Source organism: Podarcis melisellensis, assembly GCF_964234715.1.
Source record: "Podarcis melisellensis genome assembly, chromosome: 3".
NCBI lineage: Eukaryota > Metazoa > Chordata > Lepidosauria > Squamata > Lacertidae > Podarcis > Podarcis melisellensis.
This window is the reverse complement of record NC_138530.1, coordinates 110804762-110876850: the sequence shown is the minus strand read 5'-3', so window position 1 is coordinate 110876850 and position 72089 is coordinate 110804762. Positions and strand designations below refer to the sequence as shown.

Genomic DNA, 72089 nt, shown 5'->3' with positions numbered 1-72089 from the left:
TTCTGGGGGAATGACATGGAAGTTGTGAATAATGTTATGTAATAAATAATAATAATAATAATAATAATAATAATAATAATAATAATAATAATTTATACCTCGCCCATCTGGCTGAATTTCCCCAGCCACTCTGGGCGGCTCCCAATCGAGTGGAAAGCTGGATTGCAATTTTCATTCAAGATCAAATCAATTTTATTTTGATCCATTGTCACGGGGGCCCTATAACGCACAGGGCCTACTCTGCCTAGTTGGTAATCTGTCACTGTTCTGAATCTGCCTTTGTGAGGGTGACAAGAAACATGACTTCCTCCTCGTTCAATTATTTGTCAGTATAGGCTGGATGATCCAATATCAGAGGTGTACCTGTGGAGAGAAGGGAGGTCAGAATGGATGACCTCCCTTTGCTTAAAGGATAAGTAAATGAGAGAATTGGTGGCTCAACGTGGCTCCCTCAACCCCAGTGATGAAGCTGTCTGGAGTAGGAAGCCACTTGTTTTGTTAATTTAAACCCGCCCTTTTGGCTCATACCAGGCCCTCAAAGCGGTTTGCTCCATAAAAATAGCCATAAATACCATAAACTTAAAGCATTAAAACAAAACAACCCCAAGAAGGACAATAAAACCATCAGTGTAAAACAACAATAAAATTAAAAAGCTGGAAATAAAAAATAAGCTCAGCAGCAGCACCCCAGTAGAGTTAACCAATGTTTTAAAAGTCTATCAGATGCAAAACGGGCCTGATGTGCCACACTAGGGAGCGAGTTCCATGTACTGCCACAACAAAGAGTTGCAACGTGGAGTGTTCTTGCTCCCTGTTCCAGTCTGCCAGCCATGTTGTCCTGGATACTCCATTTCATTCCAACACAACCACCCGGTTTTTCATATTCCTGACCCAATGTTTAGGCCTTGGTTCCCCAAACTTGGGTCTGCAGCTGTTTTTGGACTACAACTCCCATCACGCCTAGCTATCAGGACCAGTGGTCAGGGATGATGGCAGCCGTAGTCCAAAAACAGCTGCAGACCCAAGTTTGGGAAATTCTGATTTAGCCTGTAAGCATTCCATGCATGGTGAATTCTATGGCAGGAGACATTAAGGTAGGAACTGAAAAGCGTTAGCCACTGTTTTTGTAGCTTTGTTTTTTCTGAGCCTGCTGATACTTGTGTGTTAGTGGCACTGTTTTATAACAACAACAACAACTTTATTGTCAATGTACAACCTGTGTACAATGAAATCAACCGAGCATCCCTCCCCCCCAAACACTCAGTCTCATTGCACTCTGTGTGCTTGTCGCACAACACTGTCAGTTGCACTATATTATTTTCCATTCAGCAGCATAACAGCTCACGGATAGAAACTGTTTTTTAGCCTGTTGATACAACTCATTATACTTCTATATCTCCTGCCGGAGGGTAGAAGATTAAAGAGGAGCTGGCCGGGGTGTGAATCATCCCTGAGAATTTTTCTCGCTCTCCTAAGGCAATGATTCCTTGCAATGTCATCTAGCGGGCTCAGGGGACAGCCCATAATATTATGTGCTGTGTTCACCACCCTCTGTAAAGACTTTCTGTCCATGGCTGTTAAGCCAACGTACCACACTGTGATACAATATGAGAGGACACTTTCTATTGTGGACCGGTAGAAGGAGGTCATCAATTGTTGTTTGACATTGTTCTTTCACAAGACCCTGAGAAAATGGAGTCTCTGTTGAGCCTTCCTAACCACCTGAGTTATATTGTTTTTCCAAGTGAGGTCTTCACTAAGGTAAACTCCCAGGAATTTAAAGGAAGAGACTCTCTCCACACAACCCCCCTGATATACAACGGGGCTAGTTCCCCTATCTTCCTCCGAAAGTCCACACCATATCCTTTGTCTTGCTAATATTTAAAGGTAAAGATAAAGTGACCCCTGACCATTAGGTTGCAGTGCTCATCTCGCTTTATTGGCCAAGGGAGCTGGCGTACAGCTTCCGGGTCATGTGGCCAGCATGACTAAGCCGCTTCTGGCGAACCAGAGCAGGGCACGGAAACACCATTTACCTTCCCGCCGGAGCGGTACCTATTTATCTACTTGCACTTTGACGTCCTTTCGAACTGCTAGGTTGGCAGGAGCAGGGACCGAGCAACGGGAGCTCACCCCGTTGCGGGGATTTGAACCGCTAACCTTCTGATCAGCAAGTCCTAGGCTGTGGTTTAACCCACAGCGCCACCCGCATCCCTTAATATTTAGGTGCTAGTTATTCTCTAAGCACCATGTAGATACTTTTTGAACCTCCCCCGTACGCTGATTCATCTCCACCTGTAATTAGACCCATTATGGTAGAATCATCTGCAAACTTAATCATTGCAGTGGATGGATCAGAAGAAATACAATCATATGTATACGACGAGTACAGGTAAGTCCAGGTAACCATGTAAGGAATGGGATTCACCTCCAAACATTGGAAATAGAGGACTATGATGACAGCTAAATGAAAAAACTTTGTGTTCAGGGGTCCAACAGCACCTAGTTGGCTACCATCAGAAACAGATGACTGGACTAGATGGTCATCTGCATCAAGGCTTTAAGGTGAGTAAGACTTAGAATTGCAGCTTGGAGCTAACCAGCAACTGAGGACGAAGCTCTTTAAATGTGTGTTTGGTGGTCTCCCTGTGTCAGTTAACCACCCAGCTGACAAAGATAATAATCGGAAAAGGGGGGAGATATTTCTTAAAGAGTCGACTTCAGGCAGCGTGAAAGTCTGAAAGTTTTGCAAGGGATGGAGCAGAGCTGGGAAAGGGTGGAAACTTCCTTTTTGGGAACAGGATTAGGTGGGGGTATTTTTTTAATTTTATAATTAGAAAGCATTCATCAACGCCTTCTGCAACACCCCTGTGATTAACAGAACTCTCCGCTGGATGTCATTGTTCCGCTACTGAAAAGGGGCCAAGGAGTTTTACCGGCAATATGTTTGGCTTGACGAAGGCATATTATTAGCTCGGTATTTAACACATGGCATTTTCAGGTGTTTGGCACCTTCTCCACTTGGCTGAAGCCAGCTCAGGAAGCAGGTTATGCTGCTTGTTTGTTTAGGGTGGCGAAGGGGTTTGCAGTCTTGACATTACTGAAGTTCTGTCACTTGGCCCAAATCTTCAGCAGGTGTAAACCCAGGATTAAGCGGCGCTGCAGCTGTGCCTGTTGGTTCCAGACGAACAGATTTTTTGTTCTGTGTGTGTGTATTCCTTCCTCATCCTTCCGAAAACATGCTTCACCCTCTCCCTTTTCCTTCCTAGCATGTGACTTACTGTCTCCTCCATTCCATATGCCATAGAAGACGGCTGCCCAACTCCCAAGAGACTGCGATCTACTCACAGAGTTAAAGACTGGCAGTGGTCAAAGGTCAAAGTTGTTGAACTTTTTTTTTCTTTCTAAAAATTTTATTCCTTTTCAACACTTATCACAAAAATAACATAATACAGAACAAAGAGGGAAAAAACAACACCACAGTACAACAAACTAAACACAGAAGAGAAAGAAAGAAAAAAAAGATTATCTCTTCTAATATCCAACTTTCATCACACTGGTAACTGACTTCCTCAAATCCCCTCTAACTGAATTTCATTATATCACCTTTATAACAGTTCTCCAAGTTCATATTTCTAATAATATAAATTCCTTTCATTTACTAACCTCTTCTCCTTTATTAATATTCTATTTCTTAATATTTACTACCACGTATCCTTATTCTACCCCTAAGCCTATTTGTTACTTCCAAGGATTTTCTATTTATCTTATATTACAATATTTTGCTAAATATTCTTTGAATTTCTTCCAATCCTCTTGTGTCTCTTCTTCTTTCTGGTCACGGATTCTTCCAGTCAGGTCGGCCAGCTCCAAAAAGTCGAAGATCTGCCATTCTTCTATTGTTGGTATTTCTTGCAATTTCCAATTTTTGGCTAATAAAAGTCTTGCCACTGTAGTGGCAGACAAAAACAGTCTAGCATCTTTTTTGGGCAATTCCAGTCCTAGTATTCCAAGTAGAAAGGCTTCTGGTTTCTTAATAAATGTATTTTTCAATATTTTTTTCAGTTCATTATAAATCTTTTCCCAGAAGTCTTTCACCTTGGGACACGTCCACCACATATGAGAAAAGGTACCTTCTTTTTCTTTGCATTTCCAACATAGATTATCGTTAGTATCATAGATCTTTGGTAGTTTCACCGGGGTTAAGTACCATCTATACATCATTTTCACAATATTTTCTTTTAATACAGTACATGCAGTAAACTTAACCCCTTTCTTCCACAGCCTTTCCCCATCTTCCAACATTATATTGCGCGGCTATACCCTCCCCCCCCACAGGTGAGACAAATAAAGACACGGGACACGAATATTTGGGTTAATGGGCGAAAAATGGCCACAACTTTATTGATTACAGGTAAGAGAGGTATTGGCATTTAGGCATTGGCCCCTAACCGACTATCCGGTCTAACCGGGAAGGGTTAAACACCACAGGGGGAGCTATCCTGAGATGCATATCCCTAGGCGCTCCCCGAGGGGTTACCGCTCGGGGGCGCGCTTTAGGCCCTAGCCTCCGTAGGTTTCGGACGAGGCGTCGCCCCTCGGAGTCCTTTAACGAACTACCCTTCAAGCTTTGGGGGAGGTGATGGCGTTCCTCCCCCCCAACCTCATTTGCATAACAATACCCCGGCCAATGCCTACCGCCAAACCTAGGGAGTTGTGACGATTTGCTACGAGGTAGGCGAAAAAACCAAGTGGCTTCCATACCAGCCAATTAGCCAAATGGAAAAACTCCTACCAGGCCCCTTGCGGCGACCAGCCGAAGCCCATAGCAAAGTCGATGGTGAAACCTAAGGGTGGGTGGGCGGGAAACCTCGCTGGCTGCAAAGAAGAAAAGGGGCGAGCCAAGGGCTGCCCCCAACCTTAAGTGGCCTCTTGAAGGCCCGCCCCCGTCACCAGCCGATTGGCTGGTGCTCCGGGGCTATGCTAATTAAGGGAATCCCCGCGTCCCGCGAGGCTGGAGCCAGCCCCGCGGGAGTGTAGGCGGGGTCGGGAGCCCGCAACCCCCCCTCCTCCTGATCATCGGAAGGGGCATTGCGCGGCTATACCCTCCCCCCCCACAGGTGAGACAAATAAAGACACGGGACACGAATATTTGGGTTAATGGGCGAAAAATGGCCACAACTTTATTGATTACAGGTAAGAGAGGTATTGGCATTTAGGCATTGGCCCCTAACCGACTATCCGGTCTAACCGGGAAGGGTTAAACACCACAGGGGGAGCTATCCTGAGATGCATATCCCTAGGCGCTCCCCGAGGGGTTACCGCTCGGGGGCGCGCTTTAGGCCCTAGCCTCCGTAGGTTTCGGACGAGGCGTCGCCCCTCGGAGTCCTTTAACGAACTACCCTTCAAGCTTTGGGGGAGGTGATGGCGTTCCTCCCCCCCAACCTCATTTGCATAACAATACCCCGGCCAATGCCTACCGCCACAGGAGCCGGATAACCCGGCTCGCCGCCAATACCCTCAGACCTGTAACCAATCCCTAATTCCCTGAAATATATCCGCCAACCAAATGTCATTGCCAGCATCGGATAGATGCACGCCATCCCAACGGTAAAGCATATCCCTGTTATGCTGAATTTCGGGGTGCGTGATGACCCGACCACCCCAAGAATTCACTCTGCGCGCGACCGTACGCTCCACGATCCTCCTGGCCTTGTCCACGGCCGCGGGCTTTTTCGCATCCCGCCAAACCCGCCTTTCCAGCAATGATGACCAAATTATTGTGATTTCCCCGTGGGCGGCCCTCAATGACTCCAGGTCATTGACAATGCTCCACAATAAATCAACCCCTTTCCTGTGAACAAGGTCATTCTCGCCCAGTTGAATGACCAAGGCGTCAGGGGACCCCTCCATTGCAATTCTCCTGGATATGGCTGGGAAGAATTCCACCCAGCGCATGCCACGCCTAGAGATCCATGACACTTTGACATTGCCCGGCAGTTGGAGGTCAGCATCCCCACGCCTACGGTCCGCGCGTCGCTTCGCCCAATGCACGATGCTGTGGCCGATAATCCACAGACTAACCACATTTGTTCCTAGAAAGAGAGAATAAGAGAAGGAAGGGTCAGGAGGGGAGGGTAGGCAGGGGAGTAAACGAAAGGGGTATTAACAATGCTTCCGGATGTAACCCTTATAGGCGTTGGATTTCCACCGACCCAGATCCATAATCCTCTCCGCCGGTAAGCCCATATGGGCGGCGGTGGTAGCGGCCCCAATGCGAAAGGAGTGGGCGGCATACTCCTCATGCGGTAGCCCAATAGCTGTGATCGCTTTGCGCATAACCCTCGTGAACTGATGCTTTGACAGAGGGGAACCGTCAGCGTGTAAGAAAAAGGGGCCACTCGACTTCGGTCTTACACACAGATATTTCCTGGCATCCTTAACCGGGCAAGGGCCGTCCATCTGAGTTGCCTGGAGGCGGACCAGAGCTCCCTTGCCGAGCTGATCAGTCTTGGAACTACGGATCTTTAATATTACGTGCGAGCTGGCCACCGTTACATCTTCCAACAGCAAACCCCTATTGGACGCGCGGCCCACACAGACCACCTCGCCTATGCGCAGGGCACCGAAGAATGCGAAGGAGAATGCTGCCGAGAATAATCTGGCTTCATATCTAGACCAACAAAGGGTCCTCAGCTTAATGCGGATACGTGCGAGTATGTCCAGGGTAATGGGCCTCCGGGTGTCTAGGTTGCAAGGCGTAGACCTCCGCCAACCTTCGAGCATTTTACGTACAACGAAGTGAGAGCAGGGGTCAACGGAAAACAATGCTTTCGAAAAGAAGGATATTGCTGCCGAATGGATATTAAGGGTTTTGGGGGCCCGGCCTAAATCGCGTAGGTGAACCATGTATTCTATGACCTCCGATTTGGATGGCGGCCTGCCCGGCTTGAAGCGCTCCTTTTTTCTGCGGAAGGATGTAAAATCTAGCCAGGCTTTATTATATGACCTTAGAGTAGAAGGTGCCAGCGCGGATAATACTCCCTTTATTGCTTCTCGTTGCCAATACTCCAGAGGTGCTCCGGAAACGGTTGCGGCTGCAGCTGCGCATCCGGCGCTAATAAGCGAAAGCGTTCCATCTGGAAACGAGATAAAGCATCCGCGATGTTATTATCTATCCCCGGGACAAACTTAGCTGAAGCGTGGAGGTTCAAGCGCAGGCAAGTAAGGACGAAGTAACGCAACAGGGACGCCACTCTAGGAGAGTGAGCCGACTGCTTATTCAATACCGAAACAACTGCTAAGTTATCCGTCCAGAAGCACACCCTGCGGTTTCTGAACTGGGCCTCCCATAAGTGGATAGCGACTACGATAGGGAAGAACTCCAGAAATGTCAAATCGCGCAGGATTGGTTTACCTTGCCATGCGGCAGGCCATCTCTGGGCACACCACTGACCCCTGAAGAATACGCCGAAACCTAAGGACCCAGCTGCGTCCGAATGAACCTGGAAATCAGACTGCAGGGCCAGGAAATCCTGCCACAATGATACTCCGTTGAAACCATCTAAAAATTGCAACCAGACCTGAAGGTCCGCTTTCACAGCCTTAGAAAGGCGTACCCTATGGTGTGGTGAACGTAAACCCGCAGACAATTTAGCCAGACGGCCGCAAAAGGGGCGGCCAGGGGAAACTACTCGGCATGCGAAGTTAAGGTGGCCCAGGAGGGATTGGATCTGCCTCAGGGTGACCTTCTTTAAAGGCAGCATTTGGCCAATAACCTCCCTTAAGGCCGCCAACTTTCCGGCTGGAAGGCGCGAAGTTTGGGCAAGAGTGTCAAGCTCGATACCCAGGTAAGTCATGGTCGTGACTGGGCCCTCGGTCTTCTCGTTGGCCAAAGGGACCCCCAGGTCTCCAGCTAAGGACTCGAAAGCCCGGAGCAGGGTTTTGCACTCTTCCGCGCTCCCCGCGGCCAAAATAAAATCATCGAGATAGTGACTCACCCCCTCGGTGCCCGTCCTGAATTTTAGAGCCCATTCCAGGAACGTGCTAAAGGTCTCAAAAGCAGCACAGGCGATAGAACACCCCATGGGCATCGCTTTATCTATAAAATAAGCTCCTTGGAATTGGAAACCCAACCAACGATAGTCATCTGGGTGAACAGGCAGTAGGCGAAATGCTGACTCAATGTCGCACTTTGCCATAAAGGCACCCCTACCAAAACTCCTTACCATCCTGACAGCCTGGTCGAAAGAAGCGTACTTTACCGTGCACATTTCCTGAGGAATGGCGTCGTTGACCGAGGCTCCCTTGGGATAGGACAAGTTATGAATCATTCGAAACTCCCCGGGGGCCTTCTTTGGGACGATACCGAGAGGGGAAATATGTAATTTATCAATGGGGGGTATCGCGAATGGGCCGGCGACCCTCCCGGCGGCAATCTCCTTTTGAATTTTCTTTGAAGCAATATCGGGTCTTTCCAGGACTGATTTTTGGTTAGGTGGACAACCGGCATTGGGGGCAAAAGCAACAGGGATTCTGAAACCTTGTGAAAACCCCTCCTCCAAAAGATGGGCAGCTTGTCTATTTGGGTACAACTTCAAGAGTGATCTGAGGGGCTGTAATTTAACCGGGGAGTAGGCCAGACTGAGGGAAGCGTTAGTACCGAGCTCCAGTTTGCCCTTGGGCGGAACCTGTAGGTCCGGCAGGGGGACCTCGATTACCCCGGGTGAGGTGACCCCTGCCTCCACGAAAGGGCTGCTGCTTCCCTTTGTAGCAGTTAATGGCGGGGTGGCCGCCTAGGCACTTATCGCATTCGTGCAGGTACTTACAGGCGGCGCGCTGACAGGTACCCCTGTTGAAGTCCCAGCACTGTCTACGGCGTTGAGGCTCCACCTTACCAGTTTTAGCCTGCTCAGAGGTCTTCTTCTCGATATTAGGCCCCACATGCTCTAACCAACAGTTATTGTCCTTTTGATCCCAACGCGTTGAAGACAATTGCGAGGCATTCCTCCGAAATTCCTCATCATACGCGAAGGCGGCCTCGTCTCCAGCCAGCTCCCGCGCTCTCCTGATGTGCGCCAGGTAAGATGCGAGGTGCATACCTCGTTTGGGATAACATCCCGAAACTACTGCCATAAAAACTTGATACCCGTTAAGCCAGTTCTCAAAAGATCGCTCAACCCTGGGGGTTCTATACCTCTTTTTCCCGTAGTATTTTCTTTTCTCCCCTTTTCCCTTGACCTGAGCCGGAGGAACCAGCGAAAACATGTCAACGTAATCGCCATTCAATATCTTGTTCCTCTTCCTCTTAGAGAGGTGATTACCCAGAATAAAGTCAGTGGCACAGTGGGTTGCAACTTTAACGTCCTGGACTAGAGCCCCATCCTTCCAATCCAGAGTGCCATTGAAGGCCTTCCGGTGTGAATTGGCCCTCCTTTCATGGATCCACAGGGGGGCTCCCGTGTCCTCGCCTTCCCCCCAGTAGGTCTCCATCGGAGCATCACTGTCCCCGTCAGAAGAAGACGTACCTGTCTCATCCTCGGAGTCAGAAGTGTCCTTCTTCTTGTTCTTCTTGGAGCGATGCTTCTTCTTCGCCTTTCGCTTACCGCCCCGTGAGGCACCGACACCTGGAGCCGGGTCATCGACAGCCGTGGCTGCCTGCTGCGCAGGCAGCTCCTCATCAGATGACGTCCCCTCCGAGGAGCTTTGTGGCCCCGGGTTGTCCTGAAAAAGGCTAGGAACATCGATTACCTCCTGCCGTGGTGCAGCGTTAGAGGCCGCAGGAGGCCTGGCCTTCTGTGAATTGGCCCTTGCCTTTTGCGCGGGTGCCTTGCCCTTCTGCGTACCTGATTTTGATCTTTGTGCACGCGCAGTTTGCAAACGTGTCCGGGGCCTACTGGCCGCCTGCTGATTGGCGCTAGCAGCCTGCTGATTGGAGCTAGCAGCACTAGTGGAGGGGCCATCCTGACCCTGTAGACTAGGAGGGGTATCAGGTATGCAATCCTGTGACACCTCTACAATGTTTGGCGAAGGAGTTATGGGATTCCTGCACTGGGAATAGAAATATTGTAGAGCAGTAAAGAGCTGGGCTACGGCCTGTGGATTACAAGGACCCGTTGGCACCAAAATGTTACCAGGCGGAGGTGCAAGGGGATTGGCGTTGCCCTCCATGACAAGGTAGCCGACTAGATTGCCGAAGGGATGCTAATTTATACAGGCGTGCCAACTGCTGACACGTGGTTCAGCGCACCCAAATCTACCGTCGCTGAGCTTCCACTTTTGACAAGAAACTTGCTTTAATTAACCAACCTGCTAACCTATAACCCTGCTCGCCTTGTCTTGATCCAACAAACTCACGAATATATTCTTATTGCTAAAATTTTATTTATTTAATCAAATGTAAGCTTGATCCCTTTATTTAGTATTTATTTATTTATCTATTTATTTATTTATTTATTTATTTTTAATATATTTTATTTTATTTTATTTTATTTTATTTTTTTATTTTTATTTTTTATTTTTATTTTTTACTCTTATTGTTTTTTATTTTATCCAAATAGCTACTATTATAAGGTATAACGTATAATGATGCTGTTATAAAAAGCTAAAAGGCGTAAGGTTTACAGTTACTATAGAAAGAAGTCACAATCCCCAACTGCAAGCTATGCTAAATGCAGTAAATGCTGAGTCGCTGAGAGCCAACAAATGCACTGACTGGCACAAAAGATCTGAATAAATCTAATAAAATAACAGAAATGTCAATCCCCAGCTGCAAGCAATGCTAAATTCAGTAAACGCTGGGCAGCTGAGAGCTAAGCAACAATAGACTGGCACAAGAAATGCGTAAGAGAATCAAATAAAAAACTGTAAATAGCCGTGAAAATTGGCAGGCTGAAAAGCCTCAGAACGAACAGCAGCAAATGCTAAGATCCACCAAATTTAAAGGGCAATATGAACCGGATCTGAGAGACTGAACAAGGCTAAAGTACAAAGCTGGTACTGAAAAGTAAAAGGATCAAAAGGAAATAAAAAAGGAAGCAATAAAAGGAAACAAATCAATTAAGCCCAGCAGATAATTCAAAACTTCCAGGCAAAATAGCAAAGGAAGGTGCACTGAAGCTCAGTGTATTCCCAACTAGGATTGCCCCACCTAAAATGGCCGCTGGGATGGCCACGTGGTGCTCACAAAATGGCGGCCGGCACAACCGATTACCACGGCAACCAGGACGCCGGAAACGCTAACGAAGTATCTACCACAGCGCACGCGCGGGTTTAAATGCCGCTAAAATTGGGCTGCTCAGAAATAAGCTGAGGTAAAGACCCCCCACAGGATGCGATACTAAGTGAAGGGAAGAGAAGACGAGGAAGCCGAAGTACAGAGAGCTCTGATCACAATGGTAAGGCAAGGAAGCAGGTTACAGAGGCGGCAAGAACAGTGGGGGCGAAGGAGCAAACTTCCCGCACCCGTAGGCCCTCCCACTCAGGGGCCGCTAGAGCTCCCGGGGCTCCCCCTGCTCCCTCCCCCTCTTTGGCTCAAATCGCTGATAAAACCTTCCGTGAGCGCTGCAGCAGCTCACGCACGACGATCCTACAGGGAGGCTAGAAAGCGGAGATGCCGGGAGGCGTCTGCCGAAGCGCCCGCTCGTGATCGCTGAACCGGGCGCTCAGACGGCTCTCAGACGGCTGTGGGGGATGGAAATCCCTGACGCGATGATCAGCAAGCAAAGTACGGCAGCGAGCGGAGGAGCGACGAAACCTCGCTGGCTGCAAAGAAGAAAAGGGGCGAGCCAAGGGCTGCCCCCAACCTTAAGTGGCCTCTTGAAGGCCCGCCCCCGTCACCAGCCGATTGGCTGGTGCTCCGGGGCTATGCTAATTAAGGGAATCCCCGCGTCCCGCGAGGCTGGAGCCAGCCCCGCGGGAGTGTAGGCGGGGTCGGGAGCCCGCAACCCCCCCTCCTCCTGATCATCGGAAGGGGCATTGTGTCCTACATCTCTTGCCCAATCAATCATCACAGATTTAACTCTTGTTCATCCTTTGTATGCCATTCCAACATGTTGAGCTTTTTTTAGGGAAGAGGGAAGCCCATTTCTTGGGTGTCGAAGGGCCAAAATGTTCAGCTTTTTTTAGGGGAGCCAAAGTTGTTCACCTTCTTTGGGGGGAGCCACTAATCTACTAGTGATCTACCACAGACATCCAGTGATCTACCGGTAGATCATGATCTACCTGTTGGACTTGCCTGCCCTAGAATCATAGATTGGAAGGGACCACAAGGGTCCTTTAGTCCAACCCTCTGCAACGCAGGAATCTCAACTAAAGCATCCATGACAGATGGCCACCCAACCTCTGCTTAAAAACCTCCAAGGAGGGAGAGTCCACAACTTCCTGAGGGAGACCATTCCACTCTCAAACAGCTCTTATGGTCAGAAAGTGTGATGGCCTGGGAATCCGATTCAGAGGCTGAACTGGAGGAATCCCAGCCTGCACAGGAGTCCCCGCCTCCAGGGCCGGCTGAACTGGGGCAGGGCCTTGATTCTGAAGCACCTGCACCTGTGCCGGATCCTCAGGAGCAGGCACCAGGTGAATCCACTCTGGCTCCGGAGGTGGTTGAGGACTCAGTGCCTACAGGTGAGTCTCCCCCTAGGCCCAGTAACCCTTCAGCCTCTCCTGAACTGCAGAGGCTCAGGGCAGAGAGGCAAAGGGAACTGGTTTCTCCCAGGAGGAGTGCTCGCCTTAAGGCCAGGAGAGGCGGGTCTCCTGGGGGCCGGGACTGCCCCTGGCCTCAGAGAAGATAAAGGCCAGTCAGCCCGGTCCCAGGTTGCGGGAGCAACGTCGTTGAAGAGCTGTTTCGGCCAGCATCCAGTCCTGTTCCTCCAGTATTCCTGTCCTTGCCCGGCTCCTCGCTTTGAAGCCCGCTTCGCCCGTGGAGGACTGTCTGCCGTCCCTCGACTCAGGTCCTGGACCTCGCCCCACGGTAACCTCCCCCTGGGACCAGCACAGAAAGTTTTTCCTGATGTTTAGTCAGGTCTCCTTTCTTCTAACATGAAGCCATTGGATTGAGTCCTACCCTCTAGAGCAGGAGAAAACAAGCTTGTTCCCTATTCCGTGTGACAGCCCTTGAGATATTTGAAGATGGCTATCATATCTCCTTTCATTTTCCCCTTTTCCACACATATCCCTGTATCCTTGAATCTGTCATAATAATAATAATAATTATTATTATTATTATTATTATTCATAGGTTCATAGAGGCCACCATCCTATTTTCACAGGGGTCAACTAGATGCTTATGGGAGGCCGTCAAACAGAACCTAATTGCCCCATCTGTGATTCCCAGCAACTAGCATTCAGAGGCATACGAAACTAAACAATGGCTAGCAGCCATCGATAGTCTTACCCTCTATGAATCTACCTAATTCTCATTTAAAATCATCTACATTTATGGCCATCAGATCTGGTGGGAGCAAATTTCATAGTTCAACTGTGTGCTGTGTGAAAAGGTACAGCCAAGGATTCTGGGGGAATGACATGGAATTTGTGGATAATGTTATGTAATAATAATAATAATAATAATAATAATAATAATAATAATAATAATTTATTTTTTATACCTGAGTTTCCCCAGCCACTCTGGGCGGCTCCCGATCGAATATTACAAACAATACAGCATCAGACATTAAAAACTTCCCTAAACAGGTCTGCCTTCAGTTGTCTTTTAAAAGTAAAATAGTTGTTTATTGCCTTGACATCTGCTGTGAGGGTGTTCCACAGGGCAGGCACCACTACCAAGAAGGCCCTCTGTCTGGTTCCCTGTAACCTCACTTCCTGCAGCAAGGTAACTGCCATAAGGCCCTCGGTGCTGGACCTCCGTGTCTGGGCTGGATGATGGGAGTGGAGACGCTCCTTCAGGTATACAGGACCGAGGCCGTTTGGGGCTTTAAAGATCAGCAACAACACTTTGAATTGTGTTCGGAAACGTACTGGGAGCCAATGAAGATCTTTCAGGACCGGCGTTATTTGGTCTCGGCGGCCACACCCAGTCACCAGTCTAGCTGCCGCATTCTGGATTAATTGCAGTTTCTGAGTCACCTTGAAAGGTAGCCCCACATAGAGCGCGTTGCAGTAGTCCAAGCAGGAGATAACTAGAGCATGCACCACTTTGGCAAGACAGTCTGCGGGCAGTAGGGTCTCAGCCTGTGTTCCAGATGGAGCTGATAAACAGCTGCCCGGAAATGACCTGTGCCTCCATGGACAGCTTTGAGTCCAAAGTGACTCCCAGGCTGCACACCTGGTCCTTCAGGGGCACAGTTACCCCATTCAGGATCAGGGAGTCCTCCACACCAGCCTACCCCCTGTCCCCCAAGAACAATACTTCTGTCTTGTTAGGATTCAGCCTTAATCCATTAGCTGCCATCCATCCTCCAACCGCCTCCAGACACTCATGGCAGCCATGTTGGCAACCCTCAAATCGCACCATTCCCTCAGAAGCTTCACCACATGGATAATTAATTTCTGTCATGCTGAACTGTGGTGAAAGCAATATATAGCGTCTAGGATCTAGCAGGTTTTCAGTTATTTTTAGCGTCTATTTCCTTTTGTTGTATCTGTTCATCTCCAGAAGGTTTGTGTATTTTTACATCTGCTTTGGTCGATCCAGAAAGGATTGTCTTGGGCCTGAGCCGTGATCTAAATTAAAAACGGGCAAAAGGCACAAGTGCACGATGTCCTCCAGAGTTTTCTTTTCTCGGTGACACTGGCTATCTAGGCCTGGCAAAGCTCCAGGAAGGCTCCTGGAGGGTTGTTGAGAGAGACTGAGATCAGCTACGGTGTCAGGCTCCAAATTGGCTGTATATTTTCCCCTGGCTGAGGACAGTGTTTGGCATTTAGCGAAGTTCTCTTTGTATCTGGAAACTGCTGAATAAGTACAAGATCAGAAAGCAGCGGAAAACATCCCTGCTGCAGAGGCAATCTTGAAATGGAATAGATATCCTGGGACAGTTGCCCCGCTTAGGATTAACGCTCCAGATGTAATCTAAACAACTGGTGCGACGGGGCTACTTTGTCGAGCCCGTCACACAAACAAATAAAAGAAATCTGAAGAGCAAAAAACAAGCACCCGCCGCCCTTTGCTAAAACGGTTTTTATTAAGCGCTGTTAGAGAGCCAAGATACTGTGACTGGTGTTTGTTATGGTAAGACTCAATAGAATAATTTCACGTCTCTTTTGCCTTCATGTTACCCTTTCCCCTTCTCTTTGGTTTAATGAAGCCACTCTATTACTTCAGCTGTGGCCATGGCACTCCCTGCTACAATTTTCGCTTGAATTTCTGGTGAGCTTTTCAATACTTGGCATCTTTTCTTCAAAAAACCCCCAGCAGCTCAGGTGATGTAACGTATGCTTCTCATTCCAGAATTGCTAACATATGGACGTAGAAGGCTGCCTTGCACTGCGTCAGACTATCAAGACATCTAAACTCAGTGTTGCTGCATGATTCTAGTCTCCGAGCAGGCGAGATTCCAGGGGTTCCAGGCATTCACCCAGGGGTCATGTTTTCTTCGGAATGAGGAACAGCAGAGACTGTGGTGTTTTTAGGATATATGGTTTATTTACACATATATACAAGCTGAGCCTGCGATGGAGGGGTTCACAGCACTAACACCCCAAGAGGGTCTTGCTTCTCCCATAGCCATAGCCTTGAATTCCAACAGCTCAACTCTCCCGTATCTCTACTCTCAGCTCTGGCCTTTGCAAGGAACATACTACTACTGAGCTATGGCTCTTCTCCAATAATAATAATAATAATAATAATAATAATAATAATAATAATAATAAAATTTATTTATATCCCGCCCTCCTCAGCTGAAGCTGGGCTCAGAGTGGCTAACAACAGTAAAAAATGATACAACATTCTAAAATCATTTCATTATAAAATCAGTTCAAATCAGATCAATGACAACCATTGGGCTAGAGTTCTGTGAAGTTTGCCAATGGAGGGGGTCAGGCTGTGCCTTAGCCAAAGGCCTGGTGGAACAGCTCTGTCTTGCAGGCTGTGCAGAAAGATGTCAAGTCCCGCAGGGCCCTAGTCTCTTGTGACAGAGCGTTCCACCAGATTGGAGTCACAGCCAAAAAAGCTCTGGCTCTGGTTGAGGCCAGCCTAACTTCTCTGTGGCCCAGAACCTCCAAGATGTTTTTGTTTGAAGACCGTAAGCTCCTCTGTGGGACATAGCAGGAGAGGCGGTCCCGTACAAGTGCAATACTTGGTTACACCTTAATGGACAGGACTTAGCTCACGGATCCAACCTACGGCAGCCCTGCACGAGGATTTCCACTTGCTCAATGGGCTTTCCTCCACCTCCTCCCTCCCGCACCCCCAAAATTGGCTCGGGTGCGTCTGTCAGAAGAACCCCTGGGACAGCATGCTGGGGGGAAGCATTTCTTTAGTGCAGCACTGAATTTCTCCCAATGCTATTAAACAAGAAATAACCGGGTATGTGTGTTTTAAAAAAAGAGAGGATATAAGTAAAGGGAACAAAGGTCCGTATAGTAAAAGCTATGGTTTTCCCAGTAGTGATGTATGGAAGTGAGAGCTGAACCATAAAGAAGGCTAATCGCTGAAGAATTGATGCTTTTGAATTATGGTGCTGGAGGAGACTCTTGAGAGTCCCATGGACTGCAAGAAGATCAAACCTATCCATTCTTAAGGAAACCAGCCCTGAATGCTCACTGGAAGGACAGATCCTGAAGCTGAGGCTGCAATACTTTGGCCACCTCATGAGAAGAGAAGACTCCCTGGAAAAGACCCTGATGTTGGGAAAGATGGAGGGCAGAAGGAGAAGGGGATGGCAGAAGATGAGATGGTTGGACAGTGTTCTCGAAGCTACCAGCATGAGTTTCACCAAACTGCGGGAGGCAGTGGAAGACAGGAGTGCTTGGCGTGCTCTGGTCCATGGGGTCACGAAGAGTTGGACACGACTAAACGACTAAACAACAACAACAAAGTAAAGGGAACCGAGTTTGAATGATGCCTGAAATCTAATCGGTTGAAGCCCTGTTTTGAAAATGTTTGGTTATATCAAATCCTCCAGTGCGCCCTTGAACTTGATAAGATGCCTGCATCAGCACATTGGTTAGTTCAGAAACGTGTTGGATACAACTGATGCTAAGGTCCCAAAGGGGTTGTGTTACATTCAAACCATAGGCTGCTCACGACCTTTCAAGGGCAGCATCAGAGGAGCGGTCTAAGTGTGCCTTTCTTTGCGCTTGGTTTTAAGAATAATGAGTCTGTTACTTACTATGTGGTTTGCGAAAGATTGATGATGACACTGGTAATTATTCATTTCCTTTCTTTTAAGTGCCTGGACGTTGTAAATGCATCATTGTCACTTAGCAGCTGAGCCTATTGATTTATAACTATATAGATTAAACGAAGACAGCTAGTTCGGGAGAGAAAAATAGAAAGGTGCCGATTTGCATTTGCGATAAAAATCACACCCGGGCAGCACAAACAATTTGCTCATGGTAGCAAGCCTGTTCCGAGGGAGGAAAATGTCTCTAATAGATCAGAACCTTTGAGTTTAGTTTTTCTAATCTCTGTGTCTATACAGTTGGGGGCAGGATTTGGCCATGCTGACAGTGAGTATGATTAAGTGAGCCAAGACAGGTTTGGTTTTTCTAAGTGCTACATTTCTGCTAACTGCACAAATGTTGGTGTTCCCCTCCTGCTGAAATCACGCATCTCTGTTCCTGAAGTGGATGTAACCCTTTACTGCTACAAAATGTAAGAAGTTCTTCAGAAAGAGTACTTCTTTGAAGGATCAAAGTCTCCATAGCCATGCTGGTCCCAGACAGAGCAAGAAATAAACAATAAGAAAGGCAACAACTGTTATTAGACCAAGAGGTGTTTAAATCTAGGCTGCATTGGGAGCACCAACTTGGAGTCAACTCTTTATTAACAAAAACATGATCTGCTGATTGTCAGGCCTAATGAACACAGGAACTCCTCCCTGATAAGTCTGGTCCCCATGCTGAGACTGAAGGTCCTCACCTCCCTAGAGCTGTCTAACTCTCCTCCTAAATCTCTCCTCCATCCTTCTCATGCCTCTTCTGGTTTTGGGAGACCAGCGGGGACAGAAGCTTGCCTCTTCACCAGTCAGACCCATCTCTGCCTCTTGGCCTCTCTCCTTTCCTGCTTCAGCTTCTACTTCTGATTCTGGGCTCCTCTCTGCCTAGACCAGGCATAAGCAAACCCTGGCCCTCCAGATGTTTGGGACTACCATTCCCACCATCCCTGACCAATGGTCCTGTTAGCTAGGGATGATGGGAATTGTAGTCCCAAACATCTGGAGGGCCGGAGTTTGCATGTGCCTGGCCTAGACTCTCCAAGCTCACCAAGCCCTGTTACCTCTTCATCTTCCAACATCTCCCAGTCTTCTCCCTCTTTTCCTTCTGACCACTCATCATTGTCCCATCACCACTCCCCAGGCTCTGAGCCTTCTTCCCTTGGGGTTTCCCCAGCTAGTTCCTCCCACCACCCCTCTGGATATATTTGAGGCCCAGCCTCCTCAAATATTTTATTGGGGGGAAGGGGAGAAGGGACCTTGGCCCCTAGGAGTTTACTCCGATGGTGGCAGAACACTAGTTTGTTTCACCCTCTGTTTTCTTGAGCTCATTTGAGTTTCCCACTCAGCATTTCTTAAAACACACAACAATTTTGCAGGATACAGTTCTTGTTCTCTCTCTCTCTCTCTCTCTCTCTCTCTCTCTCTCTCTCTCTCTCTCTCTGTGTGTGTGTGTATGTGTGCACGCATGTACAAATAATACAGCACAAAGGGGGGCAACCCTGCTTGGGTTGTCATTGTACTGTGTCCAGTTCTGGGCACCACAGTTCAAGAAGGACACTGACAAACTGGAACGTGTCCAGAGGAGGGCAACCAAAATGGTCAAAGGCCTGGAAACGATGCCTTATGAGGAACGGCTAAGGGAGCTGGGCATGTTTAGCCTGGAGAAGAGGAGGTTAAGGGGGTGATATGATAGCCATGTTCAAATATATAACAGGATGTCACATAGAGGAGGGAGAAAGGTTGTTTTCTGCTGCTCCAGAGAAGCGGACACGGAGCAATGGATCCAAACTACAAGAAAGAAGATTCCACCTAAGCATTAGGAAGAACTTCCTGACATTAAGAACTGTTCGACAGTGGGATTTGCTGCCAAGGAGTGTGGTGGAGTCTCCTTCTTTGGAGGTCTTTAAGCAGAGGCTTGACAACCATATGTCAGTAGTGCTCTGATGGTGTTTCCTGCTTGGCAGGGGGTTGGACTCGATGGCCCTTGTGGTCTCTTCCAAATCTATGATTCTATGATTCTATGAAGGAGTTGTGAAACCTAAGGAGTGCTGCTGCTTCCTTTTTACCAGCCATCTTCTCCAAATGCATACATGGTTATTTGCATTATAAGAAATCCAATAGTAATAATAATAATAATAATAATAATAATAATAATAATAATAATTTATGCCCCGCCCTCCCCAGCCAAGGCCGGGCTCAGGGCAGCTAACAAGCAATAATGAAAACAAGCTGAATGAATACAAATTAAAAACAAAATTAAAATACATTAAAATATTGAAACATTAAAATATTAAAATGTAGCCTCATCGCAGGAAGAGAAAGGAAAAGAAAAAAGAAAGAGGGGGAGGGAATCAAATTGGCGCCATGCCAAAGGCCAGACGGAACAACTCTGTCTTACAGGCCATGCGGGAAGAAATCAGATCCTGCAGGGCCCTGGTCTCAGGAGACAGAGCGTTCCACCAGGCCAGAGCCAGTGTTGAAAAGGCCCTGGCTCTGGTTGCAGCTAATCTAACTTCCTTAGGGCCCGGGACCACTAGGGTGTTGCTATTTATGGACCTTGAGGATCTCCGTGGGGCATACCAGGAGAGGCAGTTCCGTGGGTACGAGGGTCCTAGGCTGTAGTGGCTACTCCCTTCTGTGGGATCTAGGTTTGTCTATATTGCAAATGAAGATGGCCAAGTTGCTCAATCTGCACTGACTCTGCCACCTCCAGTCTCTTATGCATCCCGGCTGAGCTACAAGTGTATGATGCAGCCCTCCTTTCATATTCCTCCCTTGCTTAATATCCCCAGATTTTGCTGACTCTGCTTTCCTTGTTTTGCTTCTTCTGCTGACACAATGTTCTCCCTTTCCTCCTCCTCCTCTTTCCTCTGTTCCTCCTCTGTACCCGACACTCTTGTAATTTAATCTCTCAGTCAATGTCTTGCTTTAATCAAGTCTCTGTCATGCCAATTATATCACACGTCTTCCCTGCCACATGTGCTTCTAATTCAGCCACATTATTAATGCTCGGCTAGCATTTCTATGAAATGCATTGTGGGACTAATCCCTCCTTGGCCGAAGCTGGCAAAGAGTAGCCAGGAATTGCCCTGTCCCCTTTTGCAGATGGATCTTCTGTTAAAGGAGGCCCGGTGGCCACCGGGAACTCCCTCAGCACTTTCTTTGCGGGCAGGATTCGATCCTCAGCTATCCGTAGACACATGCATTTTAACCTGCCTGGGTGATTGTGTTGGATCACGCTAGACTTGTGTGGTTTCCTCTACTGGGGATAAGAAACACGCAGCATTTAAAGCAAATGAAACCGAGGAGGTCAGGTTATCCCAGGGTTCCTTCTCCTTTACTGCTCTCTACTGTCACCGAAGAATTGATGCTTTTGAATTATGGTGCTGGAGGAGACTCTTGAGAGTCCCATGGACTGCAAGAAGATCAAACCTCTCCATTCTGAAGGAAATCAGCCCTGAGTGCTCACTGGAAGGACAGATCCTGAAGCTGAGCCTCCAATACTTTGGCCACCTCATGAGAAGAGAAGACTCCCTGGAAAAGACCCTGATGTTGGGAAAGATGGAGGGCACAAGGAGAAGGGGATGACAGAGGATGAGATGGTTGGACAGTGTTCTCGAAGCTACCAGCATGAGTTTGACCAAACTGCAGGAGGCAGTGGAAGACAGGAGTGCCTGGTGTGCTCTGGTCCAGGGGGTCACGAAAAGTCGGACACGACTAAACGACTAAACAACAACAACAACCGTCGCTTCCGGAGACAGATGCAGGCAGAAGCTGTGGATCCATTCCAGCCTTTTTACGCTGCCTCTGCCTCTCTCCATCTGCTTCCCTTGGTCGCCTTTTTTTTGGGGAAACAGTAGGGTGTATCTGGGAACATCTGGCACACTCCCTGCACGTGCATATGCTTCTGGATGTTAGGGCTCATCTGATATGGGTTGGGGAGTTGCCTTTATGTCATGGCCAGATTGGAAGTTCTGTAAGTCCATTCTACAGTTCTGAAATTGGCAGCTGAAAAAGTCCTTCTCTCTTATTGGTTCTCTTTGATCATTAAGGGAGGAAATCAAAATAACACTCTTTTGACCGTTCTGTCAGTGCAAGGATTTCTGCCACTCCTTTGCCCGGAGGTGGGAACTTTCTGTCTTGGCAACTGATTTTCCTGGAGTAGGCCCCACCAAGAATGAGCTGCTCTGCTCATTAGGCCTGACAACCAAGTCTCTGGAGATGATGTTTTTGTTAATAAAGAGTTAGCTCCAACTCTGAACTGTGTGATTACTGACTGGCACACTCCTGTGACAGCTAGGGAGTGGTGGACTTTCTACTAAGATTTGTTGTTGTTGATGAAGCGCTATATGAATCTTCTTCAGTCAAGAAATAAAACAAAAATAACCAAGTGCCGTCGACTCTCAGAGCAGCTTTTTGTGATCTCAGCCAGAGACTGTTCCCTGTTCTGCTACCACAGAACCTTGAAAGATGTGCTAGGATTTGAACCCAGGACCTTCTGTGTGCAAAGGAATGTGCTCTCTGCCACTGAGCAATGGGCCCCCTCTGAGTTGCAGGTAAGAACGTCGGGAAGTAGCAAAGAGGCGAAAACGCTGCCGGATCGCTCAGACATCGTTGACAATGCGCGTTGCGCGACTGAAGTAATGACAGACTTATCTGTAGGCTTCAAATCCCAGTGCCATGTTGCATTTACCATTTTACGCAAGCTAGCAAAATTTCCCTGTGCCTCGGCGAATTAGTGTAATTGCTGGCAGATGTGCGCTCTCGATTAGTATTCCCAAATTACTCACCATTTCAAGGGGTCCCCTGAAACCCAGCTACAACACATAGCTGAGAGATGGGAGAAGAAAGGTTGCACTCCTGGTTAATGGGAGCTGGCAGGTGGGAGGGACTTTCCTGCCCCTTGGAAGAGGCCAAAATCTGTAATACTTTTTAATGCCTCACCAAGAAAAAAAAGGGGGAAAAACCCCCCAAAACAAAAAACCTGGCAAGCGTCTAGCTGTTCCTTGTGAAATGACACCAGTCTGACAGCTTCTCTTACAACTTGATCTCCAGATGTTAGGCTGGTTTCAAATAGATGCCACAATGGTGTTTTCAATAGTTGAGGATTAGTGTTGAATTTGCAGCCTGTCACTCTGCTATTCCATGACCTTGTTGTTTATGCAAAGATGCATCTCGTATTATGGCAGGCGCATAGGAGTGCAGTCCCACGGCAAAAGCTTTTGAGACTCTTGAGAGTCCCATGGACTGCAAGAAGATCAAACCTATCCATTCTGAAGGAAATCAGCCCTGAGTGCTCACTGGAAGGACAGATTGTGAAGCTGAGGCTCCAATACTTTGGCCACCTCATGAGAAGAGAAGACTCCCTGGGAAAGACCCTGATGTTGGGAAAGATGGAGGGCACAAGGAGAAGGGGATGGCAGAGGACGAGATGGTTGGATAGTGTTCTCTAAGCTACCAGCATGAGTTTGACCAAAGTGCGGGATGCAGTGGAAGACAGAAGTGCCTGGCGTGCTCTGGTCCAGGGGGTCACGAAGAGTCGGACACGACTAAACGACTAAACAACAACAACAACAACATGGTTCCCTATGCCAAACAGGGCACCCAAGATGGACAGGTCATAGTGGAGAGTTTTAACCAAACATGATCCACCTGGAGCAGGAACCGGCAAGCCACTCCAGTATCCGTGCCCAGAAAACTCCATGGACAAAGACAACAGGCATATAAAAGTTATGACACTGGAAGATGAGCCCCTCAGGTCAGAAGGCATCCAACATGGTACTGAGGAAGAGCGGAGGACAAGTACAAGTAGATTCAGAGCTGATGAAGTGGCTGGGCCAAGGCCGAAAGGTTGTTCCAATGCTGTAAAGAGCTACCAGCATGAGTTTGACCAAACTGTGGAAGGCAGTGGAAGACAGGAGTGCCTGGCATGCTCTGGTCCATGGGGTCACGAAGAGTCTGACACGACTAAACGACTAAACAACAACAACATGGTTCCCACCAAACTTTTCCATCCCAGGTTGTCGTTGGGAACTGCTGGATCCCTCTGTGGCTATCCAGTGTAGTGTGCCACCAAACTTAAAATGGTAAGCGTAATGCTGGTGGTCAACAAAAGGGCTTCAAAGGCTCTCTCAAGGCAAATCTAAAAAAATGTAGCATAAACACTGACAACTAGGAAACACTGGCCTGCGAGCGCTCCAGTTGAAGAAGAACCTTTACCAAAGGTGTCATGGGTTTTGGAGACACCCAAACTCAGGACGAAAGGGAGAAACGTGCTAAGAGGAAGGCATGCTTGGCAAACCCTCACCGTGATCGACTCCTGCCTGGAGACCTATGTCCCCACTGTGGAAGGACGTGTGGATCCAGAATTGGCCTCCACAGTCACTTACGGACTCACTGTTAAAACCATGTTTAAGGAAGACAATCTTACTCAGCTACGAGTGACCGCCAAAGAAGAACCACTGAACTGCAGGGGTCAACTTCTCAGTTAAGTATTTCTTCAGTTCCCAAACTGACTCGCCCCACCTGACCTCAGGCAAGAAAGGTGTGCAAGGGCTTACTGTCTCAGCCAAGCCTTGCTCAAGTAACAAGATATCCCTGAGCTTTGTCACGTTCCTTGCTTATCCTTGGGTCCTGAATCCTGGCTTGCTTCTTTCTCCTGCCTCCTCCCTTGGTCCTGGCTGGCTCTTCAGTCCTGACTACTGGCTGGTCTCATGGTTTCCAGTTCACCTCCAGCTGCTGCCCAGAACCTAACTTTGACGACAGTCTGGCTCATGACTAGGGATGGGCGAAAACGTCAGTTTTGGTTTCTCTCCGTTTTCATATCTCAAATTCAGATCTCCACATTTCTACATCAGTTTGCATTTTTTAGAAAAGTCTCCAATGAAAATTCACCAGCATCTGAGTGCAAGTCCAAAATGTGTGCAATCTTGCCTAATGTACAGCATTTTTGCATGTTCTTTTTCACCAACGGATGAATTTTTATCCACATCTTCTTACACGATTCTTGGTTGGAGAAATGCACTGCAGAAAATAAAGTGAAGTGAGAATTTCAAAGGAAGGACATGTTTTGGTTCACGTATTGTTTCGGGAAAATGTGAATTAGGTAAGCACACCTTTAAATGGAACCCTGGAAGACATCTGAAGGCAGCCCTGTTTAGGGAAGCTTTTAATCTAATTGGTTTCCCATCTGTACTGCTGAATGATGCTGCGAGTTTATAGGAATCGATGTTAGAGATCAAATCAGAAACAAAAGGATGGCTTTTGTAAATCTGGGACTGTTCCTGGAAAATAAGGACACTTGGAGAATCTCATACCCTCCAACATTTCTCCGATGAAAATAGGGATGTCCTATGCAATGATGATGATGATAATTTTTTTTTTTATTTCTCGACCATCTAACTGGGTTGCCCCAGCCACTATGGGCAGCTTCCAACACACACACACACACACACACACACACACACACACACACACACACACACACACATTTTTAAAACTTCCCTATACAGGGCTGCCTTCAGATGTCTTTTAAAGGTTGTATAGTTTCTTATCTCCTTGGCTCGGGGGGTTGCAAAACTCCACCCCCTCCAACATTTCTCCGATGAAAATAGGGACGTCCCAGGGAAAAGCAGGACATTCTGGGATGAAATCAGAAACCGGGATGGCTTCTGTAAATCTGGGTCTGTCCCTGGAAAATAGGGACACTTGGAGGGTCTGTGGAAAAGGTCTTTAAGACATGCATTTCATTTGCTAACCTGGTCCTGTTTAGCATTGAGTGGAGTGAATATTCACAGAAATCAGGTCTTTGTGTGGTCCAAAGCATAATGAAGCCTAGGTCAGATGCTTGTGTGCTTTGCCTTTGTTTCTGTGCAAACTGTAGCCACCAGATCCAGCATTCCAAAACCAGAATCCTAAACAGGGATGAATAAAGCAATCCACAAACATTGTTATCCATGGGATTAATGTAATATGGATTCTGCTCAAGCACACGAAAGAATAACAGACACAGCATTGTGGGACATCTTGGGACCACAAATGGAAATATTTTTTCAGGCTGCTGGGCCGTAACTCACTGGTTACCATATAACCCCGGTCTTGAAAGACCTACACTGGCTCCCAGTACATTTCTGAGCACAATTCAAAGTCTTGGTGCTGACCTTTAAAGCCCTAAATGGCCTTGGCCCAGTATACCTGAAGGAGCGTCTCCACCTCTATCGTTCTGCCTGGACACTGAGGTCCAGCACTAAGGGCCTTCTGGCAGTTCCCTCACTGCGAGAAGCCAAGTTACAGGGAACCAGACAGAGGGCCTTCTCGGTAGTGGCACCCGCCCTGTGGAACGCCCTCCCACCAGATGTCAAAGAGAACAGCAACTACCAAACTTTTAGAAGACATCTGAAGGCAGCCCTGTTTAGGGAAGCTTTTAATGTTTAATATGTTATTGTATTTTAGTGTTTTGTTGGAAGCCGCCCAGAGTGGCTGGGGAAACCCAGCCAGATGGGTGGGGTATAAATAAATTATTATTATTATTATTATTATTATTATTATTATTATTATTATTATGGTAGAGCAACTGCTTTCTCTGCAAAAGGACCTGAGTTCAACTCCTTCTAGGGCTGAGGAATTCTGAGGAGTGGCTGCCAATCAATGCAGACAACACTGGCCTAGACGAACCCAGCGGCCTGACTCAGAATCAAGCTGCTTCCTAGGTTCCTACTTGTGGCAGAATGGAAATGAAAGAAAGTGAAATGTAGTTGCCGTTTCGTCTGAACCCACACCTATAAATCCAATGTTCTACTGCCACAAGGACACTTAAGATGCCTCGGGGTGAGTTTTCGCAGCTTAAGCTTCCATACAAGTGATTATTCACAGCAAATTACGATATTTCTTTTCTGGAGTTCCTTTAATCTGCCGTCTTTTCTGTTCTCCTACTGCTTGCTGTTAAGTGCTGAGTGGTAACTTTTATGACTTTATAGGAACCTAGAGCTCATGTTGTGTGTTTTTTTTGAGCTGGCTGACACATGCCTGGAAAGATTTAAATGTATCAAGCTCTGATCCCACTGCTGGGAGTTTAACAAATTCTTCTCTGACTTAAAAAGGGTCAGATCTGTTTGGTATCGTTGTACTGCCTGGTTAGGAAGCAAATATAATCTCTGGGAGCATTTCCTCCCCCCCTCCAAAAGAAGACGATTATATGAGACTTTTGGCCTGCAGGTTAGCATTTTCTGCCTCCCCCTCTTCCTAATTGTTGTAGAGCCATTATTACATCACTGACATTTGGGCCCAAAGGAAGAATTTGATGTAAATACCTCCAGTCAACAAGCCATTGTGTCATAGGGAACTCTCAAAGATGCTCAGCGCCGTAATTAGCAACACCAGCCTGGAACAAATGTCCGTGATTTATAAGTGACAACCATGAAGTCTTTAGGAAAAAGTGGTGAAGTACTTAATGGGTCACCTTTATTATTTTTCCTACCATAGATACCCTTGACTCAGAAGTTATGTCACTCTGCCTGTATGCCTCGGTATTATTTACACGGAATAAAAATGTCACTGTGCAACTGGCTGACTAGCATTCTTGAATCTGTTTTCTGGTTCTCAGTCTCAAAAGAGGCAAACTGAAGAAGCACTTTGGTCAAACTCATGCTGGTAGCTTCGCGAAGACTATCCAACCATCTCGTCCTCTGTCGTCTCCTTCTCCTTGTGCCCTCCATCTTTCCCAACATCAGGGTCTTTTCCAGGGAGTCTTCTCTTCTCATGAGGTGGCCAAAGTATTGGAGCCTCAGCTTCAGGATCTGTCCTTCCAGTGAACACTCAGGGCTGATTTCCTTCACAAAGGATAGGTTTGATCTTCTTGCAGTCCACGGGACTCTCAAGAGTCTCCTCCAGCACCATAATTCAAAAGCATCAATTCTTTGGTGATCAGCCTTCTTTATGGTCCAGCTCTCAGTTCCATACATCACTACTGGGAAAACCATAGCTTTTACTATACGGACCTTTGTTGGCAAGGTGATGTCCCTGCTTTTTAAGATGCTGTCTAGGTTTGTCCTTGCTTTTCTCTCAAGAAGCAGGCGTCTTTTAATTTCTTGGCTTCTGTCACTCAAACAGTTGAAAGTTCTCAAAAGAGAGGTAGCCAGCAAGAGGCCATTGAGATGGGTGGCTTGAAGCTATGCAGGCAGCAGTTTGGAAGCCAAGACCAGATCTACATGGACCTGACTTCCAGGTTTTTGCTCTCTTGATTTCCTGTTTGGTCAACCCACCCACTGGAGCATTTCCAACCAATCCTCTCCATGTCTCACTTTGGCCATCTTCTTGACAGTGCTAGCAGAGACAGGGAAATGTGGTCAGCCTCCATCACTGTGCTATTGGCAAGTAAGTGACAATACTTACATCACCTCTTCTCTGATTTTTTCACTTCCTGTGTTTAGTTGAATGTGACATGCCCAGAGTCAATTTCAGATGAAAAGAACCAACTTTTTAAACATTTCCTAGTTCTCTCTTTCTCTCTCCCCCCCCCAATTTTTTAATCAGTTTATGACACAAATAAAAAACACAAACAGAAAAGACAAACAATACAAACAATTTTTTGTCATATCCTTATTTTTGTAAACATTGTTAAGTGGGCTTCCCCAAGTCCCACCTATCTGATTTTCATTTTACTTCATCTTTAGCAGTTTACATATATCATAATTTCTAACCACCTTTTTTTTAATCACACTTAAAATAACTTCACATTTTATCACTTACAAATAATACTATTTTAAAATACCCTATCTGCTACTTCTAACCCTACAGCCTATATCCACTTCCAAAGCTATTCTAAGGTTTAAATATTAACATATTTTTTTCAAATATTCCTTAAACTTCTCCCAATCTTCTTCCACTGTCTTTTCTCTCTGGTCTCAGAGTTTCCCGGTCAGTTCGGCAAGTTCCATATAGTCCATCATCTTCATTCTCTTTCTCTTTCTCTCCCAATCTCTCCATCTCTCTCTCCTGCCATGACTAGGGATGAGGGAGCAAATTTGATTTGTAGTCAAATTGACCGAATTCACAGTTTCCAAAACAGCATACGAAATGAACACACAGCTATCCTTCAAAATGTGCACTTACCCAAATTTTGCTGTTTGCTTTGCCAGCTAAACCATCTTTACAAAAAGAAACCAAGCACAAACAGTTCTTCAGAATCCAGAACATCTCAAAACCATATTACATCTTGGGAAGAAGGATGTTTCATTTGACCTCAGAAAGTATGCCAACTAATAGCACACTCCTTAACCAAGTCTACTTAGAAGCTGACCCTACTGATTTCAGTGGGGAATACTCCCATGTAAGTGGGATTAGGACTGTGATATTAAAGCAAAATCCCCTATATTCTTTCTCTAGCCATTAATACTTGGTGGTCCCCGAGACCTCCGTTTTTTTGCAAACAATATGCTGGTGGCAGCTGCTATATCAGAAAATAATTATCTGCACCCTTTGTTTATTAAGTCACCCATAGAGTTTAATACTACTAATACTACTAATAATTTTTTATTCAGGTGTAATTTCATATCCCAATTTTTTATATTAAATCTACAACCTTTCCTTGTAATTCCTTTAGCAAATTGCACTTCCACCACATATGTTAATAATATCATTCTTTCCAACACGGTTTTGCATAATCCTTTTTTTTAAAAAAACATTTTTATTGGTTTTTGACATACAAAACTTATAAAACATACTACACAATTTATCACAAATATATTCTTATTGGACTTCATCAGCACCTCTGACAACCCTCTGTCTTAATCACTTCTTACGCATTTCCTAATATTGCCTTTACATTCGTAACATATCACGTCTCCTTCTCCATTTTTGCAATATTTCTAATATTATTCCTCACAGAACTTCTTGCAAACCTACAAACGTCATCTGGTCATCACAAATACTTTTCAAATAATCCGTAAATTTACTCCAGTCCTTGGTAAACTTCTGGTCCTGCCGGTTTCGGATCCTTCTCGTTAGTTGGTTTTGCGTAATTCTTATTTATTCTACTTACCATGTCAGGAGTTATATGTCACCTCAGTGTTATTTTCCCTTTATATTTTTGGGGAGCCTGTGAGCTTTATTCCAAAGATCCTCCAAAGTTGCCATGAGGATATTATTTCTGACATCTCGTGCTGCTCGATCATGTATTCTTTCTCCTTTTCAGGCTCCTAACCATATTTCAAAAGCAGACAATAAATTCCAAATAATAAATGTTGGATTTTATAACCAGTACCTTGAATTCTGTTAATTCTCTAATAAGATTAGCTGTCTTATGAAGCTATTCAAACTATGGTGGGTTTTCTGAGTGTATATATTTTCTAATTTCAGAATAGGCAATCATATAATTTCTTTTAAAATAGTCTGAATAGTTTATAACGGATTAGTTTATATTTGAATAGTTTCTTCTTTCTCTGTATTCTAAGCCTTTATCAGAATCCAAACCTTCCAGGTCAGATTTTAAGAGGGATCTATGTGGGCTTAATAAGCCTATAGAAGAATCTAATATATTTAGCCAATTTGAGATGCTCTTTTACCGACTTTATCTTAATGACATTATAACCTCAAAGCAGTTTGTGTAATGGAGTTCTTATCAAATCTCTCTCAAACTGAGATACTGGATTGGGATCGAGTATCCATTTCACGGGTGACGCGGGTGGCGCTGTGGGTTGAACCACAGAGCCTAGGACTTGCCGATCAGAAGGTTGGCGGTTCGAATCCCCGTGACGGGGTGAGCTCCTGTTGCTCGGTGCCTGCTCCTGCCAATCTAGCAGTTCAAAAGCACGTCAAAGTGCAAGTAGATAAATAGGTACCGCTCTGGCGGGAAGGTAATCGGCGTTTCCGTGCACTGCTTTGGTTCACCAGAAGCAGCTTAGTCTTGCTGACCACATGACCTGAAAGCTGTATGCCGGCTCCCTCGGCCAATAAAGCGAGATGAGCGCCACAACACCAGAGTCGGTCACGACTGGACCTAATGGTCAGGAGTCCCTTTATCTTTACCTTTATCCATTTCATCATTTTATGTACTTTGTGATATAATACAAACTCAGATTTGTGATTGCCAGAACACTCTCTCTCTCTCTCTCTCTCTCTCTCTCTCTCTCTCTCTCTCTCTCTCTCTCTCGTTATTCCAGAGATATTTCTATGAGAGCACTGCTTAATCTGAGTATATTCCCAGCTCCCAAGAGGAGAAAATTCCTGAACAAATGGGGTTGGGGAGGAGAGGAAATGGAAGTTCTGATATTTAAATTTCAATGAAATGTAAATTTTAGTTCTTTTGCAGGAGCACAAGCCTTGCATGAATAGGACAACTTTGTTGGATACAGCCCAATATTTAAGGGCAATGCCAAAACTCAAAATAAGGAGCTGATGTCTTCCTCAATCCACTATCATCACCATATGGCCAAATATGTTACTCTTAAGGGCTACAAATCCCAGGGATATTGATTGACTCCCATCAGCCAATGGTCAGGGATGATCAGACTTGCAGTTCAACATCATCTGGAAGGCCACAGGTTCCCCATCCTAATCTGTAGGTTTATTTATGACCTGTCAAACTTAATCGAAAAAAACAAGCCATTTCTGTCGGAATCACCTCCTTCTGGTGTCAACCATACTGGAAAGCACCGAGAGATTACAGGCCAAGTTCATCTATCACTGCGTGGTTCTGTGAAATTACATCAGGCTTCAGATTGGTCCTTTAAACGCCACAAGCCATGAGTCAGATGTTACAGATGTGGTCAAGGACTTGGCAAATGGCGCAAAGCTCTTGGCGGATACATCGTTAACATCATGAAGCATTTAGCAGGCATTATTAAACATTATGTGAGATGTATGGCGGATGTTATGAATGCTGTCAAGAACTTGGCAAAAGATGCGGACCTCGTGAAGCTCATGAGAGGCACTATAAATGTCACCAGGCATCAGGCAGACATTTAAACATCACAGTAACTACTTGACAAACACTATTACGTACATAATGGGGCTTTTGTAACATAATTGTAAATGGCAGTTTCTAAGCAGAAAGTGGCTTACCTGGTGATCAGCAGGTGGGATCACGATCTCGGTGGAGTCCATTGGATTTTCTGGCTGTGAATACCTAGTTCACAAATGTTAGCTCCATCATTCAGCCCGGACTCTGAGGTCCAGCACTGAGGACCTTCTGGCGGTTCCCTCCCTGCGAGAAGTGAGGTTACAGGGAGCCAGGCAGAGGGCCTTTTCGGTGGTGGCGCCCGCCCTGTGGAACGTCCTCCCATCAGATGTCAAGGAAGCAAACAACTATCTGACTTTTAGAAGACATCTGAAGGCAGCCCTGTTGAGCGAAGTTTTTAATGTTTGATGTTTGATTGTGTTTTTAATATTCTGTTGGGGGCTGCTCAGAGTGGCTGGGGAAACCCAGTCAGATGGGCAGGGTATAAATAACAAATTTATTATTATTATTATTATTATTATTATTATTATTATTATTATTATTAGCTATGTAATTCCTAGTGACTAAACCATGCTGTGCATACTTTCCTCTACAAACATGGGAACACTGCTGGATCAGAACAGGCCTATTTAGTTCAGCTTCCTGTCTTCCAAAGTGGCCAACCAGATACAGTGGTACCTCGGGTTACAGACGCTTCAGGTTACAGACTCCGCTAACCCAGAAATAGTACCTCGGGTTAAGAACTTTGCCTCGGGATGAGGACAGAAATCGTGCGCTGGCACCACGGCGACAGCGGGAGGCCCCATTAGCTAAAGTAGTGCTTCAGGTTAAGAACAGTTTCAGGTTAAGAACAGACCTCCAGGATGAATTAAGTTCTTAACCCAAGGTACCACTGTACCTTTAGGAACTGAATCTTGCAAGCAACCACTTTTCAGAGGCATTCCTTCTCTGAACCTGGAAGTAGCCCACAGTATTTTTGACCTGTAGCTTAATCATACCTTTTATCTTCTACGAAATATCCAATTCCCTTTTGAAGACAGCTGAGCTGGTGGCTGGTGGCTGTTTCACTGGCATCAAAATTAAGATGTGGCAGAGGGTATCCCACCTTCGTCGCCAGTGAAATATACTCAGAGTCGCAAAGTGATTTCATGCTCTTTATTCAGCTCATAGTGGTGAGGAGGAATGAATGAAAGTCCCCTCAAAGTATCTGCTTTATATACATTATTTGCACAATGGGCTGCACATGATTGGTTAATTCTGGAATTCTACTGTAAGCCAATCAGGTTGTGGATTCACTTCTATCTGGAGCATGATTGGGTGGTTCCTGCCAACCAATCATATTGCTGCATTGTTCTAGGACCAATCAGACTGCTGCATTCTGAATCCTATTGTTCTAGGACCAATCAGACTGCTGCCTTTTGGATCCTATTGTTCTAGGACCAATCAGACTGTTGCAGTTTGGATCCTATTCAATTCAGTACATAACACAATCATTCAATCTTTATTACGGTCCAGAGACCCAACAAATCATTACAAATCAATACACAATTCATACAGCCTACCTCCAGGTTAATCAAGCATTTGTTTAGAATATAGGGCTCATTTGTTCTTGCAACCACCGATAAAAACTTTGCCACTGCTAACATTCTAGCATTTGTCCGGTCTTCCAGTAGGAACCTGACTTAGTGAGCCTCTGATTTTCCCGGGAAAGGTACCAGCAAGGGTAGTATCGCCTGCTCATATTTTGCACAATGCAACAAAATATGATTTATGGACTCGATGTCTTGAGCACACGAGCAAAGTCTGTCCTGTATGTAGTACTTTCCAAGTACCCGATTAAGGGATGAGTTAGCAGCCAGTGGAAAATAACTGTCTGCGTGAGACCTTGGATAGTCTCTGTCAGTCGGAGAAGACAATATCAGGGTTGAGGAATCTGCAGCCTGTGAGCCTAATAGGCCTTTTCGTCTTCTCCATTTGGCCAAGCAACAGTCACCTGCCCCACAACTGATGTCATACTGGGGCACTGTCTTACATATATTGCCCTAAACTTCTTTCACAGTGCAGGGCAAGAGAGCACTTTGACGTTAACATATGAGAGTGCTGGAGGTGAAATAGTTAAACAGGTTACCCAATCAGGACCCAGGGGGGTGGAGTCAGAGGGACTATAAAACGTTTTCTTCTATTAGTATGTAATGTTCTTTCTTTTGTATGTCATATATGTTATATCTGTTAAAATCAATTTTAAAAATTTGGAAAAAAAGAAAAGAAAATCCACACCCAGCATTCAACTAAATGGCCATCGAATCAGAGTAAAGTTGCACTGTGAACAGGGTAATGGTCTGAGTGAGTATAGGATTGGCATTGCATGTTCGGGCGCGGGTGGCGCTGTGGGTTAAACCACAGAGCCTAGGACTTGCCGATCAGAAGGTCGGCGGTTCGAATCCCCACGACGGAATGAGTTCCCATTGCTCGGTCCCAGCTCCTCCCAAACTAGCAGTTCAAAAGCACGTCAAAGTGCAAGTAGATAAATAGGTACTGCTCTGGCAGGAAGGTAAACGGCATTTCTATGCACTGCTCTGGTTCGCCAGAAGTGGCTTAGTCATGCTGGCCACATGACCCAGAAGCTGTACGCCGACTCCCTCAGCCAATAAAGTGAGATGAGTGCCGCAACTCCAGAGTCGGTCACGACTGGACCTAATGGTCAGGGGTCCCTTTACCCTTACCTTCCATGTGCTGCCATGATCCCACCCAGAACCCCACCCCCTTTGCGTATGTGTGTGTTGTTCTGTCGGTGCATTTTTGCCATCTGAGCAGTTGTACCAAGCTATCCTTTGTGGCAGCCTCATCTTGCTTGCGTCAGCTCAGCCAACCCAATTTGAGTACAGAATTTGTGTTTTTTAGTCTGGCTCCAACCCAAGGGTCTCTCCCCCCCTTAAAATCCACCTGATATTTTCACTTTACTTTTCCTGGTGCTTTCACCATTCCTTAAACTGGTCAATACTCCCGTTACCCTCTGTGGATGTTTCAAATATGTCAGGCAGGTGTTTCAAAAGCACCTTCTACTGCAGGGAAATATACTCTGATGTAATCTGTCTAATTTGGCTCTTTGAGTTACTTTCAAGAACACTTGCTGTTTTGCAATGGAAATAGCTCCCCAACCACTTCAGAGAGGCCTTTGTAATGTGAGCTGGTAAAGCTCTGCAGGTGTAGAAGTCTCCCTTCCTCCCCCCACTAAAAAAAATATAAAAATCATTATTATTTTCGTTTGCTTTACTGCATTACTGAAAACGTGACATCAAAGTAGGTTTAGGTCATTTTTTCATTTGAAAAAATAGTTTTTGTTAAGAAAATTCACATCCAGCATTCAAATAAATGACTATTGAATCCAGGAAACCATGCATTACCCACAAGAATATATTCCGTCCGGCTTAAATTCCCTCAATTTGGGCAGATTTTTGAGGGATTTGGACAAAGCTGAGGTGTTTTGGCATAAGTGGCAGCTGGAAAACAGGAAACAGTGCGTTCCTCGCTTAATTCTTAAGGTTTGGGGTTTCGGTGCAATTTTAACCATGTCTACTCAGAAGTAAGTCCCACTGAGTGAAATGAAATTCATTTTAAATGGTTCCAATTTTGGTTCCTCTGTGTCATTTTCGTCGGGTTGGTGTTGGTTAAATGTTCAGTTGGGGTTGGTGGTTATTTTAATTTGAGTATAACTATATTGTTGTTATTATTGTTGATTTTGGTTTTTATTGATTTATTGGTTTGTTTGTTGCTTATATAGGATATCTTGTTTTTTAATGGTTGATGGAGTGCTTTATGCATTGTAAGCCGCCCAGAGTGGCTGGGGAAACCCAGCCAGATGGGCAGAATATAATTATTATAATTATTAGTATCCAAGTATGGCAAGGAGTGAGTTGCTCCTCTACAGAAGTGGTGATCTCTCACAGGAATATGGGAAAAGGTCACACTGGAGAACACTGGATATTATTATCTTGTGCTGAAGTCCCTCCAAAAGGACGGAGGCTGGCAGGGGAAGGAAGGAAAAAAAGAAAAGTAGGCCAGTTCAGGTTGAGTCCTTGGCCAGACCTATATGCTGAGGCTATTTGTACAGCAGGAAATGGAAAAGCAAATGACTTCCTCTCACCTTTGGAGAGGGAAGGCAGAAGACGGACAGTTTATTTTCGTAGTGTCCGAAGCTCTCGCTGCCCTGCAAAAACACGTTTTGGAGCATTCAAAGTCATCAATTACTTTCCCTCTCCTCTAAACAAGTACTGGCCATTTTACCTCACATAGGGGAAATAGCAAAGCTCGAAGCTTTAAATCAAAGCCGTTGCTGAGTTATCCAAACACTAAAATGAAGGTGGAGAGGGGGGGCTTTTTTTTATGACAGCTGAAATATTTTTCCACAGAAAAGGCTAAGTAGAATCATGCAAAACTTTCTAAAAATATTTCCTTTTGGCACGGGAATTTTCCAATCTGCTGCTTGATTCCTCTTCTTTTATTGTTATGTTATGAACCTTTTGCACGGACAGGACATTTGTTGCAGGGAGTGGCGCTTCTTCATCAAAAAGGACATGAAAAGGCTATTTAGTATGTGCTATTTATGATACTCCTATTTTTAAATATTTGCTCTTCAGCCAGTAATCACAAGGAACCATCATATGACTTAGGTGACCTATTACACAATATCAATAAATTTCTAGACGACGGCATACCTGCCAACACTTCAAAAGTGAAAATATCTTCTAGGCTCCTTCCCTAAATATTAAAAGGCCTCATCCCTGCCACACCTAACACCTATATGGCTTACTCATAGATTTTTCAGCCAATAAAATTAGATCAGATATTTTAATATTTGAAATATTAAAATAATATTTTATTGGAGTGGAAAAGCAAGGGCTGAGAAAGTGGGCAGGTACAGATTTGGAAGAGGGACGCGGGTGGCGCTGTGGGTAAAACCTCAGTGCCTAGGACTTGCCGATCGCATGGTCGGTGGTTCGAATCCTCATGGCGGGGTGAGCTCCCGTCTTTCGGTCCCAGCTCCTGTCCACCTAGCAGTTCGAAAGCACCCCTAAGTGCAAGTAGATAAATAGGTACCGCTTTATAGCAGGAAGGTAAACGGCATTTCCGTGTGCTGCTCTGCTGCTGGCTCACCAGAGCAGCTTCGTCCCGCTGGCCACGTGACCCAGAAGTGTCTCCGGACAGCGCTGGCCCCCGGCTTCTTAAGTGAGATGGGCGCACAACCCTAGAGTCGGACACGACTGGCCCGTACGGGCAGGGGTACCTTTACCTTTACAGATTTGGAATCTCATGTTAGGAAATCTATGCTCTCTCTCTGATTTATTATTATTTATTTAACTTGTACGTTGCTTTCTGTTTCAGCAGAAATCTGTAAGCCATTTACACATCTCAGCAAAAATCTAATTTGAAAAACACAATACAGAATGGAAGTGACAGAGGTCACATCTGCCACACACGTAATACTTTGTTATACCACTTCAAACGGTAATGGCTTCCCTCAAAGAATCCTGGGAAATGTAGTTTATTAATGGAGCTGACAGTTGTTAGGAGAACCCCCATTCTCCTCACAGAGTTCCCTGGGAAAAGGGATTGATTGCTAAACTACTCTGGGAATCAAGAGATTCATACATCTGTGGTCTCAAGCAGCTGTTTTATTTCCCAGAATTTCCAGCTACCTCAGGTACTCTGTGGGGTTGGAAAGACCTGTCAGTTTCACTTCTCCAAGTTTCTCATTTTTCTAATCTTCAATTCAATTAATTTTGCAGCAATTTGCATTTTTTTAAAAAATCCCCATGAAAATTCACATTTTATATGCAGTTTTGACTAATGTACACAGTTTTGCAAGCAATTTCCTCTAATACCATGCCTTTGTCCATGTTATCTTCACCAATGTCTTTTTTAAAAATACAATCCTTTCCCCTAATGTATACATTATTCTTTTTTTTGCAAACATTGGTTGGAGAACTTCATTGCAAATTTCAGGTAAATGCAAATCTCTAAGGACTGCTGTGTGTCGGTTTGAATAATGTTTCAGAATGGGTGTACAGTGGTACCTCGGATTAAGTACTTAATTGGTTCTGGAGGTCTGTTCTTAACCTTAATATAAGGGGGGGGGAATAACAATGAAATTGAAATTTATGGCCCTGTTGTACTTTGAAAGAGAATTATATGAAAATGATGTACTGCTGGTATTTGACTCCTGCTAAGCTGGCATCTTAAAAAGCAGAGACATCACCTTGCCGACAAAGGTCTGTATAGTTAAAGCTATGGTTTTCCCGGTAGTGATGTATGGAAGTGAGAGCTGGACCATAAAGAAGGCTGATCGCTGAAGAATTGATGCTTTTGACTTCTGGTGCTGGAGGAGACTCTTGAGAGTCCCATGGACTGCAAGAAGATCAAACCCATCCATTCTGAAGGAAATCAGCCCTGAGTGTTCACTGGAAGGACAGATCGTGAAGCTGAGGCTCCAATACTTTGGCCACCTCATGAGAAGAGAAGACTCCCTGGAAAAGACCCTGATGTTGGGAAAGATGGAGGGCACAAGGAGAAGGGGACGACAGAGGACGAGATGGTTGGACAGTGTTCTTGAAGCTACCAGCATGAGTTTGACCAAACTGCGGGAGGCAGTGGAAGACAGGAGTGCCTGGTGTGCTCTGGTCCATGGGGTCACGAAGAGTCAGACACGACTAAATGACTAAACAACAACAACAAGCTGGCTAAAGTTGGGACGCAGGTAGCACTGTGGTGTAAACCACCGAGCCTCTTGGAAGGTCGGCAGTTTGAATCCCTGCTACGGGGTGAGTTCCCATTGCTCAGTCCCAGCTCTTGCCAACCTAGCAGTTTGAAAGCATGTCAAAGTGCAAGTAGATAAATAGGTACCACTCCGATGGGAAGGTAAATGGCGTTTCCGTGCGCTGCTCTGGTTTCGCCAGAAGCGGCTTAGTCATGCTGGCCACATGACCCGGAAAAACTGTCTGGGGACAAATGTCGGCTCCCTCGGCCAGTAAAGCGAGATGAGCACCGCAACCCCAGAGTCGGCTGGACTTAACTGTCAGGGGTCCTTTGCCTTTACCTAAGCTGGCTATACTGTATAGGACAAATACCTGCTGGAAATGTAAAGAAAAAGAAGGTACCTTTTTATCATATGTGGTGGTCCTGTAAGGTGGTAAAAGCTTTCTGGGAGATGATATATAATGAAATGAAAAAAATGTTTAAAATAAGTTTGTTAAAAAAAAGATGCATTTGTTAGGAATTATAGGTACTGGCATCCTAAAGGACCAGAAAAGACTTTTTACGTATGGCACAACAGCCACCTGGATGCTATTAGCCCAGAGATGGAAAGATGATAAAGTTCCTACCAGAAAAGAATGGCAAACCAATCTGATGGACTATGCCGAAATAGCTCAGACTGGAAAACTTTACAAAAGAATGAGAAGAATTTATAAGTTATTTAAGCAGATGGAAACACTGGCAGGATTTTGATTTCTTTTGTAGTGTAATAATTACCATGGAAAATATGGATTGATTTAATAGGTCAAGTTTGGAAGGAGACGCAGTTTTAAATGTTTAAAATGGGACTCCAGGGAAGGGGTGAGGGGAAGTCCTGAGATTTGAAGGAATCTCTGTATATGGATATGTATTTGAATTTTTAAAATAATTTTGAATTGGAAAATCAAATAAAAATGATTTTTTAAAAGAGAAAAGAAAAAATAACCTTGATGAAAATGATGTCTGGAGAGTCCCATAATTTCCCACCACCTGTTGATGGGGGGCAGGCAGGGAAGCTGCCACTGCTGGGGGGCCACGGGGTAGGGAATCCTGGCCAATGCCCAGATAAGCTGGGCTTTGATGGTGCAAATGTGTTAGTAATAATGCAAACATGTGGATGGAGACAAGCGTGCCGTGCACATTTTTGCCATAGACTCGGTTTGAACGAAACAATTGCTTTCCTTGATTCTACTGGCCGATGCAAGAAAATGTGAATCTGTCGGACTTCCCCCTAGTTCCACCAGACAGGAATATCTCCTCTTCTCCCAGCTTCATTGCATTCACAATAAACACATTCCAGACATGCTTGTGGCTCACACCTATAGCCAAGCAAAAAATAAAATAAAATAATTGAGCACTGCCACTTCCTTGGGATTGATATAAACATTCAGAATATTTTTTCCATCTGTCGGAGCATAGAAAGGCATTGGCATTTGCCGGTTTAAAGAAGGTTTTTTTAAAGGATTTTTACTGTCTTCTTATCATGTTTCCTAACGTTGACCAAGACAAGCCAGGCTGGGTTTGGAAACAGAAGGTCAAACTTGCCCAACCTAGTGTCTCCCAGATGTTTTGGACTTCAGTTATGTACCGTCAACCCAGCCAGCCAGCACAGGGACATTGTCTAGGGCGGAATGGATGTTGCTGTTCAAAAATCTGGAGGACACCAGGTTGGCTGCAGTAAAGCCTTTGGGTCTCACCCCGCCAGAGTGAGATGATGCCATTGCTGAAATTGATTATATATATATTTGTTGTCTTGTCTGACTCTTCGTGACCCCATGGACCAGAGCACGTCAGGCACTCCTGTCTTCCACTGCCTCCCGCAGTTTGGTCAAACTCATGCTGGTAGCTCCGAGAACACTGTCCAACCATCTCGTCCTCTGTCGTCCCCTTCTCCTTGTGCCCTCCATCTTTCCCAACATCAGGGTCTTTTCCAGGGAGTCTTCTCTTCTCATGAGGTGGACAAAGTATTGGAGTCTCAGCTTCAGGATCTGTCCTTCCAGTGAGCACTCAGGGCTGATTTCCTTCACAAAGGATAGGTTTGATCTTCTTGCAGTCCATGGGACTCTCAAGAGTCTCCTCCAGCACCAGAATTCAAAAGCATCAATTCTTTGGCGATCAGCCTTCTTTATGGTCCAGCTCTCACTTCCATACATCACTACTGGGAGAACCATAGCTTTGACTATACAGACCTTTGTTAGCAAGGTGATGTCTCTGCTTTTTAAAATGCTGTCTAGGTTTGTCATCACTTTTAAAAGAAGCAGGCGTCTTTTAATTTCGTGACTGTTGTCACCATCTGCAGTGATCATGGAGCCCAAGAAAGTAAAATCTCTCACTGCCTCCATTTCTTCCCCTTCTATTTGCCAGGAGGTGATGGGCCCAGTGGCCATGATCTTCATTTTTTTGATGTTGAGCTTCAGACCATATTTTGCGCTCTCCTCTTTCACCCTCATTAAGAGGTTCTTTAATTCCTCCTCAATTTCTGCCATCAAAGTTGTGTCATCTGCATATCTGAGGTTGTTGATATTTCTTCTGGCAATCTTAATTCTGGCTTGGGATTCATCCAGTCCAGCCTTTCGCATCATGAATTCTGCATATAAGTTAAATAAGCAGGGAGACGATATAAAGCCTTGTCGTACTCCTTTCCCAAAGGATTATATATATAGGCTCTGAATTAAGCTGTAGCTGTAACTGCAAAACTACACAAACAGTATCTTTCTTGCTATATTCTGGGCGGAATACACACCCTGCCCCAAGGACTCTGCTGCAAGGATTCTGGGAATTGTACTTCACTTTTTACAGAGTTGGAACATGGGTGGCGCTGTGGGTTAATAAATATATTATTATTATTATTATTATTATTATTATTATTATTATTATTATTATTATTAGTCCACTTGCAGACACTGGATGTCGCCCTCAGCCCACAGCAGTTTTTTAATACAGGTTTGTAGTAATGTTTATTTCACCATAGTAATGGCATCTTGATGGTGGGGTGGGGGTGAGGTCACAGCTCAGGGCTAGGCCCATATCTTGCATGCAAAATGTTCTATGGCCAATCCCTGCCATAAAAAACAGAATTGCGGAATTGGAAAAGACCCCAAGGGTCATCTAGTCCAACCCCTATTAGGTAGGAATCTCAACTAAAGCATCCACGACAGATGGCCATCCAACCTCTGCCTAAAAACCTCCAAGGAAGGAGAATCCACCACCTTCTGAGGGAGTTTGTTCCATGGTCAAACAGCTCCTACCACCAGAAAGTTCTCCTTGATGTTTAGTTGGGATCTCCTTTCTTTTTAAAATATATTTTTATTAGTTTTTTAACGTATCATTTTCAACGATTATAAAACATACTTTTATATCTTTACATTTTTTTGACTTCCATCAATCACATCTGAAAATTTCCCAATCTTTTCCACTTAATTTACATTTCTTAATTTCACTATTATATTTAAGTATCATAACTAATGTCTCTCTTCTTTATCTCCTTTGCGATATTTCATATATTTCGCCTTACAAAACTTCTTGTAGTCCTACTAGTGTAATTTGTTGATTACAATTGCTCTTCAGATAGTTTGTAGATTTCTTCCAATCTTCTGTGAATCTCTGGTCCTGCAGGTTTTGAATCCTTCCTGTCATCTTACCCAATTCGGCGTAGTCCATTAATTTCGTCTGCCATTCCTCTTTCGTCGGTATTTCTTCTTGTTTCCATTTCTGGGCCAACAATACCCTTGCCGCTGTTGTTGCATATAAAAACAGTTTAATGTCCTGTCTATTCATGTTCTCACTTATAATACCAAGTAAAAATGTTTCTGGTTTTTTTAAAAAATGTATATTTCAACATCTTTTTCATCTCATTATATATCATTTCCCAGAAGTTTTTTACTTTCTTACATTCCCACCACATATGATAAAAAGATCCTTCTTTTTCTTTACATTTCCAGCATTTATTACTTGTCTTATACATTTTAGTTAATTTCACAGGTGTAATATACCATCTAGACATCATTTTCATCATATTCTGCATCAAAGCATTACCTGCTGTGAATTTAATTCTGAATTTTATTCTTTCCACAACCTCTCCAATTCTTTTAGCTGTATATTATATCCAAAATCTTTGGCCCAGTATGTTAAGTTGGGGGTGAACATATCAGACGACACAGTGATTCTCCAAACAGCTCTTGTTTATTCACAGGCCAGAACAGAACTGAACTGAAGGGTTCAGCCAGCCTGCTTATATAAAGCTCCAGTACAACGTAACTGGAACAACTTTCTGTAACTATCCAATCACTGAATGTCACTTTTGATCCCTTACTTGCATATGTGGACCTGAACTATCTACAGTATCCCCTTGCTGGCCCAGGGTGAGAACTTCAGTACATAACACAGTATATCATGGGATCTCCTTTCTTGTAACTTGCAGCCATTGGTTCTGGTCCTGCCCTCCGGAGCAGGGGAGAACAAGCTGGCTCCAACTTCTATGTGAAAGACCTTAAGATATTGGAAGATATCTCCATTTGAGGCTGCCCAGTTGTTGCTGCACTCAACAACCTTCATCACTAGCCATGTGAACTGGAGCTGATAGGAGCTGGGAGTTCAACAACATCTAGAGGGCTACTCACTTCCCATTCCTGATTTGAAGGTTCTTGGGTACCAGGTAGCTCAGTTTGAGGTCCTGGACTGCTATTGCCTTTCAAATAAGACATAACTGGACCAGGAGGATCAATGATGTGTGTTAGTATAAACCTCCTCTCCTGTTGGCTTTCTCCTCAATGGAGGGACAATGGAGGCACTTTTCCATCCTGTGAAGTTGTGTGTCCTGGTTTTTGTCTACTTCTGAGTCCACTTGGCAAACTGACTCAGAGGATCTGTTGTATCCCAGCATGTTGAGATCTTATAATCTATGTACAGAGTGGGAAACATGTTCCAGGTGCAACTACAGAACATTTGCTGTGTCCCTCAGGATTCCACCTTTGATGTGCTGATAACTTGGTTTGTGGCCCTTTCTCAGGACACTTATTTATCCTGGAGATTTCAGAGTTGAGCAAGGAATAATTAACCAAGGAAGATCAGAGTGGATAAAGTTACCGTATTTTTCGCTCCATAGGACGCACTTTTTCCCCTCCAAAAATGAAGGGGAAATGTGTGTGCGTCCTATGGAGCGAATGCAGGCTCCCTGGCTTCAGCGATAGCAAGGCAAAGCCTCGAAGCCTGCGCTCCGGAGGCTTCCCGTTGCTTCCGCTGAAGCCAGGAGAGTCTGCTCTTTGAGGCTGGCGGGGGGAAAGCAGCGCTTCCCCCATCGCCAGCCCCAGAGGATGGGGGGCAGCAGGAAGGCGCGCAATGCCTTCCCGCACCTCCCCAACCTGCCTTTGAGGCTGGCGGGGGGAAAGCAGCGCTCCCCCCATCGCCAGCCCCAGAGGATGGGGGGCAGCAGGAAGGCGCGCAATGCCTTCCCGCACCTCCCCAACCTGCCTTTGAGGCTGGCGGGGGGAAAGCAGCGCTTCCCCCATCGCCAGCCCCAGAGGATGGGGGGCAGCAGGAAGGCGCGCGACGCCTTCCCGCTACTCTCCAACCCTCCTGCAGGCTTTTGCGGGAGATGGGGGAATTCCCCCACCTCCCGCAAAAGCAGGCAAAAGCCGTGCGCTCTTTAAAGAGGCTGCACGGCTTTGCTGGCTTTTGCGGGAGGTGGGGGAATTCCCCCACCTCGCAGAAAAGCCTGCAAGAGCCCCGCAGCCTTTAAAGAGCGCACGGCTCTTGGGGGCTTTTCCCCAAGGAGGGAGAAGGGACTGACTGGCCGAGTCAGTCCCTTCTCCCTCCTGCAGGCTTTTGCGGGAGATGGGGGAATTCCCCCACCTCCCGCAAAAGCAGGCAAAAGCCGTGCGCTCTTTAAAGAAGCTCCGTGGCTTCTGCTGGCTTTTCTAGGAGGTGGGGGAATTCCCCCACCTCGCAGAAAAGCCTGCAAGAGCCCCGCAGCCTTTAAAGAGCGCACGGCTCTTGGGGGCTTTTCCCCAAGGAGGGAGAAGGGACTGACTGGCCGAGTCAGTCCCTTCTCCCTCCTGCAGGCTTTTGCGGGAGATGGGGGAATTCCCCCACCTCCCGCAAAAGCAGGCAAAAGCCGTGCGCTCTTTAAAGAAGCTCCGTGGCTTCTGCTGGCTTTTCTAGGAGGTGGGAGAATTCCCCCACCTCGCAGAAAAGCCTGCAAGAGCCCCGCAGCCTTTAAAGAGCGCACGGCTCTTGGGGGCTTTTCCCCAAGGAGGGAGAAGGGACTGACTGGCCGAGTCAGTCCCTTCTCCCTCCTGCAGGCTTTTGCGGGAGATGGGGGAATTCCCCCACCTCCCGCAAAAGCAGGCAAAAGCCGTGCGCTCTTTAAAGAAGCTCCGTGGCTTCTGCTGGCTTTTCTAGGAGGTGGGGGAATTCCCCCACCTCGCAGAAAAGCCTGCAAGAGCCCCGCAGCCTTTAAAGAGCGCACGGCTCTTGGGGGCTTTTCCCCAAGGAGGGAGAAGGGACTGACTGCCGTTTCAGTCCCTTCTCCCTCCTGATCGAAAAGCCCGCAGGAGTCAAGCGGGGCTCCTGTGGGCTTTTGCGGGAGGTTTAGCATTGTGGGGATTTTCTTAATTTGTTTTGGAGGAATCGGTTTGTACACCGTGGTGGGGATATTTCCCATTGTATCCATTTCCATGTGCACCCATTGTTTTGTTGCATCCTCTAGAATGTATGGGATTGTGTGGCGTACTTGGTTGGCGAATGTAACTGACTCACACCAAATGTAACTGACCTGTAGAAAAGACTCTATGAATCGAAAACAGAGATGTTGCATGCACCCTTGTTAACTAAGAAAATCCTTTAATAATAATAATAATAATAATAATAATAATAATAATAATGGCATCAATTTTGTGCAGATGCTTTTAGGTTCTTTGTGTGCACACATGAATGCATGCACAGTGGATATTTGCACCCACTGTAGGATGGATGCAAAAGACCCTGTCTTAATAAAGCCCTCAATGTAGATAAATAGAATTTAAGAACTTAAGAGGACTAAGCTATAATGTCATTAATATCTGTCTCACTCTGGCTGTGTCAGTGTGTGTTTTTATCCAAAGCACTGCATTAAAAAAAGATTACCCTTTTCTGACCTCCTGCTCTTCCTTTTCCACCCAAGAGAAAAAGAGGAAAGTGAGCCAGTAGGCTGGAGCTCAACTATAAACAGACATGCTTTGAAGGCCTTGCGGTATGCTTTGTAGGCTTTGTGTTTCTTCAGCAAGAATTAGAATTCAGAGTAATGCGTCTGAGGGACTCTGTGACATTAAGGGAAGGGTAAGTCTAATCCAAGATATCCCAGGCCTTGGAGAGGCAACGAGCCGCACTCATGAAACTCATAATTAACTTGAAGAATAGTTCGCCACAGCAGGCAAAGGCCAAGAAACACCTGGGATCTCGATCTGAACCACTGGAAATTCAGGAATGCTGGCGTCCAAGTCTGTGATTCAGACCCACAGCAATATGTTTGAAATAGCTCAGGCCAAATGTGTCCACCTGCATTTACGTTTGTCTGAATATCAGAAGAGTGAGGCTGAAGCGATCAGTCACACACAAGGCTAGTCCTATGGAGACATGGCTGTGGTGGCTTAACTATAGAGGGGTCACAGTTGACCTGTGGACAGACTCCACTGAGAACTTGAAGCATGGTGTTTATGGTGAGGAGATATGGAAGCTGCTTCTGGGCACTGTTCTAAGTAGCTTATTGGTCACAGCAAACCAAGTGAAAAAATGTGCGGATGAAGCCTTTGGACTACACTAAATAAGTATAGCTCTTCCTGGGATTGCATGTGTCATGTCCCCGAGATGCCCAAATGGGAAACTCAAGCAATAATAATAATAATAATAATAATAATAATAATAATAATAATAATAATAATTTATTATTTATACCCCACCCATCTGGCTGGGCTTCCCCAGCCACTCTGGGCAGCTTCCAAAAAAATATTAAAATACTGTAATACATCAAACATTAAAAGCTTCCCCAAACAGGGCTGCCTTCAGATGTCTTCTAAAAGTCTGGTAATTGTTGTTCTCTTTGACATCTGGTGGGAGGGCGTTCCACAGGGAGGGCGCCACTACCGAGAAGGCCCTCTGCCTGGTTCCCTGTAGCTTTGCTTCTCGCAATGAGGGAACCGCCAGAAGGCCCTTGGTGCTGGACCTCAGTGTCCGGGTAGAACGATGGGGGTGAAGACGCTCCTTCAGATATACTGGACCGAGGCTGTTTAGGGCTTTAAAGGTCAGCACCAACACTTTGAATTGTGCTCAGAAACGCAATAAACAGAAAATAAAATCTAGAGAGAAAGATTGGTAGGGCGTTCGTTGGAAGGGTAGAAAAGAAGGAGCAAATTATATGCCAAAATAATAAAAACATGAATCCAGGAAATATTTGCTTAGGTTTTATTCATGTTGGAATATTACAGCCTGCAAGTTCATAGACTGTAGAAATCCACAGTCTAAGTTTCGTAAGTCCTGGTGGGAGATATCTCATGCAGAACTCATTCAAATACATCTGACAATGCTTAGATGATGATCTTTCGTTTCTTTTGCCAGTTCACGGAATCCAACAGCCACTGTTCCAAGGCATCAACATGCTCTTCTAGCCATTTCATGACATTGAGGCACTTAACCCCCAGTGCTGTCGCTTGTGCTCTTCCTAGCTTTGGGGCAGATTTCTGAGAAGATGCTTCTCTCAGTGTGCTGCACCCCTCTAGCCACTTAGTGGCAGTTGCTGTGTAGTCGGCCAATAACTGTTCTAGGATTTTAACGTGGTCTTCTGGGTGCTGGATATGAATCTTTGTAGACTCTTGCCGTGAATTGCCCACACTGTTGCCCGGGATCTCCAATGCTTTGTTGAAGGTCATGAGGTCCTCCTCCAGCCACTTGTATAGGGTAGTATTTGGGTGTTTCAACCACATGTGTGCTTTGCTGATGTTTTCTTCCCAACATTTGTCATGAAGTAGGATCTCTTTGCCCAGCTTGTAGTCAGAACCTTCCATATACCTATTATGGAGCACTTGGAGCGTCCACAAGTACATATTGAGCCATGTGGTGAAATCCTTGCTATGTTGCTCCAGCCATTCCCATAGGTTTATGACATGTTCATTCACCAACTGGTCTAAAGCCCCCAAGTGATCTTCCGTCCAGTTGTCAAGTTTCTGCAGAGGAAGATCTATGGTCTTAACATAGTCCTCAAATCTTTCTCCCATTGTCTGAAGAACACAACAGATTTAAAAGAAATGACAGTGATATAGTTGACTATATTGTGTATGCAGCATAAACCTACCCACACATATAAAGGGTAAAGGGACCCCTGACCATTAGGTCCAGTCGTGAGGTTGTGGCGCTCATCTCGCTTTACTGACTGAGGGAGCCAGCGTACAGCTTCTGGGTCATGTGGCCAGCATGACTAAGCCACTTCTGGCGAAACCAGAGCAGTGCACGGAAACGCCGTTTACCTTCCCACCGGAGTGGTACCTATTTATCTACTTTGATGTGCTTTCGAACTGCTAGGTTGGCAGGAGCAGGGACTGAGCAACAGGAGCTCACCCCATCATGGGGATTCGAACAGCCAACCTTCTGATCGGCAAGCCCTAGGCTCTGTGGTTTAGACCACAGCACCACCCACGTCCCTTTACCCACACATATGCTGTCTTGTAAATGAAAACTACTCTTTTTAGTAGCTGACCTATTAATTGAGCAAGAACTCAGGGACAGAGCATATGCACAGCTTGCAGAAGGTCCCAGATTCAATTTCCAGTTAAATGATCCTCTGGTGTCACTGTTCTCCTTGATCCTCACATTTCAATCCCCCACTTCTACAACCAATGGTTTGGATCCAGAGTACATTAACCACACTTACATAGGTCCTATAAAAATCAGTGGGACTTCAGCTGGTAATGACTAACTTTTCACATTTATTTCAATGTGAAATGACATTTATTTAAGTGTGATTACCTTGGTTTGGATCCAGTCCAAATGTTTGGTTGTACTAGAAGCAGATCTTTTACAGGAAACAAGGATTTGGAGTGGGTTGTTGGACATCAGCCTTATAAAGTTTCAGGCTACGCATTAATAAATTTTGTGATTTGTTCCTCCATTTTGTTTTAAGTAACACAAAGCATTCTCTGACCAATTGCCTGAGTGCGAAACAGGGTGGGTGGGAAGAGACTTATTAACTGATAAGAACATAGTATGAGCCCTACTAAATCAGGCAAGAGGCCTATAATCTCGTATAGCATCCCGTTTATCAACATGGCTACCCAGAACCCTCTTTGACCACATGTGATCTCTTCAGGTGGAGAGATCCCTCTCTTGCATGCATGCATTGCTGGGCACCCTCAATCTGGGGCCCAAATCACACCACTTCTGTTGTGGATAGAGAGAGGAAGATCACCTGCCTCTTCAGCCATGTATTCCATAAATCTATGCAAATCAATATATTTGGAACACTGGAATGCTTATACAAAACCAAGACATAAACATCTATTGCCCTGTATGTTCTAACAAGCCATACCTGCAGAGACTGGTACCATGAGTGACTATCAGGAGGATCTTTCCAGCTTCTCCCTGGCTCTGGGAATGAATATAATAAATAAATAAATAAATAAATGCATTTTTATTTATACCCCGCCCTTCCCAGTTCAAAAACCGGGCTCAGGGCGGCTAACAACAAATTGAAAACACATTTTTATTTTTATTTTTAAAAAATATTTATTAAGGTTTTGAAAGATTACAAAATTAAAGAAAAAAGAAAAAAATAGAGCAAAAACACAGGAAAATAAAAACAATTAAGAAGAAAAAAAACAAATCAATCCTTCCATAACTTATCTTTCAGTTACTTGTTTCCTTGACCTCCTCACACCTCCCTTTTTTGTGTTCTAGTTCAATTAGCTATTTCAGCAAATCCTTTCCATCTTTGTTTTTATCCTAATAATTTATCTTAATGTAACGTAACTTTACATTCTCACCAATTAACAATCTATTTTTTCTTAATCTTTTATAACATTTCTGCTAAAACCACGTAACTTCATTCCAACATCCTTCTAACATTCCTTAGTTTTACAATGTTTCTGTAAATAAACTTTAATTTTCTTCCAATCTTCTTCCACCGACTCTTCTCCCTGGTCTCGGATTCTGCCAGTCATTTCCGCCAGTTCCATGTAGTCCACCACCTTCATCTGCCATTCTTACCTGGCAGGGGAGACACCTTGATCATGAAAATACTTTTTTAATGACCAGGCACTTGTTGTGTCTCCTTTTCTTACAGCACTGAAAGTAATTTTCAATAGCATACTCAAAAGAATCGGTTGTCGTTTTCTGTATGAATCCTGTTCTGATTCATGGAAATTACTCTGCAGTTTTCCATAAAGAGACGTTGATTGTGCAACTTCAGCTCAAGGTGTGTTGAAATGGAGCCACCTAAGCTGTTTTGCACAAATGGAGAGATGCCCAAGAGATCTTAACAGCTGCGTCTGTGTTCTTTATTTACAGCTTTACCGCTTTTGCCAGATACGAAACATACAAAAATAACACTCTAAAAATAAACATGGCGCATACAATTTCTACATGGGAGGCGCCAACTATGGAATTCTTTCTCCCATTCACTGAGCGTATAAAGCAAACATCCCAGTTGAGCATAATGCAATGATGAATCACTGCTTCACAGCCAGAACACATTTTATCCTGTGCAAGCTATCGTCACAATCCACTCCATGCCCTGTTCCTGAGCAGTCACTATGCAAACACTATTCTCTGCGCATAGGAATGGGGCTGTTGGGTTCAGCAGTAGGAGAATCTTCAAAGAACACCCTGCTGGGATGGAAATTAAGGGATCATCTCCTATGCCTTTACAGTGGTACCTTGGGTTAAGAACTTAATTCATTCTGGATGTCCATTCTTAACCTGAAACTGTTCTTAACCTAAGGTACCACTTTAGCTAATTGGGCCTCCCACTGCTGCTGGCGCCGTGCCGCTGCCGCGCTAATTTTGTTCTCATCCTGAAGTAAAGTTCTTAACTCAAAGTATTATTTCTGGGTTAGCAGAGTCTGTAACCTGAAGCGTCTGTAACCCGAGGAACCGTTGTAATGGTTTACAGTCCAATCCTGTACATGTTTATGTAGATATAAATTCAAGCCCTTCTCATGAGAAGCTAGCAGCAGTCCCAGGGACCCGGCTTGATTCCCTGTTGACCTCCCTGGCTGCATTCCCTAGCAGACGCAGGCAAGGTCTCGATCGGCGATTCTTCTCAAATGTGAGAAGAACACACCCCTCTTTCCTGCCTCCCCCCCCCCCCAGGCAGGGGAAAGAGATAGACAGAAACGTATTTACATGCTTTTATTTCTGTCTTTGCAGCGTTACAAAAAACATGACTGCTCTCTCCATACTCCAGCAGTTGATGACTAAAACTTCCTGTACATCCTGTACAGCTCATATTACACTCTGAGGTAATTCCGGTGTTGCGCACTGTGAAATGACTGCCCCTCTGTTCCCACAGCAGTCCCAACATTCCCATCATGTTTACACTTCAAGCTAGGACTTTGCAGCAGCATTGCTTCATTATCGTAACAATATAAACCCCACTGAGCTCAATGAAACCTTGCCTGATGCAAGTATGTGTGGGACAGCAGACCTCCTCCCCACTGTGGTCCCAAGGAAGTACCCTCCTTCCCCAGTGCTCAATCTGCTCTTAGTCCCAGAAGGAAGCTTCCGTTGACACTGCGATCTAATAATTTTAGCAGGCGGAGTTAATTTTCAAGACTTGGCTGCAGCAAAGTAAATGACACTCACCAGGAATGAGCATAATGAAATGCAGTGCCAGAAGTAGTGGCAGGAGCATGGCGAATGAATGTGCACCTGTAAGTTGTGGGGAGGGAGAAAGAATTTAGCATGAACAAGACCTAGAATGCGGGCGAAAGGTTGAACGTTCCATTCTGATCACTTCAGAATCATCAACCGTCATTTTCTGGAAAAGCACCGCTAGCTGCCAGGCATACTACAGCCAAAATTAATTTCTCCCTGGCTGAAAGATCAATGTATTTATTTATTTTGCGACTGCTTTACATGAAGGCAAAGCAAAGCAAAAGCACCTCTAAGCAGCTGGCAACCTACCGTATTTTTTGCTCTATAAGACTCACTTTTTCCCTCCTAAAAAGGAAGGGGAAATGTGTGCGCCTCTTATGGAGCAAATGCTGGCTGCGCAGCTATCCCAGAAGCCAGAACAGCAAGAGGGATTGCTGTTTTCACTGTGCAGCGATCCCTCTTGGTGTTCAGAATATTTTTTTTCTTGTTTTCCTCCTCCAAAAACTAGGTGTGTCTTGTGGTCTGGTGTGTCTTATAGAGCGAAAAATACGGGGCATATTAAAGCATCCAATAGAACGTTCCAAAATTTCAAAACATTACAAAGAAAAAACACAATCAGAAGTATTCTGCCTCTAGATGCCAGTACTGATACATTCAGGTTCTGCTTGTAGGCATCTCATAGGCATCTGGTTGGTCACTGAGAGATGCTGGAAGAGATGGGCCATCAGCCTGATCCACCAGGATTTGGCAGGGATGCTGTGTTGGTCCTGTGAGTTACCCGAGAGGCGAGGTCCAAGTCCAGTCTGTGGTCAAAGGTGCAACATGGAGGCAGTCCGTAGTAGCTGAAGCTGGGTGCAGGTCAGGGATTCGGGTGAAGTCAGGAACAGACTTGCAAGCAGGGAGCCAGGGCGGGTCAGGAGCTCAGGCAGGAAAGCAGGACAGGGTTCAGGCAGGAAGTAGCAACCAACAATGTTGCTCCTGCAACTTGGGACTGGGGCTGGCCGGCTTTTATCTGCCCTGAGCCATAGGCCGGCCCCGATCCTCTGGTGACTCGCCTCTCCTGGCCTGGAGGTGAGCACTCCTCCTGCGGGAACTTAGTTCCCTCCGCCTCTCTGCCCTGAGCCTCTGCAGCTCAGGAGAGGTTGGAGGGTTACTGGACCCAGAGGCAACCTCAGCTTCCTCTGACGGGGCTGCGAGTGGAGCACCTGCAGGCAATGGGTCCTCCATTACCTCAGGAGCCAGAACAGAATCAGCTGATGCCTGCACCTGAGGATCCAGCACAGGTGAGGCTCAAGCCCCAGCCCCGGCTCAGCTGGTCCTAGAGGCGGGGACTCCTGTGCAGGCTGGGATCCCTCAGGTTCAGCATCCGAGTCCAAATCCCAGGCCATCACAGATGCAGACTCTGCCGCTTTTGGCAGGGATTGGATCCACCACCATGTGATGCTAGGCGGTCTTGCTCACATGCCAAATAGCTCAGTGTTAGAGCACCTGCTGCTTTTGTAGATGGTCCCCAGTTCAAAACCCGGTATCTCCAGATAGGACCCTGCACTGGTCTCACTTGGTTTAAGGCAGATTCCTATGTTCCTATTTTCCTAAAACCTTTTCCTAGACCAACCCTTACATTTTTGATGTACGCTCTTATTAGGTAAGAAAAATCAGAGCCTCCGTTCTATTCCTAATTGAAAAACAATAATCTTTTATCTATACTGGATGTTTTCAATTTGGCCCAGAGTCTTACTTGTGAAATTGAATCAAAGGCAGCCTTCAAATCAATGAAGGCTGAATATAAGACCCCATGGGTTTTCTTGGCGTATTTGTCAATAAGATGTGCTAAGACAAAACAGTGATCTATGGTAGATCTGCCTTGCCGAAATCCAGCTTGCTCCTTCACCAAGATAGCCTCAGCGTCCATCCAACTAGTTAATTTGATATAGAGGTGTTTTGCATATATATGTTTTTTGCCATTTGTGGAGGATCTTACGTACAGCACAGTATCTTTATATAGGTCATTAATAAAAAATAATAATCTTTTATTTATACTGGATGTATGTCTATTCCTAATGATTGTCTCCTGTTTGGAATATGATTCAGTGGTCAACCTTTATATTTAATTTCCCCCCCAAGGAGCATACAACCTGCTCCCACTCAGTCCATTAGGAATCCTATGGCCTGAAGATGCAGAACAGTTACTCCTCCCAAACCTTAACACTAAAACCAATCTATATATGCCCGAGATAGCCAAGGTGGTATATTCCTGGTATTGTTGGACTCCAACTCCCAACAGCCTCAGCCAATATGGCGAGTGGCAAGGGATGATGGGAGTTGTAGTCAAACAACATTTGCAGACTCTCCAAGTATTCCGATTTTCCAGGGACACTCCTGGATTTGTCCCAGTTTCTGATCTGATCCTAGAAGGTTCTGCTTTCCCTTAGGACGTCTCTATTTTCATCGGAGAAATGTTGGCGGGTATGGAGTTATGCGACCCCCTGAACCACTTGAAGACAGCCCTGTATAGGAAAGGTTTATAAAAAATGTTTAATGTTTTATTATGTTTTTATATATGTTGGTCAGCCCTGAGTGCTCACTGGAAGGACAGACCCTGAAGCTGAGGCTCCAATACTTTGGCCACCTCATGAGAAGAGAAGACTCCCTGGACAAGACCCTGATGTTGGGAAAGATGGAGGGCACAAGGAGAAGGGGACGACAGAGGGCGAGATGGTTGGACAGTGTTCTCGAAGCTACCAGCATGAGTTTGACCAAACTGCGGGAGGCAGTGGAAGACAGGAGTGCCTGGCGTGCTCTGGTCCAGGGGGTCACGAAGAGTCGGATACGACTAAACGACTAAACAACAACAAATATATGTTGGAAGCGACCCAGAGTGGCTGTGCCAACCCAGTCAGATGTGGGGTAGAATTATCATTATCATCATCATCATTATTGACTAGAATGTCCCTATTTTCATCAGAGAAATGTTGGAGGATATGCATTTGGAGGTCCCCATATTGGCTTCCCCTGATATATGTCATATTATATATGCTCCCTATCATCTTACTATCAAGCTGGGGGAATAGAAATTCATTTCGATATAGTTCCTCAGCATTAGAGTGGCACCAAAAAGGTCCTTACCAATTTGTGACTGCTATTAACTGAGAAATCAGGTCCTCCCTTCCTCTTTCTCTGGGTGGCCTGTTAGCCCTCTTGCCTCCTACTGCAAATCTCCAGCCTGTGCCAGTAACTACTTGATGTGTTTCTCCCATTGTCTGAAGAACACAACAGCTTTTGTTTTGTTTTGTTTGTTTTTTGCAAAAAAATTAGTTTTTACAATATCAACGACAAACAAAAACATAAAACAAACAAAACATAACAAACATAAAGCATAACCTTATTGAAAATAACAGTTATTTACTTTGTAAAACGACTTCTTCGTTCCCCCTTAGTTGAATTTCATTGCATATCCTTATAACGGTTTTCCAAATCCCAATTTTAATACCCTTTAATTAAACATTAACATCTTTAAATTTTCTCCTTCTTGTATTAGACATATTTTATCAGTTAACATAAATACAATCATAAGCCCATTAAGTATCTGGACACTATTTCCAGTTATTTTAGCTTAACAAATTTAGCTAAATAATCATTAAATTTATTCCATTCTTTGTGGTGTTCCTCCTCCTTCTGGTCGTGGACTCTTCCGGTTAGATCAGCTAGCACCATAAAATCCATCATCTTCATCTGCCATTCTTCTACTGTTGGTAATTCTTGAGTTTTCCACTTTTTAGCTTTTTTTTTTTTTAAAAAAATAATTTTTATTCATTTTACAATACAAAAATATAAAAACACATAACACAATTTTTCACAAATACGTTTTTTGGAGTTCCTTCAGCTCTTCTGCAAATCCTCCATTTTAGTCCTTCTTCCGCATTTCTTAATCTAATATTGCCTTTTATTAAAAAACCTCCTCCCTCTTATTCCTTTTTTTACAATATTTCTAATATTATTTTCACAGAGCCTCTTGCAAACCTACAAACGTTAATTGTTCATCACAAATACTTTTCAAATAGTCTACAAATTTACTCCAGTCTTCAGTGAATCTGTGGTCTCGTAGGCGTATTCCATTAACATCATTCTCCATTCTTCCATCGATGGTAATTCTTGTTTCCATTTTTGGGCTAGCAGTATTCTTGCCGCTGTTACTGCATATAGAAAAAGCTTGAAATCTTTTCTGTTTATTTCATTTCCTACCATTCCTAACAAAAATGCCTCTGGTTTCTTAACAAATGTATATTTCAACATTTTTTTCAATTCGTTATATATCATTTCCCAGAAGCCTTTCACCTTCTTACATTCCCACCACATATGATAAAAAGTCCCTTCCTTTTCTTTACATTTCCAACATTTCTTACACACTTTATACATTCTTGCTAACTTCACTGGTGTTATATACCATCTATATACCATTTTCATAACATTTTCTTTTAATGCAGTACAGGCCGTAAATTTTAACCTTTCGTTCCATAGTTTTATCCATTCACATAACTGTATATTATATCCAAAATCTCTAGCCCAATGAATCATAACCAATTTAATTTCTTCATCTTTAGTATACCATTCTAGCAGCAATTTATACATCATCGATAACATTTTAAAATCATTATTCAATATCTCTATTTGAAATTTCGATTCTTTTTCAACATAACTTTTTTCTTTTAATTCTTTTTTAAACATTTCATTAACCTGATAATAATGCAACCAATCATTAACATATTATTTAACTTCCTCATAGGGTTTCAATTTCCGTTTACCTCCTTCTTTAACAATCAAGTTCCCATATGTTACCCAATTCCCCCTCATATTGATCTTCTTTACACTCATCACCTCTAATAGAGACAACCAGTGTGGTATCCTTGGTTCTAATAGGCTTTTATACCTATCCCAAACTTCTATAAGAGATCTTCTGAAGATGTGGTTTTCTTTTTTCTTTTTTAAAATAATTTTTATTCATTTTCAAACACATAGTAAAAAACAAACAAAACACAAGACACAAGACAAAAACATACAAAACATTTAAATCATAATCTTCTTTTACTACATCTTCTTTCCTCTGACTTCCCCATACCTCCCTTTCGCTGCATCCTTGTTTTACAGTTCTTTAGCAACCCATTAGTCAATTTATCTACTAGTTCCCTTTCATTAAATTTCCTTAAACTTATTAGTTACAGCTGTAATTCTTTACTTCTTACCCCTTGACATCTTAACACTCCTCAATTTTACAACAGTTTTTAAGATATATTATATTTATATTTTAAATTTCTTCCAATCCTCTTCCACTCTCTCTTTCCCCTGGTCACGGATTCTGCCGGTCATCTCTGCCAGTCCCATGAAGTCTGTCACCTTTATCTGCCATTCTTCCAGAGTAGGTAGTTCTTGCGTCTTCCAATACTTTGCCAGAAGAATTCTTGCTGCTGTAGTAGCATACATAAAAAATGTCCTATCCTTCTTTGGCACCAATTGGCCGACCATGCCCAGGAGAAAAGCCTCAGGTTTCTTAGGAAAAGTCCACTTAAGGACTTTCTTAATTTCATTATAGATCATTTCCCAAAAGGCTTTAATCTTTGGGCAGGTCCACCAAAGGTGGTAAAAGGTACCTTCGGTCTCATTACATTTGAAGATGTGGTTTTCAAAGCCTTTGTGAATTTTTTTCTTATCACACCATAAATATGCGTGCCAACCAAATCTGTTATCAAATCCTTCCAAGTCTAACAATTCTCCATTTTCTAATCTCATCCACTCCTTCAACCAACAGAGGCATGATGCTTCATAATACAATTTCAGGTCTGGTAGGGTGAAGCCTCCTCTTTCTTTCACATCTGTTAACAACTTAAACTGTATTCTTGGCTTCTTACCCTGCCAGATATACCTGCGGGAGGCAGTGGAAGATAGGGGGGCCTGGTGTGCTCTGGTCCGTGGGGTCACGAAGAGTCAGACACGACTAAACAACTAAACAACAACAACAAGAGATTCCTTGTCTACTTCCTTGGCTGTCTGCCGTGAGAGGGGGGAGGGTCAGAATTCAATGAACCTGACACCAAATGATAATGAATGTTCAATACAGACATTGTCTAACCTCCATATTAGCTTGGGCAGGCAAAACTGGATGACTGCTCAGTAAAAAGGTCATCTGGAGAAGCCTCTAGTGTGGAAGCAGAACATACATGCTTTGAACTTGAACAGGGATTTGAATGTGGGTCTACCAGGTCTAAAGTCTACCCAACCAGCCTTGGTCCAGTATACCTGAAGGAGCATCTCCACCCCCATCATTCTGCCCGGACACTGAGGTCCAGCGCCGAGGGCCTTCTGGCGGTTCCCTTGCTGCAAGAAGCCAAGTTACAGGGAACCAGGCAGAGGGCCTTCTAGGTAGTGGCACCCACCCCATGGGACGCCCTCCCACCAGATGTCAAAGAGAAAAACAACTACCAGACTTTTAGAAGACATCTGAAGGCAGCCCTGTTTAGGGAAGCTTTTAATGTTTAACATATTATTGTATTTTAATATTCTGTTGGAAGCCACCCAGAGTGGCTGAGGAAACCCAGCCAGATGGGCGGGGTATAAATAATAAATTATTTTTATTTTTATTACTGTTATCCCCCCTCCAAAAGATTTCACCTTGTTCTGCTTTTTTGCTTTATAAACCTCCTGGTTATGCACATCCCCACTTCCTCATTCACCACCACCTACAGCTTGAGAAAGACTTCTGCCTGGGAGTGGGAGAGCAGCTGTCAATCAGAGTTGACGATACGAGGCTAGACAGATCCGTATGTCTCACAGTAAGAGGCCCTATCATCATAACCTAGATATAGCGCGGCCTGCTAAACCTCAGACTTGAAAGCCTAGGCAGAGTTGCGGGAGCCATGCTGCCAGAATAAACCACCAGCATCTGTTCCCACTCCCAAATTTCCACAGCACCCTTGCATGTCTTGCCTCTAATGAGCCTTGCAGAGGCCTTCGTGCCTCATTCACTGAGGATGAAGAATGCACTTTGCATCTGCTCTCTGGCTTGTGAAGACAAGTTCACTGAAGTTCTGTGTGGGAAGAGGCAGTCGTGCATGTTGTTCTCTTGGCCCCCAATGCAGTCATTCCACTTACTTGTTATGAGAGAGGGAGAATTTTTTTTCTCTAACCACCTTCTCCACACCGGGCTTCATTTTATACACCTCGGTTGTGTACTTGCTTACTTGCTTTTTCCTGTCAGAAATTTTCCAATGCCTTGAAGGTCACAAGCTTTTCTTGTGAGGAACTGCTACATTCTGGAGTTGGGTGAGAAAGTAGGTACTCATTGTACCCCTTCTCTGTACAGTGGTACCTCGGGTTACATACGCTTCAGGTTACATACGCTTCAGGTTACATACACTTCAGGTTGCAGACTCCGCTAACCCGGAAATAGTACCTTGGGTTAAGAACTTTGCTTCAGGATGAGAACAGAAATCGTGCTCCGGTGGCGTGGCGGCAGCAGGAGGCCCCATTACCTAAAGCGGTGCTTCAGGTTAAGAACAGTTTCAGGTTAAGAACGGACCTCCGGAATGAATTAAGTACTTAACCCGAGGCACCACTGTACAGCCTTTTTGATGTTACTCTTTCTTAATGGTGCCTGGAACACCTTCAGGCAGTGGTGCCTAACATACCTGTGGCCAGGTCTGGATTTAGGTTTGATGAGGTCCTAAGCTACTGAAGGTAAGGGTAAAGGGACCCCTGACCATTAGGTCCAGTCGCGGACGACTCGGGTTGCGGCGCTCATCTCACTTTATTGGCCGAGGGAGCTGGAGTACAGCTTCCGGGTCATGTGGCGAACCAGAGCAGCGCACAGAAACGCTGAAAGCCCTTTATATGTCCAGCTGTCCTTTGTCAACAACAAATTGTCACTGTTTTTTGTGTTGCATATATGCCTGGGGGCCAGATCTGACCCAATCGCCTTCTCAATCCGGCCTGCGGATGGTCCGGCAATCAGCGTGTTTTTACATGAGTAGAATACGTCCTTTTATTTAAAATGCATCTCTGGGTTATTTGTGGGACATAGGAATTTGTTTGTTCCTTTCCCCCCCCCAATAAAGATATAGTCCCCCCCAAGGTCTGAGGGACAGTGGACCGGCCCCCTGCTGAAAAATTTTGCTGACCCCTTCTATATGGTAATTTATGGCCCTAATAGGTATCTAAAGCCATTTGCACATAACAAATATGTATTTTATCAAAATAATTGTTGAACTGAAATACAATTAAGAAGAAGTATATTAATAGTGCAATTTTTGGGGGACCCCCAAGAGAGTGGGGTCCTAAGCTATAGCTTGTTTAGCTTATACGTAAATCCGGCACTGCCTCTGGTCTTCCCCAAAGGGGTAGCATTCATTTTTAAGTCTCTGTTGCCCAAAGCAGGAGAGGCCAGTTCAGGTGGGAGAAGTTGTTCTTTTGCCATTGCATGGCTATAGTCCTTTCGGTGTCCTCGCCACTCAGCTCCTAAGCAACACCTCCATCTTCCTCCTGACGTCAGAGCTGCGCTGCTGGTGGGACTCATTACACAACCACTCATGCAGCCCCATCCATCTCTGTGGCTTCAAAGTTGGGAAGAAAGATTTCTGCTCATTACACTCACCAGAGAGTGGTGTTGAGTGTAAGAGTAGTGAGTAGCTAAGAACATCAGTTCATATATATATGACTGACACCCTTCTTAGGAAATTAAACCAGTGCCCAGACTTTAGCATTCAAAAGCTTTACTTGCATAAAGCTATGGTTGTAGATGAATTAAAGCATCTTATTTACAGTCATGGGACGCGGGTGGCGCTGTGGGTTAAACCACAGAGCCTAGGACTTGCCGATCAGAAGGTTGGCGGTTCATAGAATCATAGAATCATAGAGTTGGAAGAGACCACAAGGGCCATCGAGTCCAACCCCCTGCCAAGCAGGAAACACTATCAGAGCACTCCTGACATATGGTTGTCAAGCCTCTGCTTAAAGACCTCCAAAAAAGGAGACTCCACCACGGGGTTCGAATCCCCGTGACGGGGTGAGCTCCCATTGCTCGGTCCTTGCTCCTGCCAACCTAGCAGTTCGAAAGCACCTCAAGTGCAAGTAGATAAATAGGTACCGCTCCGGTGGGAAGGTAAATGGTGTTTCCATGCGCTGCTCTGGTTCACCAGAAGCGGCTTAGTCATGCTGGCCACATGACCCGGAAGCTGTACACCGGCTCCCTCAGCCAGTAAAGCGAAATGAGTACTGCAACCCCAGAGTCGGTCACGACTGGACCTAATGGTCAGGGGTCCCTTTACCTATTTACAGTCATATGCTTCTCCAAGCATGGGCTTACAATCTCTTCTAACTTCCAAACAACTATATTTTTCTCCCTTTCCAGAGCTCAGCACTCAGCCTTCCGTATCTCCATTAGCAGCTCCTATGAGAGATTTCAACTTTCACCCATTCTTGCAGCTTTGCTCTCTTTCTTTCAAGCAGAGAAGAAACACTCCAATGCTTTGTTCAACTTGGCAGTGTTCACAGTGGATTCTAAAACACAGTCCTCTTGCTTCACATAAAATGGAATCTCTCCTTCACTAGATACTTCCCATGTGACCAATGTTGGCCAATCACACGAAAACCACTAGAGAACTCTCTAGAATCAGTTACCAACCAATCAAATTTAAACACATATTAATGCATACAAGCATTTACAATTTCAGTGATTTAAATTACTATACTTGACAAGTGGTTGCCCACTTGCCATGGTGAACATGGTGAATGTGTTTGCTTGAACTTTGTCCACCATGTTCTGTTCATTCTTGACGAGAGCAGACCAATCCATTTTATTCAACAGTCCAAAGGTCACCTTTCGTATTAAAATCTGATTTTCAAAATCCTGGCCAGGTTTGTTTGATACCAGTCCAATATGTGTCATTAAATTATCCACTGAAGGTTCATACAGTGCTGACATTTCATCTCAGTCACACCTTTTTATGATCACTTTATTCCTCATATTAAGTTTCCCCCAAAAGGATATTGACGATAGCAGTATGGGATTTCATTCCATATGGCAAAGCATACTGGATTACGTCCTTGAGAAACACTTTATTCTGGTTATCAGTGCCTCTGCATGAGATCTGTCAGGAGCATCATTCAAGATGGAGCTATAACTTCATCTCACCACGACAGAAGCTTCAGTACCAGAAAGCAGGTTTTAGAATTGCATGCAATGCAATCAGAAAAAAGAAGGCATTAGGTAGATTTTGGAACCTTGCAAGAGTTCTGTGACAAACTCTGTAAAAACAGCAAATTAGAATCTGTGATCACATTGATTTCTAAATCCTAAGAATGGAGATTTGTTTTCCTTTGTTCTTGTGAACCCCAGTTTATTACTGTAGCCATCTTAAGATGTAGAGCACGACGTTAACTATGATTGTAAAGACATACAGTGGTACCTCGGGTTACAGACGCTTCGGGTTACAGACTCTGCTAACCCAGAAATAGTACCCCGGGTTAAGAGCTTTGCTTCAGGATGAGAACAGAAATCACGTGGTGACGGTGGGAGGCCCCATTAGCTAAAGTGGTACCTCAGGTTAAGAACAGTTTCAGGTTAAGAATGGACCTCCAGAACGAATTAAGTTCTTAACCCGAGGTACCATTGTATTGATGTTTCTGAAAAGTCACTCAGGATTTCCACCCTGACTTAATATTATGTTGTTGCCTAAAATAAATTTATTGCTCATGTCAATCCAAAGGAATCAATCACCTGTGCATATAGTAGAATAAAATAAACTCCTGTTCTTAGTTCATCCTAATGGTTTTTAGTTTTAATGTTGGTATGCATAAAAGGAGATCCTGAAACCCTAACAGGTAGCATATAATAATATAGATGATATTCTTCTAGCTTTATATAAATTCTCCATATTTGATGGTTAAGTGCATTATACTGCCACATTCTCCCTCCCATACGCATTCCTACATGAGTTAAAAGAATACCTAAATGCACCTTGATTCGCGGAGTGTAGGACTATTAGCTATGACAGATCAATGGGACTTTCCCCAATGGGACTTTCTTATTATGGATTTTATGGTTGCATTTCATACATTGCTCCTCTGATGTTTTGAGATCTATCTATCTATCTATCTATCTATCTATCTATCTATCTATCATCTATCTATCTATCATCTATCTATCTATCTATCTATCATCTATCATCTATCTATCTATCATCTATCTCTATCTATCTCTATCTATTCCTATCTATCATCTATCATCTATCATCTATCATCTATCTATCTATCTATCATCTATCTATCTATCTATCATCTATCTATCTATCTATCTATCTATCTGTCTATCTATCTATCTATCATCTATCTATCTATCTATCATCTATCTATCATCTATCTCTATATCCATATCTATATCCATATCTATATCCATATCTATATCCATGTCTATGTCTATGTCATCTATATCTGTTTCTATTTCTATTTCTATTATCTATCATCTATCTATTGCTCATATTTTACATCCATAAGAAGCTGCCTTTCACCAAGCGAGAACATTGGTCCATTTATCTCATTGGTGCTGTCTACACACTTGACTGACAGTGGCTCTCCAGAACAAGTCTTTCCTGGAGATGCTGGGGACTGAACCATTTCCAATCAAAGTATGGGGTGTCAGGAACGTGGCTCACCAGAGCGCAGGGGAACAGTCAGACTCAGAAATTGAGCTAAGTGAAAAGGGGACCGACTCTGCAGATGAGAGCTGGCTGACAGAGCTGAGAAGGGGCAGTTTGACCCCCCATCCCATATAGGATGCTGTTAGCTCTCAAGAAGTGGGAGAGTTGGGAGGCAGCCAGAGAGTTGCTAGGCAATCAGCAGATAAGCAGAATACTGAGACTGCGTCAAGTGAAAGTGGGGAGGGAGAAGGCTAGCCTCTCAGTCCCCGTTCTAGGAGACTGGATAAGATCAGAGGACAACAGAAAGGCAAGAGGGGAAGGGCGGGAATTTGGTGTCTTCCTGCTGCACAAGGGATGGAGATTCAGACTGACCAACTATCATCAATGCGAGCAGGTGAGGAGCAGTGCTCTGGATGTGGTTTTTTTTGGTAAATAAATGTACATAAAAGCTGCCAGAGGGTCATTACTTCTTATTGGGACTTGCTTGCCTGCCTGAGATCATTACAGGTTGGACCATTCAGTCATGGTCCTTCACATTATCATATAAGCCACCCCAAAGCTTCCTGTGAGCCATTCTTTGTGAGAGGCATGAATTTAGCAAACACACCAATATTCTGAATAATAATAATAATAAATTTTATTTATATCCCACCCTCCCCAGCCGAAGCTGGGCTCAGGGCGGCTAACAACAATCAAAATAATCCAACATTCTAAAAACATTCATTACAAAATTAATTAAAATCAAATTAAAATCAAATTGATGGCAACCATTAAGCAAAATTCTGTGCAGATTGCCAAAGGAGGGGGTCAGGCTGCGCCCTGACCAAAGGCCTGGTGGAACAGCTCTGTCTTGCAGGCCCTGCGGAAAGATGTCAAGTCCCGCAGGGCCCTAGTCTCTTGTGACAGAGCGTTCCACCAGATTGGAGCCGTGGCCGAGAAAGCCCTGGCTCTATTTGAGGCCAGCCTAACCTCTCTGTGGCCTGGGATCTTCAGGATGTTGTCAGGGGCTCAGGAGCAGAGGCACAGGGGAGAGAGGAAATGGAGAGCGAAGGGGAAGAATCTGAGGGCAGCGTAGGGGAGTATGACAGTGACCCGAGAGATTCCATGAGCTTCTCCAGTGAATCAGAATATTCCCAGAGGGGGGCGCCGATGGCCAGGGCAAGGGGGGTCCCAGGGGGGACGCACCAGAAGCAAGGGGCCAGCGGGGACTCCCAAAGCAGCAGCGGGAGATCAGGACCAGCTTCCCCACCAGAGCGTAGTGTGGGGGGGGGGGGAAGAGTCCCATGTATCAGGGCCAGCGTCTCCTCCAGCAGGGAGAAAAGATGAGTCAGGGCTGACCACGCCTCTATCGGAGAGTGGGGGAACGGAGGGGAGGTCAGGTCCAGCTAGCCTCCCTGAAGGGGGAAGCAGTGACAGGAGTAGTGTAACAGTCAGGAGGAAGGTTGCCGGCTGGGCGCGCGCGCCAAGTTCGAATGTACAGGCGCGCGGGACAGCAGAAAACCCGGATTGGGAACCAGGTCCTAAAGCCCGCCGGAGGCAGCGGGAAGACTCAGGGGACTCAGCGTCAGAAGAGTCTAGAAAGGGCAAGACCCCAGCGGACAGGCGGAAGCAGAGGAGGAAAGAGCAAAGGAAGAGGTGGAGCAAGGCTAGAGTTTTAAACTGGTGTCTGGGGGGAGGAGATTCAGACGGAGCTTCAGCGGTCTAGAGTTTGAGACGTAGAGCTGCGCGCCGCGGCTTTGAAATCGAAACTGAACTTCAATAAAGACTTTTGTAAATAGTAACGCACTGGCGTTGGTCCTTTGTGAGCTGGGACCTCGGGCAGCTCTGACAGATGTTTTTATTTGCAGACCGTAAATTTCTCTATGGGACATACCAGGAGAGGCGGTCCCGTAGGTATGAGGGTCCTAGGCCGTATAGGGTTTTAAAGGTTAAAACCAGCACCTTAAATCTGATCCTTTACTCCACCGGGAGCCAGTGCAGCTAGTATAGTACCGGATGAATATGATCTCGCAGCGAAGACCCCATAAGGAGTCTCGCCGTGGCATTCTGCACCCGCTGGAGTTTCTGGGTCAGTCTCAAGGGCAGCCCCACTTGGGGGGCATTAGACTTTAGAACGCAAGATACCGGGGAGGAACAAGGGACATTGAAACAAGCGGCAGTCTTCATGTTTGGCTTGTGAGCATACGAGAAACATTTGGCTGACCTTGTTGGAACGGTGGAAGAGATAGGTCTTTGGTTTGATCCAGCCAGCCCCTTATGGTTTTCGGTAAATATATAAACCAGCTGCTCACCATTAGGCTTAATCCTGCACATTAGACTAATTCAATTTGAGGACGCTTCCTCTTCCCTCCCCACCACTTCAAAAAATATCAGCTGCTGCTACCACACCAGTTCCATCCAGGGGCAGCAGCACAACAACCTTCTTGTTGTGTCTCTGAGCAAGTAATCTTTAGGGAGGAGGAGGCAGGTTCAAGATGCTTAGTCGTGTGGCCAGTAGTATTGGTAGGGCTGTGTGCCTAGACAGTACCTTGATAGCCAATTCTGCTCTTTTTGAGGCTGCCAAATGTTCTTTCTCTCTCTCTGTCGGTTATTGTTTTGGGCAAGCAGACGTCATTGGCATTGGTGAATTATTTCGATTAGAATTTCAAGATCAGACATAAAGGTCATTTTCCACATCAAGGAAAAACACAAAGACACACAGGGGTGGGGTGGGGTGGGGGAAGTGATGTGTGTGTGTGGGTAGGCTAGGTGGGGGGAAGTGGAAACAGAATTGATGTTTGGAAAGTAGGGAAATATGTTTAGAATGTTTTGTTGGGGTATGGGGAAGGGAAAAGCAGGATTTTTTTGCCAGAGAGTCCTTCCACTTTGCTGCTGGCGTGTCTCAAAGGCTTCTATTCCAGAATGTCTGCAACTGAATGAATCACACCATGCTCTCGGGAAGTCTTGCAACTTTTTTTTAATTCTATACAGGGCATCAGACATCACCTGGAAATGCAGGGAGTGGAAAACTTTGCCATTCCTAAAGCTCACCTCATTATACCACAGCATGCAATTAGCCATGTGTATGCGTTTAATAGCTCCCTGGACACCATGTGTGCATGAGAGAGGAAAACTCAAGTACGCTTGTACAATTCACAACATTACTCGCTGTTGACAGTGTGGCTGTTTTGGAGATTAACATACTAACTAGATTTTTTTTTTTAAGGGGTCATGGCCAACAAGATCGGTTTCTTGAAGGAAAAAACAATGCAGGCTAGCTCATTGTTTCTTTATTAAAAAAAAAATTCTGGAAGAAAAGCATTTATTTTTTATTTTATTTCAGATAAATCTTTACAAAGGCAGAACCTTGAAACTTTGTTGGTCTTTTACCACAATCTATTATTTGTGCTTCTTTGTGCTCTTTATAATATTGTGAGATGGGACCTTTAGGGGAATATGCTGATTTAAACTTCTGTTTACACTTGTAAGTCACTCTGAGACGTTTTATAGATTATGCAACAAATAAATGTGGTTGTTATTAATCATGCTAATATTAAACATAATAAATTATTTTGCACTTCTTATATTAGCAGGAGATTGAGTTACATTGATTAAGATACATTTTGTTTTTTAAAAAATCTTTTTTTGTGGGGGGTTAGGGTTGTATTAACAATATTATAATGCAATCCATTGACCTTATTTCCAGGTGTGTATAGGATTGCAACCTAAAATGTGTTCTTAACATATAGTTCATTCATATATTTGCGGTGGAAGAAAAATCCCATAGCTGCTGCATCATGCAGTACAGTTCTGTTCTTTCACTTCACCATGGCAGGGATGCGGGTGGCGCTGTGGTCTAAACCACTGAGCCTCTTGGGCTTGCCGATCAGAAGGTTGGCGGTTCGAATCCCCACGACAGGGTGAGCTCCTGTTGCTCTGTCCCAGCTCCTGCCAACCTAGCAGTTCAAAAGCAAGTAGAAGTTCAAGTAGATAAATAGGTACCACTGCGGTAGGAAGATAAACGGCGTTTCTGTGCGCTCTGGTTTCTGTCACTGTGTCCTGTTGCGCCAGAAGCAGTTTAGTCATGCTGGCCGCATGACCCAGAAAGCTGTCTGTGGACAAACGCCGGCTCCCTTGGCCTGAAAGCGAGATGAGCGCCGCAACCCCAGAGTCGCCTTTGACTGGACTTAACTGTCTGGGGTCCTTTACCTTTTAGGTAAAGGTACCCCTGCCCATACGGGCCAGTCTTGACAGACTCTAGGGTTGTGCGCTCATCTCACTCTAGAGGCCGGGAGCCAGCGCTGTCCGCAGACACTTCCGGGTCACGTGGCCAGCGTGACGAAGCTGCTCCTGCTTTCCCCTGCACACTTTACACATTCTCTATTGATATTTCAATTCCGGAACCATATTTTTTCATGTATTCCTTCACTCCATCCCACTCTCTAATTATTCTCTGATTTGCCTGGCCTCTAATAATTGCTGTCAATTTTGCCATTTCTACAAACTCAGTTTGTTTTACCATTCTAGTAGTGATGGGATTTTCTCTCCCTTCCAGTTTTTTGAAATCTATATTCTGGCAGCTGCTGCTGCGTAAAGGAATACATTTTTCTTATTATTGTGTTAATTCCATGTCACCCATCAGCCTCACTCTCCAAAAATGGGGAGCTCAATGTCTGCAGCAAGGAGCCTGCTCAGTAAATGCAGGCTCCCTGAGCAGTTTCAAACCCTAACTATGCAGGTTGTAAACTGTTTGGAGAGCCAAGGGTGGAGAAACCTCTGAGTTGCAGGCATTTAGCCCCCCTCCCCCAATGTATGAAGGGCAGTGGGGAGGGGTCCGGGCCAGTGACCTTGCCCCCTCACTCTTCAATGCCTGAAGAGAGCTATCATGCACAAGACATTTGTTGAAATCAGGGGTGCCAACTTGAAGAAAATATTTGGGAGGGAGCAGGCAAGCCCCACCCCACACAATCGATCCCCCAAAATGGTGCATGAACACTATTTGAATGGCAATGCCCATCAACTTGGAGGGGGGTTGCACTTTGATGTGCTTTTGAACTGCTACTATTTCTGTTAAAGGCTGTTAGGGACTGGGCAGAGGAGGAATGACCGCTCCCCGCTTAAAAAGGGGGGTGCCCTTTGCGTGGACGCGTGCAGCCCCTAGATCTGGAGCGGCTCCAACAGCATAGGCTTGGCTTTGCCTTCCCTCAGGTGGGATACCTGGAGGTCTCCGCCTACCTCAGTCAGTCGTCCAATCCCACCCGGGGGGAAGCGTTGCCAAGGAGACCAGGCCAGGTAGGGGAGGGATTACCTGCCCACACAAAGGAGGGAAGATCTTACCTGGGAATCCTCACTTGGCTCCAGAGCTTCTCCCACCCTACCCACTTTCAGTTAATGTCTTATTTTGCAGGTTAATTTTTCCTCACAGGTTTTGCAGGTTAACTTTTCTTCACAGGTATGCGGGCGCTGCTACGTTAAGGTCGCTGTTAAAGGGCCGGAAAGGAATTTCCCTGCATTGGCAGGTTTCGCCTTTCCCGTAGCAAAACGTCACAACTTTGGCGGTATCAGGCCTTGGGCGGAATCCTTTTGTCCATCTTCCTCTTTGCGGCGGCGATACCAGGGTTCCCCGTTAAAGGGGTTTCTGAAGGGAGGCTTTGACCGTACGCCGAAAGGTCGTCATTGCTCTCCCCTGCGGCGGCGGCGTTACGGGGGCGGCTATCTCTGCTTGAACATATGTTCTCCAGAGCCGGCCCATCGCCCCCCCCCCACTGGATAACCCTGATGCTCCCTAGGTCCCCGGCTGGGGACTGGGGAGGGATAACGCCCAATGCCTGAGCCAAGGTCTACCCACATTTGAAATTTAATAAAGTTGTGGCCAATTTAATCCCATAGCACGTTGTCTTGAGTTGTTATTCCACATGACGGGGGGACCGCGCAGGATCTGGGGACTCCGCCTGTCCACGCAGTGGTGGAGATTGCCTCCCCATCCTGACCCCTCCAGAGAGGAGGAAGAGGAAGATAATATAGATTTACAACAGGGGTTTGAGGGAGGTAGCAGCTCAGAGGCAGATGAGGGGGAAAGCTGGGAAATCATGGGAGAGCCAGAACAACACCTGGCTGACACGTTGTCATTAGAAAGCATCCCAGACCCTCCATCTCCCAGAGCCTGGCGAGCCTTAAAAGTAGGAGAGCATAGAGCTCAAAGGCAGAGGGCACCTAGCAGCACCTGTAAGAGAGATGAATGAGGAAGTGGGAGAGACGGGAGGTGGAGATTCACTCAGGGCAATGCCATTATCCAAGAGGCTGGGTTCTATAGCCTCTCCCTGTAAATATTGAAATAATTAAAAAAAGACGGTAAGAAACATTTCCTTGTCTTTATTCTTTATTGGGCAACCAGCCGAGAGCAGCTGACAGCATCCTGGCAAAGGCTGACTTTCACTAGATTGTAGTGAGGAAGCTGCTCCTATTGTGTATGGAACCCTGGTCTGGAATCTGATTGCCCACAAATGATTTGACACTGGGCACCACATGAACATGCAGTGTGGCATAGGTGAGAGGTAGCCTCTTTCTGGCGCACTCCACTCCTGCCATGGACACCTGTCCACATTGGACCATTTTAAACTGTATAGCCATGGAGGGGAAGGAAGGCGAAGGCTATCAGTTCTGCCTCTTTTTCCTGATCAGAATCCTTCCGCCCCCTAGCTGCTGCTTGCCTCAAAGGAGGAAAAATAACTATAGAGGAAATGGTGTGGTTGCGAAAGAGATAATAGAAACCCGTTTGCTAGTCTGAAGATATTCCCAACCAACTGTAGCTGCATATCAGTACAGTGGTACCTCGGGTTACATACGCTTCAGGTTACATACGCTTCAGGTTACAGACTCCGCTAACCCAGAAATAGTGCTTCAGGTTAAGAACTTTGCTTCAGGATGAGAACAGAAATCGTGCTCTGGCGGTGCGGCAGCAGCAGGAGGCCTCATTAGCTGAAGTGGTGCTTCAGGTTAAGTACAGTTTCAGGTTAAGAACAGACCTCCAGAACGAATTAAGTACTTAACCTGAGGTACCACTGTAAAACCAAAACAATGACGTGTGGTTCTGCCGTCAGTGTTCCAGATGTGGTGAAATTTGTAACCATGCTTTTGGTATTTAAGGACCATCCACAGCAGCAGTCTCAGTCACCATCAAGATGGAGTCAGTGAGAGAACCAGACCCACAGCTACTTCCACTCACTATTAGTTTTCCTCCTTTTGGATGGTTCAAGGCCATGGGTAGGCAAACTAAGGCCCGGGGGCCGGATCCGACCCAATCACCTTCTAAATCCAGTCCACGGATGGTCCAGGAATCAGCGTGTTTTTTCATGAGTAGAATGTGTGCTTTTATTTAAAATGCATCTCTGGGTTATTTGTGGGGCATAGGAATTGGTTCATTCCCCTGCCCCTTCCCCAAATATAGTCCGACCCCCCACAAGGTCTGAAGGACAGTGGACCAGCCCCCTGCTGAAAAAGTTTGCTGACCCCTGTTCAAGGCAGTGTTCTTCACCTGAGACTACAAGTCCCATCATTCTTGGCCGTTGGCTAAGCTTGCTAGCATCTGGGGACCCAAGATTGAGGAATGCTGGTGTAAGGCAAATCACTCCTGTCACTGTGCCATCTTCTAATACAGTGCAGTTTTCATTTCAGTATCATGAATGTGCCTTATTAAGTACATACAGCCTGAACCTACAGCCTGAATCATGAATGTGCCTTATTAAGTACATACAGCCTGAACCTTCTGAACATGTAAACAGTGGCGTAGCGTGGGTTGTTAGCACCCGGGGCAAGGCAAGTAATTTGTGCCCCCTAACCCGTGGATTTGCGCCCCCTAACCCTAACCCCCAGATGTTGCGGCTGGCCCCCCCTGCACCCCCACGCTACGCCACTGCATGTAAATGTTGTTGTTGTTTAGCCATTTAGTCGTGTCCGACTCTTCGTGACCCCATGGACCAGAGCACGCCAGGCACTCCTATCTTCCACTGCCTCCCACAGTTTGGTCAAACTCATGCTGGTAGCTTCGAGAACACTGTCCAACCATCTTGTCCTCTGTCATCCCCTTGTGCCCTCCATTTTTCCCAACATCAGGGTCTTTTCCAGGGAGTCTTCTCTTCTCATGAGGTGGCCAAAGTATTGGAGCCTCAGCTTCACGATCTGTCCTTCCAGTGAGCTCTCAGGGCTGATTTCCTTCAGAATGGAGAGGTTTGATCTTCTTGCAGTCCATGGGACTCTCCAGTACCATAATTCAAAAGCATCGATTCTTCGGCGATCAGCCTTCTTTATGGTCCAGCTTTCACTTCCATACATCACTACTGGGAAAGCCATAGCTTTTACTATACGGAACATGTAAATGGCCTTTCGTAAATGTTGGCTTGAAGGCTTGAATAGAGTGGGCCTGTATTGCGTGCAAAAGGATCTGAAGCACACATCAGCAACAATATATGCTTGCCTCTTCCAAAGGGATTTGATCAGCGCTGGATTAACTTTTGGACTAGAACACACACACACACACAAATTGGATGTTTATCAGTCGCTAATTTTCTGAGGAATTACATTACTATGACTCCCGTTGGAAGGGATATCGTTTTAAAAATAGATTAGCGGAAGAATGAATTGGGAGGGGAAATACAGTTAAAAGTACAGGGCTCTATTAAAAAGCAAAGTGACCTTTAAAAAAATACCACACATGCCATGGCCTTCAAATATGATTTCCTGTGTACTGCGCTTTGTAAAAACCTGACGATGTTACAACACAGCCTCACATGAGAGGCCCAAACAAGGGAAAGGTAAGTTTTAGTTAGACTCATAGCTGTGAACTGTCCCTTATTTGGTGGGAAAGTCCCTTATCCCAGCGCCGTGTCCCGCTGCTGTCCCGGATTGATGATGTCTCTTAAATTTCCCAGGTTTCAAAGGAAACAGCTCCTCTCTCTCCCTCCGTGCCGGCCAGGGAGGAGGGAAGCTCCAACTGTGTTGCTTGGCTGCGTTGCTCACCCAATAAGGAGTCTAAGAACAACTGGGGGGTGGAGCTTGCATGCCTTGTGCCAATCAAATCGGCCGCGTTGCCTGGGGACTCGCCTTTGCTCAGTGCTTCCCAGCGGAGAGGTGACAGTGGTTTTCCTTGCTGCATCCCCTTTGCCAGGTTGCTGCGCTGTGGGAACCACCGCGTGAGGCTTTGTTTGGCTGCTGGCTGGGCTTTCTGCCTTTGGCTCGGAGGGGCTCAGAAGTTGAACATACCTGTGCCCAAAAAATCCCTTATTTTGGCTGCTGATCTCTTATTTTCGAGGCTGCTTGTCCCTTATTTTCAAATCTGTAAGTTGACAGCTATGGTTAGACTTGGGGGCTGAATGAGCATCATCTGGTCATGCTCGTTTGTAGTTCTCATACTTAAGATGCCTATTTTTCATTTTGCCGGTTCCTTCACCACACTCCCTTCCCTCTTTGCCTGCCATGTTTGTGAAAGGGCACTACTGCTACACTCTTCCAGTT

The 72089-nt window shown here is 45.3% G+C and overlaps 1 protein-coding gene across 1 annotated transcript; it reads right to left on the bottom strand.

Moving 5' to 3' along the window:
- Positions 1-46501: 46501 nt before the first annotated feature.
- LOC309367192 (uncharacterized protein) lies at positions 46502-54132 on the bottom strand. The gene is made up of 4 exons (XM_081906575.1): positions 54043-54132; positions 50905-50970; positions 48632-48690; positions 46502-47327 (listed from the first exon to the last, which is right to left on the bottom strand). The coding sequence occupies exons 2-4, from the start codon at positions 50951-50953 to the stop codon at positions 46638-46640; spliced, it is 798 nt and encodes a 265-aa protein (XP_081762701.1). The 5' UTR covers positions 50954-50970; positions 54043-54132; the 3' UTR covers positions 46502-46637.
- Between the last annotated feature and the right edge of the window lie 17957 nt (positions 54133-72089).

Excerpts from the sequence above, each read along its gene's own strand:
- LOC309367192 (XM_081906575.1), bottom strand. The coding sequence starts at position 50,953 with ATGCTCCTGCCACTACTTCTGGCACTGCATTTCATTATGCTCATTCCT. Across the intron at positions 48,691-50,904 it reads TTTCATTATGCTCATTCCTG|AGCCAGGGAGAAGCTGGAAA; the intron begins GTGAGTGTCATT and ends ATTCATTCCCAG. Across the intron at positions 47,328-48,631 it reads CATGGTACCAGTCTCTGCAG|ACAATGGGAGAAAGATTTGA; the intron begins GTATGGCTTGTT and ends TGTGTTCTTCAG.